The sequence below is a fragment of the Bufo bufo genome, chromosome 3, assembly GCF_905171765.1.
Source record: "Bufo bufo chromosome 3, aBufBuf1.1, whole genome shotgun sequence".
Lineage (NCBI taxonomy): Eukaryota > Metazoa > Chordata > Amphibia > Anura > Bufonidae > Bufo > Bufo bufo.
The window spans coordinates 699,645,585-699,717,673 of record NC_053391.1 but is presented as its reverse complement, the minus strand read 5'-3'; the positions used below and the strand labels follow the sequence as shown (position 1 = coordinate 699,717,673).

Sequence of the window (72,089 nt, the reverse complement as noted above, 5' to 3'; positions counted from 1 at the left end):
CCAAGGTGAACAGGTTCTGCTCCCTTTACAAGGAGGACAATCCTGTAGCTATAGACGCTCTGTCCATAACATGGAGGTTCAGGCTGGCTTACATATTCCCTCCAATTTCCATGATACCAAGGGTATTGATGAAAATCAAGCAAGACCAGACCTCAGTGATCGCCATCATTCCATTCTGGCCAAAGAGGTCTTGGTTCACCCAGCTCATGCAGATGAGTCAGGGTGTATATTGGAGACTTCCCATAACGCAGGACCTAGTGTATCAGGACACAGGTTCCTGCCTAGATCTGAGGAGACTCAGTCTGACAGCCTGGAGATTGACAGGTCCCTACTACAAGCTAGAGGGCTTTCAGCGGAGGTCTTGAGAACAATTTCACACTCCAGGGTGGAGTCTACAAATAAGAAGTATTCCAGGATAAACAAGATCTGTCAGTGACTAGTTATTGGGGGGCAGGAGTGTACATATGTCAGGGACTAGTTATTGGGGGGCAGGAGTGTACATATGTCAGGGACTAGTTATTGGGGGGCAGGAGTGTACATGTGTCAGGGACTAGTTATTGGGGGGGCAGGGGTGTACATGTGTCAGGGACTAGTTATTGGGGGGCAGTGGTGTACATGTGTCAGGGACTAGTTATTGGGGGGCAGGAGTGTACATGTGTCAGGGACTAGTTATTGGGGGGCAGGAGTGTACATGTGTCAGGGACTAGTTATTGGGGGGCAGGAGTGTACATGTGTCAGGGACTAGTTATTGGGGGGCAGGAGTGTACATGTGTCAGGGACTAGTTATTGGGGGGGCAGGAGTGTACATGTGTCAGGGACTAGTTATTGGGGGGCAGGAGTGTACATGTGTCAGGGACTAGTTATTGGGGGGCAGGAGTGTACATGTGTCAGGGACTAGTTATTGGGGGGCAGGAGTGTACATGTGTCAGGGACTAGTTATTGGGGGGCAGGAGTGTACATGTGTCAGGGACTAGTTATTGGGGGGCAGGAGTGTACATGTGTCAGGGACTAGTTATTGGGGGGCAGGAGTGTACATGTGTCAGGGACTAGTTATTGGGGGGCAGGAGTGTACATATGTCAGGGACTAGTTATTGGGGGGCAGGAGTGTACATGTGTCAGGGACTAGTTATTGGGGGGCAGGAGTGTACATGTGTCAGGGACTAGTTATTGGGGGGCAGGAGTGTACATGTGTCAGTGACTAATTATTGGGGGGCAGGAGTGTACATATGTCAGGGACTAGTTATTGGGGGGCAGGAGTGTACATATGTCAGGGACTAGTTATTGGGGGGCAGGAGTGTACATGTGTCAGGGACTAGTTATTGGGGGGGCAGGAGTGTACATATGTCAGGGACTAGTTATTGGGGGGGCAGGAGTGTACATGTGTCAGGGACTAGTTATTGGGGGGCAGGAGTGTACATGTGTCAGGGACTAGTTATTGGGGGGCAGGAGTGTACATGTGTCAGGGACTAGTTATTGGGGGGCAGGAGTGTACTTGTGCCAGTGACTAGTTATTGGGGGGAAGGGGTGTACATGTGTCAGGGACTAGTTATTGGGGGGCAGGAGTGTACATGTGTCAGGGACTAGTTATTGGGGGGCAGGAGTGTACATGTGTCAGGGACTAGTTATTGGGGGGCAGGAGTGTACATATGTCAGGGACTAGTTATTGGGGGGGCAGGAGTGTACATGTGTCAGGGACTAGTTATTGGGGGGGCAGGAGTGTACATGTGTCAGGGACTAGTTATTGGGGGGCAGGAGTGTACATGTGTCAGGGACTAGTTATTGGGGGGCAGGAGTGTACATATGTCAGGGACTAGTTATTGGGGGGCAGGAGTGTACATATGTCAGGGACTAGTTATTGGGGGGCAGGAGTGTACATGTGTCAGGGACTAGTTATTGGGGGGCAGGAGTGTACATGTGTCAGGGACTAGTTATTGGGGGGGCAGGAGTGTACATATGTCAGGGACTAGTTATTGGGGGGCAGGAGTGTACATGTGTCAGGGACTAGTTATTGGGGGGCAGGAGTGTACATGTGTCAGGGACTAGTTATTGGGGGGCAGGAGTGTACATGTGTCAGGGACTAGTTATTGGGAGGCAGGAGTGTACATGTGTCAGGGACTAGTTATTGGGGGGCAGGAGTGTACATGTGTCAGGGACTAGTTATTGGGGGGCAGGAGTGTACATGTGTCAGGGACTAGTTATTGGGGGGCAGGAGTGTACATGTGTCAGGGACTAGTTATTGGGGGGCAGGAGTGTACATGTGTCAGGGACTAGTTATTGGGGGGCAGGAGTGTGCATGTGTCAGGGACTAGTTATTGGGGGGCAGGAGTGTACATGTGTCAGGGACTAGTTATTGGGGGGCAGGAGTGTACATGTGTCAGGGACTAGTTATTGGGGGGCAGGAGTGTACATGTGTCAGGGACTAGTTATTGGGGGGCAGGAGTGTACATGTGTCAGGGACTAGTTATTGGGGGGCAGGAGTGTACATGTGTCAGGGACTAGTTATTGGGGGGCAGGAGTGTACATGTGTCAGGGACTAGTTATTGGGAGGCAGGAGTGTACATGTGTCAGGGACTAGTTATTGGGGGGCAGGAGTGTACATGTGTCAGGGACTAGTTATTGGGGGGCAGGAGTGTACATGTGTCAGGGACTAGTTATTGGGAGGCAGGAGTGTACATGTGTCAGGGACTAGTTATTGGGGGGCAGGAGTGTACATGTGTCAGGGACTAGTTATTGGGAGGCAGGAGTGTACATGTGTCAGGGACTAGTTATTGGGGGCAGGAGTGTACATGTGTCAGGGACTAGTTATTGGGGGGCAGGAGTGTACATGTGTCAGGGACTAGTTATTGGGGGGCAGGAGTGTACATGTGTCAGGGACTAGTTATTGGGGGGCAGGAGTGTACATATGTCAGGGACTAGTTATTGGGGGGCAGGAGTGTACATGTGTCAGTGACTAGTTATTGGGGGGCAGGAGTGTACATGCGTCAGGGACTAGTTATTGGGGGGCAGGAGTGTACATGTGTCAGGGACTAGTTATTGGGGGGCAGGAGTGTACATATGTCAGGGGCTAGTGAAGGGCAGGTCTCCTGCATACGAAGCGAAGAGACGTTTGCCCCCGCAGGACCCCCCTATCCATATTAGGGGCTTGACCCCTTTGGCATTGATTGTTTTTCTTTGGACCTTTACTGTTTCTGAGAATGAAAATGTATCCCTGGGCATAATCTCACAGCTGTAGGTTTGTTATTGTGTATCAGTGTAGACAGTCCTCTAGCACAGCGGTCCCCAACCGCCGGGCCGCGGCCCAGGACCGGGCCGTGGAGGATTGTTAGCCGGGCCGCGGCGATCAGGGCCGTCTTTAACTCTGTACTAATGAAGCGCTTCATTAGTACAGAAGGACCAGGGAGCGGTGAAGGATCTGTACTCACCGCTTCCTGGTCCTCGGCTCGGCTATCGGCTGTGCATGTCTGCGCACAGCGTGAGGTCTCTCTGTGACTTCACGCTGTGCGCCGCTATACAGAGCCGACAGCAGAATGAAGAGGATCGCGATGGTGACCAGGAGCAGGAGAGGTAAGTGGTTATTTATTTTATTTTATTTGCACTGGGGGCTTATGGCTGACATGAGGGGGGCTTATGGCTGACCAGAGGGGGGCTTATGGCTGACATGAGGGGGGCTTATGGCTGACCAGAGGGGGGCTTATGGCTGACATTGGGGGGGGGGTGTTATGGCTGACATTGGGGGGGTGTTATGGCTGACATTGGGGGGGTGTTATGGCTGACATTGGGGGGGTGTTATGGCTGACATTGGGGGGTTATGGCTGACATTGGGGGGGTTATGGCTGACATTGGGGGGGTTATGGCTGACATTGGGGGGGTTATGGCTGACATTGGGGGCTTATAGATGGCTAAAGGTTTGGGGGTTGATCTGAGGCATTGGGGGTCTGATCTGAGGTCTGATTAACATTGGGGGTCTGATTGCTGGTCTGACCTGAGGTGTAATGAATTTTTTTTTTCTTCTCTAAAACCTAGGTGCAACTTGTAGGGCGAAAAATACGGTACAGTGCAGCAGAGACCAGTGCAGCAGAGACCAGTGCAGCAGAGACCAGTGCAGCAGAGACCAGAGTCAGTTTATATAGTCATTATATAGTGTTATATATTTTAATATGCACCTTGTGTTTTGTTATGCGCGTGAATCAGTCAGCCCCGCCCACCCCCTAAGCCCCGCCCAGAACCCCCGCCCCGGTCCTTGGTGCAAAAAAGGTTGGGGACCACTGCTCTAGCACATAAACACTGCAGCACATATTCCTGTTCTGACAGTTTGTTACAATGTATTAGTACAGATAAAATGTATCAGTCTAGACTCCATAGAGGACTTTCTTGACTGGATACAATTGTAACAGACCCTCAGCTGTGAGAACATAATAATAGGTCAGCACAGGTAATTTCTATTCTCTGCTCTGCTCTATAGACCTTGAAGGTTAAGCTGGGTGATGAACCCTGGGGGACTGTAATGGTGGCCATGTAGGAGGTCACCCACAGGGGGCTCCAGGGTGTGTAGTTTCCAGTCCGGTATCTCCTGATGAGGCGGCTCCCAACCTGCCCGGCTTCATTCCTCAGGACAGGACTGGCAGACCTCAGGGTAACATTCCTCATTCTATAGGGTCAGAGTCGCCCCCTCTATGGTGTTCAGGGGTCAGTGCCGGTGGATGGTTTTGGGATGATCTCCTTGGGGTTCGCTGCTCCACCATTACTAGGTATTGGGATGGTCATAATGTATTAGGGCAGGTTCAACAGAGGATGATGTTTTTTTTTTTTTTTTTTTTTTTTTTTTTTTTACGCACCACAGGTAGGGGGAAGGGGGGGGGGGTTAGGGAATAGGGATATGGGGGAAAGAAAAGGAAGGGAAAAAATAATTATTTTCTGTATTCCTTTTTGTCTTGTAATTTGTTTGATATATCAATTAATAAAGATAATTAATAATAAAAAAAAAAACAGGATGATGGCACAAGCAGGACGGGGGCACTTATATATCCGGGTCTCTATATTGCTGATGACTTCACTCACTCCTGACTACATGCAGCTCAAACAGCTGAGATCTGCTGCACCCACAAGACAGCAAGTGCCAGCTGCGAGTGCCCCAGACACAGTGACAGCTGCGGGTGCCTCAGACCCAGTGCCAGCCGTGGGTGCCCAGACCCAGTGCCAGCTGCGGGTGCCCCAGCCACGTGTGCCCAAAACACAGTGTCAGCCGCAGATGCCCCAGACACAGTGCCAGCCATGGGTGCCCCAGATACAGTGCCAGCCGGGAGGCCCCAGACAAAATGAAGCCGTTGGTGCCCCAGTGACAGTGCTAGCCACGGGTGCCTGACAATGCCAATCACGGGTGCCACACAGTGCCAGCCACACGTGCCCTAGACACAGTGCCAGCCATGAATGCCCCAGACATAATGCCAGCCGTGGGTGCCCCAGACAGTGCCAGCCGCAGGTGCCCCAGACACAGTGCCAGCTGTGGATGCCACAGACACAGTGCCAGCCGTGGGTGCCCCAGACAGTGCCAGCCACAGGTGCCCCACAGTGCCAGTCGCAGATGCCCCAGACACAATGCCATATACATATCAAGGCTCCTCTAACCTTGTCCCAAAAAACAGCAGCAATGGGTTCTACTAAGAAGCTGCCTAACACTCTAAAAATGAAAATGGTTGAGGCCCACAAGGCAGGAGAAGGCTATAAGAAGATAGCAAAGTGTATTCAGGTTTCCATTTCCTCAGTTTGAAATGTAATTAAGAAATGGTAGTTACCAGGAACAATGGAGGTCAAGAGAAGGTCTGGAAGACTAAAAATTTCAAAGACAGCTGCTCGTAGGCAAATCAGAAGCCCCACTTGACTGCAAAAGACTTTCAGGAAGATTTAGCAGACTCTGGAGCTGGGGTTCATTGTTCTACTGTTCAGCAACAGCTGCACAAATATGGCCTTCATGGAGGAGTCCTCAGAAGAAAACCTCTGCTACGTCCTCACCACACAGTTCAGAGTCAGAAGTTTGCAGGAGAACATCTAAACAAGCATGATGCATTTTGGTATGTATAGAGAAACCATTAAGCATGGGGGGGGGGGATGAATCATGTTTTGGGGTTGTGTTGCAGCCAATGGCACTGCAGAGCATTTCACGGGTAGAGGGAAGAATGGATTCAATGAAATTCCAGCAAATTCTGGAAGCAAACATAACACCAACTATAAAAATCTGAAGCTGATAGGAGGATGGCTTCTACAAATAGATAATAATCATAAACACACCTCAAAATCCACAATGGATGGTGGCATGGCCTGCTTGGAGACCAAGATGGCAGCTGTGCTCTGAACTTGGTCTGGAGACCTTCATTAGCGACTGATTAAGCAACCCAGAGAGCTTCTATACACCCACCTTCGGCAGCACTCATTTGCTTCGCCGTGATGACCGGCAAGAAGAGCCACAAATCAGGTCTGAAGAGGCTGACTTTTCCCCCACCCACTACATGAGCTGCGGCCCATTGGAGCCTCGGTGAGCGGACATACGCACTTACTAGAACAGCCCCGGGATGCTGATGGTGAGCTGCCTTCTCCTCTGGAGCTTGGTGTTCCTGTGTCTGCTGCTTCTACTCCTCCGGACCGGTGTCAGTCACATGAAAAGTCACGCCTGGGCCTTTATCCACAGCATAAGGGAAACATACTGTCTACTGACGCGGCCAAGATGGCGTCACCACATGGCAGGATGAGCGCTGAAAATCCTTCTCCTACTACATGCCCAGGTAACCCGATTGGACTCTTTCATCATCTTGGATGCTGCGGACCCTGCTGGGAGTGAAGTGAGCGAAGTAGATCCCTTCAACTGACCAGATGGCCTCAGAATATTTTATTAAAACCTTGGCCTAGAGCTCCCTGACCCTTATTATACAAAAAAGATTGACATTAAGGCCAAGAATCATCGAAATAATCTTATATTCGGAGACATACCTGAATCTGTCCTGCCACCAGATCCATCAGGCTACCTTCAAGAATTGATTAACATTGTCATTCCAAATCTTCCACCGCAGCATGTAATAATTGACCGGGCCTACAGGCTCCTAAATCAAAAACCATCTCGGACCATGTCCCTAGGGACACTGTTGCAAGAACCCATTGTTTCCATGTGAAAGATTCTCTACGCTCTGAGACTAGAAAACTTAAGTCTCTTCCAACCACCAAATCCAGATTTACAGCTCTCCAGGCTAGATGACAATCCTCATCAATCACATCGACCCTAAGAGATGAGAGGATCCCTCACAGATGGGCTTGTTTTCAAAGATGGGACATTGCATGTTCTTCACTCATCAGCTGAAGGACTCTCACTTCTCTGAATATGGAACCTTTTGGGTTCTGACCATCATCAAGCACCGACTGGATCCAAGTCCCTCCAGAATGGCCGGTGGTGGACGGACTAGCTTGAATTGCTCTGTTTATTTGCATTTCATTGTAGGTCTTTCCTCCAAGGTTTGAACAATGTCCCCAATACCAGAGTCGGTCCTCCTTACGGTCGGCGTCTGGAGCGTGCACAGAAGTCACTGACTGTCTATTAGTTCTTATTTTATTACTCTTATTTGTATTTTTATGTTGTCTACATTTTTGATCTGTCCTGCTAGTCTGCCAGAATTTGTGATGCCCTGATAGGACCATTGCCGTATGGGGCCCTAAGCGAAGATAGTATCGCCTATCATGCCTTCAACCCTTCCAGCCCCGGAGGGTTTTTCGTTTTTGCATTTTCGTTCTTAACTCCCTGCCTTTTTGGGGCGATAATTTTTTTATTTTCTGTTTACATAGCCATATGAGGGCTTGTTGCACTTTCTTATTCCACCATTTATTATTGCATACAATGTAGTGGGGAGCTGGAAAAAAAAATAATAATGCAATTCCGTGACAGTTTTATGGGTTTAGCTTTTACGGCGTTCCTTATACAGTGAAACTGACCTGTTACTTTTATTCTCCAGGTCAGTACAATTACAGCGATACCACATTGGTATTTTATATACACATATACACTTCTTGCATTTTTAATACTGAAAAAAAAAACTTTTTTTTTTCTCTTTTCATTGCCTTATTCTGACCCCTATAACTTTTTTTAGTTATGTGTTCGGAGCCGTGTCAGGGCTCATTTCTTTATAGGGCGCTCTGCACTTTTCATTGATACAACTAGACATTAAGCCCGTTACAATAACAAGCGCTAGAACAGTAGGGCATAAAGATTAGTAGGAACAGTCTAGATTAAAGGGCTTCTGTCCCCCCCAAAACACATTTTTTTGGGCTTGTTAAAATCCTTATTTAACGACTATTCCCTGTACAGGGCTCTTACCTTTGTCTGTTGCTTCGTTTCCTTAAAAATCGATCTTTTAAAATATGCAAATGACTTCACTACCAGCAAGTAGGGCGTCTACTTGCTGGTAGCCGCCGCTAAAAAACGCCCCCTCGTCCTGTTGATTGACAGGGCAAGCGAGCGCTCTCCTCCTCCGGCTGGCCCTGTCTGCAATTCAAATCCCGCGCCTGTCTTCATTCGGCGCACTGAGAGAAGGACGCTCGCCTCCTCAGCACTCCCTCAGTGCGCCTGCGCCGATGACGTCACCGAAAGAGAAGACGCCATCGGCGCAGGCGCACTGAGGGAGTGCTGAGGAGGCGAGCGTCCTTCTCTCAGAGCGCCTGCGCCGAATGAAGACAGGCGCGGGATTTGAATTGCAGACAGGGCCAGCCGGAGGAGGAGAGCGCTCGCTGGCCCTGTCAATCAACAGGACGAGGGGGCGGTTTTTTTTGTGGCGGCCACCAGCAAGTAGACGCCCTACTTGCTGGTAGTGAAGTCATTTGAAGTCATATTTTAAAAGATCGATTTTTAAGGAAACGAAGCAACAGACAAAGGTAAGAGCCCTGTACAGGGAATAGTCGTTCAATAAGGATTTTAACAAGCCCAAAAAAAAAAATATGTGTTTTGGGGGTGACAGAAGCCCTTTAAATAGCAAGGGAATTTGACCACATTGTATTTCTTATTTTATTTTTTGTCAAAAATATTTTGGCAAGAAGTCAAAAGTAAAATAATAATAAAAATGAAATGGAAATGTATATATCACAATACAGTAAGTATAATTATTATTATTGCCTTAGTGTAAAACTTTGTAACAATCTGCAGTATACAATATCTGAAGCAGATATTCAGGGGAAATGTTGTGTTTTTTTACCTCTTGAAAGTTTTCTATAAAATTTCTTTATAGACATTTCTTGTAAATATTCACATCTGAAAAAGTTCTAACTCTTGATAATGCAGCGTATAACTGACTGTGGCTGAATACTGTTTTTGGCAAGTAAATGGCAACTTTTTCTAAGGTTTGCCCCTGAGCTTTATTAATTGTCATGGCTGGTGGCCGAGACTGTTGGCTGTGGCTGAGACTGCTGGCACTGTGACTGGTGGCTGAGATGGCTGGCACTGACTGGTGGTGCTGAGACTGCTGACTGCGGCTGGTGGCTGAGACTGCTGGCACTGACTGGTGTCCGAGACTGTTGGCTGTGGCTGAGACTGCTGGCACTGACTGGTGGTGCTGAGACTGCTGGCACTGACTGGTGGTGCTGAGACTGCTGACTGCGGCTGGTGGCTGAGACTGCTGGCACTGACTGGTGTCCGAGACTGTTGGCTGTGGCTGAGACTGCTGGCACTGTGACTGGTGGCTGAGATGGCTGGCACTGACTGGTGGTGCTGAGACTGCTGACTGCGGCTGGTGGCTGAGACTGCTGGCACTGACTGGTGGCTGAGACTGTTGGCTGTGGCTGAGACTGCTGGCACTGACTGGTGTCCGAGACTGTTGGCTGTGGCTGAGACTGCTGGCACTGACTGGTGGCTGAGACTGTTGGCTGTGGCTGAGACTGCTGGCACTGACTGGTGTCCGAGACTGTTGGCTGTGGCTGAGACTGCTGGCACTGTGACTGGTGTCCGAGACTGTTGGCTGTGGCTGAGACTGCTGGCACTGACTGGTGGCTGAGACTGTTGGCTGTGGCTGAGACTGCTGGCACTGACTGGTGGCTGAGACTGCTGCACTGTGACTGGTGGCACTCACTGATGGTGCTGAGATCACTGGCAGCAACCGGTGGCTAATTCTGCTGGCAGCAGCTGCGGTGTGTCTGACAGTACTGGAATTTGTGCCACTCTGTGATGGACGTAATGGTAACGCTGTGACTGAGAGAGCACACCATAGGAGACGGTGATTGGCCGGCGCGCAAGTACACGCGGCGTGTGGGGCGGCTGTGATAGGATGGCGCGCTGGTGCGGGCGGCGCGTGGTGCGCCGCGTGTTGATTGGCCGGCGAAGGTGTGTGCGGTACGGGCGGGGTGTGGTGCGCCGTGTGTTGATTGGCCGGTGCAGGTGTGTGCGGTACGGGCGGGGTGTGGTGCGCCGCGTGTTGATTGGCCGGCGAAGGTGTGTGCGGTACGGGCGGGGTGTGGTGCGCCGTGTGTTGATTGGCCGGTGCAGGTGTGGGCGGTACGGGCGGGGTGTGGTGCGCCGTGTGTTGATTGGCCGGTGCAGGTGTGGGCGGTACGGGCGGGGTGTGGGGCGACGTGTGTTGATTGGCCGGTGCAGGTGTGGGCGGTACGGGCGGGGTGTGGGGCGACGTGTGTTGATTGGCCGGCGCAGGTGTGGGCGGTACGGGCGGGGTGTGGGGCGACGTGTGTTGATTGGCCGCTGCGCATGCGCACTTCAATAATCGGCACACACGCATGGACACCAGCCCTGAGCGCGCACACAAGGCTTTTATTAGTATAGATGGGGTGTGGGGTGTGTAAGACTTTTTTATTTTTTTGTGGGAGGTGAAGTGAACCCTTCCACATGAGTGAGTTTTCCGCGTGGATGCAATGCGTGGCGTGAACGCATAGCACCCGCACTGAATCCTGACCCATTCATTTCAATGGGCCTGTGTAAATTTTTTTCACGCATCAGTTCTGCGTTGCGTGAAAAACGCAGCATGTTCTATATTCAGCGTTTTTAACCTCCCCTCTGGACCTCCCCTCTGGACCTCCCCTCTGGACCTCCCCCTCTGGACCTCCCCCTCTGGACCTCCCCCTCTGGACCTCCCCCTCTGGACCTCCCCCTCTGGACCTCCCCTCTGGACCTCCCCTCTGGACCTCCCCCTCTGGACCTCCCCCTCTGGACCTCCCCTCTGGACCTCCCCTCTGGACCTCCCCTCTGGACCTGATGGAGAACTGGGGGACAAACACACAGACCAATGGAAATAACCACACAATCCGGGAATGTCTCCCCTCTGCCTGGGAGATAATCAGGTCAGAGACTGTATGTAACCCAATCATCTCAACAGACAAACCGAGGGCTTCTGTTACAGATGTTGTTTGTAAACCTTCCGTTTTTTTATCACGCACGTGAAAAACGCCTCAAAACGGATTGCACCCGCGTGGAAAAAACTGAACAACTAAATGCAATCGCAGACAAAACTGACTGAAGTTGCTTGCAAAATGGTGCGAGTTTCACTGAAAGCACCCTGAACGCATCTGGAGCCAATCCGTCACGCTTGTGTGAAAGAGGACTTAGGCGCGGGCGCACTGCGTGAGGTGAACGCATTGCACCCGCACTGAATCCGGACCCATTTACTTCAATGGGGCTGTGCACATGAGCGGTGATTTTCATGCATCACTTGTGCGTGAAAATCGCAGCATGCTCTATATTCTGCGTTTTTCACGCAACGCAGGCCCCATAGAAATGAATGGGGCTGCGTGAAAATCGCAAGCAAGTGCGGATGCAACATGGTTATAAAGGAAAATAATAGCATAATTGACCACAAGAGGGCGATGGAGGCTCAGGAGACAACATGAAACCAAGGCATGAATGGACGTGGACAGTGGTGGTCACTATACATGGGGAGGGGGACACAGAGTATGAGAAGGGAACGATCCCCCATATATGTGTGCATACTGGGAACAACTATACATAGAGAGCTACACCCAGTATACAGGACAAGGGAAGTGGTACTGTGCAGGGTGTATATACAGGAGAAGTGGTAGTGTGCAGTGTATATATATACAGAATAAGAGCAGATACTGAGGAACTCTTTTAATTTTATACAAAAATACAAAAACGTTGCCATAAAATTTTCCAAACAAGATATAAAACAAGGTATAAAGTATATACACTTACCCTACTGGCCCAGCTACATGCATACTATCTCATTCATACCTACTAAATAGAGAAAGAGAAAAAGAAACCTATCCTAACTTAAACATCCGATCCGGCTGAACCCTGACTATATACAAATTTATACAAATAGTTTATAACCGAAAAATGACAACTTATCACAATAAATAATCAACACAAATTAAATAATCATAATATATTTTTTTTAATATTATTATTATATTATTTTTTTTAAAATTATTATTATTTTTTTTTTTTAAACACACACACACACATTTATGAGAAAACCTATACTATCCCTACCAATCTATCTATCCCATCACCTTCACCCAGGGCCAACCTCCGCCTCTTGTCCCTCCATGAGGCCAGCCCTTCCACCACCACCCACACCCAGCCCCTCGCCTCATGTCCTCCTATGTCCGCATAGTCCAGGGCTGGATGCAGGTCTCCCCATACAAAAATATGAACCCCCCCCACCCCATCCCACCCAACCTAACTACACCCCACTTACCCTATCATACAATATATACATCTTATAACAACCATATCAATCTATACAAACCAATGTTAAAATCCACCCGAAGGCCCAAGTTCAGTCATTTGCAAACCTTTCTTCAAAAACTCATCTTAAATACAAAACAAAAACCTAATGTGAAAGCCTCAGCCCAACACCAGGAAAAGTGCTACTGAGGCTAAGGCACATCAAAGGTGAAGCCTCTCCAGAGGTAAGAGACCCCCTCCGTACCCACCTTCTCGCACTCAAGAGAGCGAACCTTCGCCAGGTCACCTAGAATGTTCCTACACACCTCTTCCACAGGGAGGACTTTCTGCTGGGTTGAAACTAAACACCGTGCGTTCCATGTGAAGTACCTGATCACTATGCTAACTATAAAAGCTGTGCATGGGTCCCTTCTTCCCAAACCTTTGAATGCTCCATAAGCCCATTCCGCATAGGAGAGGTTGGCTAGCCTAGGCCAGCCAATGGATGCACCCACCCGTTTGTATACCTCTGTATTAAAGGGACACTGAAGCAGGAAGTGCTCCATACTTTCCAGTATGTTGCCACACTCCTCCCGGGGACAACCCCTTTCATCAGAGTTCCTGTACTTCAAGTTGTCCCTTACATACAGCTTCCCGAGAAAGCAGCGCCAAGCCAAGTCCCAAAACTTCAAAGGGATCCTTGCCGAATTTAACAACTGTAACCCCTTGTCTAGATCCCGGCTTGGGCAATCCTTAAGGGCCAGGGGCTTCCAGAAGTGGGTCAACAAGACCCTCTCGTCAAGGGATCTCCTTGACTGGGTCTTGATTTCCCTCACTCCCAAACCCCACTGGCGGATCACCTTCAGAATCGGGGTGACATAAGCCGGAAGATATCCGTGAGGTGTACGCAAATCCTTCACTTGCCCTCCTGTCTCCCACTCCTGGAAGAAAGGCCGAAACCAACCCCTGCAAGAGACTACCCACGGAGGAGCCCTCTCTTTCCAGAGGTTTGCCAGGTTGATCTTAACAAAGGTGTTCACAAGGAACACCACTGGGTTGACCATACCCAACCCCCCTAATCTCCTCGTACGGTATGTCACCTCTCTCTTGACTAGGTTCAGCCTATTCCCCCATAACAGTTGAAAGAACAGACTGTAAACCTGAGTCCAGAGAGGTTCTGGCAAGACACATACACTGGCCAAATAGATAAGCAAAGGGAGAAGGTAAGTCTTGATCAGGTTCACCCTTTCCCTGAGGGTCAAAGACCAACCCTTCCACTGGTCAACCTTCTGAGCGGCGATCGTGAGCCTGCTGTCCCAATTTTGGGTGGGATAATCCCCATGGCCGAATTGAACGCCTAGGACTTTGGCTGACGACTGGGGCTCTGGGAGGGTGTCCGGGAGACCGAAAGATGGATCACCCCCTCCCAGCCAGAGACTCTCACACTTATCCCGGTTAATTATGGACCCGGAGACTTCCGAGTAGCGTTCTACCTCCGACATCACGTATTCCGCCCCCCCTCCCGAGGACACGAAAACAGTGACGTCATCGGCATACGCCACCACCCTCAGAGTGGCTTCTGGCTCCTCCAGACTCATCCTGACTCCCGCTAACGGTCCCCGATCAATCCTCCTAATAAAAGGATCAATCGCAAACACGTATAAGAGCGGGCTCAATGGACAACCCTGGCGGACTCCAGACCCGACCTCAAAAGGGCTGCCAGACCAACCGTTCACCAGCGGGAAACTCTCTGCCCCTGCATACAAGATCTTTAGCCAATCGACAAACCCTCCCGGCAGGCCATATTTCAGAAGGACTGCCCAGAGGTACTCGTGGTTAACCCGATCAAAAGCCTTTGCCTGATCTAAAGCCAGCATGTACCCCTTCCAGTTACCCGCCCTACTCTGCTCCACTGCCTCTCGGACACCGAGCACAGCACTAAACGTGCTTCGGCCTGGAACTGAGCAATGTTGGGTCTCCGAAAGGAGCCGGGGCGCAAACTGCACCAACCGTTTAAACAGTATCTTGGCCAGGATCTTTCTGTCCGTATTGAGAAGCGCTATGGGACGCCAATTCTCAATACGGCTCGGATCTTTACCCTTTGATATAAGGATCAGAGCTGACCTCCTCATTGACTTCGGCAGAGTACCTGAGGAAAGGCACTCATTGAATACCTTAGTCAAGAGGGGAACCAAGGAGTCCTTAAAGGTCTTATAAAACTCGGATGTTAAGCCATCCGGGCCTGGCGACTTCTTTAGGGCAAGCCCTTCGATCGCCAGGCTGACTTCCTCTTCTCTGATTTCTTCTATCAAAACGCCAAGAGAGAGGTCTACTCTTGACTCAGGGATGGTTTCAGCCAGGAAAGCCGAAATCCTGTCCCGATTCAGATCCTTCTTCCTCAAGAGGCACGAGTAGAAGGACTTGACGATTTCCAAGATCCCTGATCTGGACCTATCCAGAGATCCCGTACCATCGACCAGTCCCGTCACCAACTTACTTTTCACTGACATCTTACAGTTTCTGTAAGGGTCGGGCGAGCGGTACTTCCCGAAATCCCTCTCAAAAACCAAAGATGTGTGCCTATCATACTGGCACCTCTTAAGCAAAGATTTCACCCTGGAGATATCCTCTCGGCTACCTCCAGTCGAGACCAGTTGTTCGAGTTTCCTCCTCAGACCCTGATACAAGCGGTACCTGTCCAGGGACCTGAGGCTCGAGAGCTGGCGGAAGAATTTTGCCACCCGATCTTTGAATATCTCCCACCACTCAGACTTAGTGTCACAAAGATCCAGCAACTCTACCTGACTCTGAAGGAAGTCCTTAAAGGATTGTCTCACCTCTGCTTCCTCCAGGAGGGCCGAATTTAGCTTCCAATAGCCTCTTCCCATTTGGGGGGATTCTGCAACATTCAAAGAGAACATAATTAGACAGTGATCGGAGAATTCCACCTCTACCACCTCTAAAGGTGAAAAAGTAGTCTCCTCCTTTAAATAAAACCTGTCTATTCTAGACCTAATCTGACTACCTCTATAATAAGTGAAACCACCGTGGCCTGGGGTGTGCCTAATGTGGACATCCACCAGGCGAGCCTCGCTAGCTATGCTATTCAGGGATACACTATCATAAGCCAGCCGGTTTCTGGCGCCTCCCCGGTCTTGGGACCTTGTGACTGTATTAAAGTCCCCGCCAAAGACCACCTGCCGACTCGTAAAAAGGAAAGGTTTGATCCTCATAAAGAGACGCTTCCGATCCCACCTGGTTTGGGGACCATAGATGTTTATCAGGCGAAGCTCTTGACCCTTCATGAGGACATCTAAAATCAAACACCTCCCCATTTCTAACTCAATCACTCGTCGGCTTTCTACTGGTGCGGTAAAAAGAACCGCCACTCCGCTATACGGCTCAGCCGCAAGAGACCAATATGATGGACCACACCTCCACTCCTTTTTTGCTTTATACACAGCCGCCAAATCTGGCAGCCTGGTCTCTTGCAAAAATAAAATGTCAGCTTCAACCCGGCTGAGAAAATCAAAGGCTGCAAACCTAGCCGCATCCGATTTAATACTGGCGACATTAATGGTCGCCAGCGTCAACGGAGTGAGTGCCGCCATACAGAGTGATTAAGTTAGACGGCCTTCTTCCTTCCCTTCCCCTTCTTGTTCTTCTTCTTACCCCTCTTGGGGCTACCCCCTAAGGTGGCACGATCTCTTTTGAGAGAGACAGTGGTGTCCATCTCATTAGTCACCACCGCCTCCCCCTTCGCACCACCCTTGTCATTCCCATTCCCAGTGTCTGGACCCGCCCCACCTCCTGAGGACCTTGCATCCTCACCGGAGGGAGGCGCGGGCCCTTCCAGAGGCTCCTTCTCTTGCCCCTCCGGCTCCCCACCTTGAACCTCCTCCCCGGAAGAAGAGGAGGCGGAGATCTCATCCAAGGTGAGGTACCGGTTGGAAAGATCCAGGGGAAGAGAGTCAGGATTAGAGAGGTCCAGGGGGGAGCTGGCTTTGCCTTCCACAGGCACTCTAGTCGGGCTAGATCTTTTTTTGGTCAGACGTTTCCTTCTTATTCTTTTAGACTCTGTCTCACTCCCCTCTGTTGCACTCTCATAGCAAGAGGACAGAGTCACCTCGGAACGGTCTAGTCTCCTGAGTTCCTCATTCCCCTCGATATCCCCCAGGGTCTCAGCTCTAGGAGAGGCATTCTCTTGGGAGGGCACAGGCATCACCCCAGGACGGGGTTCCACCTGCCCCCTCTCCATCTGACGCCTCTCCCTCCGTCTCTGCTGGGACGGGCCGTCTTTTCTCTTCATCGACCCCACTGCCCTGTCGCCTTCGCCAGCACTCGCCTCGGCGGTGGGGGCCTCCCGGCTCGCCTCCGCGCGTGCACGAGCCACGTTGGCGACAGAGCGAGGGCAACGACTGAACGGGTGCCCTAGCTCACCACACAGGTTGCATCTAATCTGCCCACAAGATGCAGCTAGATGGCCTTCACCCCCGCACAACGCGCACCTCTGCACTTGGCAGCTGGCGCTGAAGTGCGAAGGGCTGCCGCACTTGTAACACAGCTTAGGCTGCCCCCTGTAGAACACCATGATCCTATCCCGACCAAGGAAAGCAGATGATGGTATGTGGGAAACCGACCCCCCTGAATGTTTCAACTTAATCTGAAACGTCCAGGCACCCGACCAGATGCCAAACTCATCCAGGTTCTTGCTAGGAAGACCCTGGACGTCCCCGTACCTGCTCAACCAGGTCAAGATGTCAACACAAGAAAGTGACTCGTTACGGGTGAGAACGGTCACCTTCTTGACCTCATTCTGGCGGGTTATCGCTTGCACAAAAAACCCCTGCCAGTCCGGCTGGTCTTTTGCCAGTTCATACCCAGACCAGAAAAGTTCAAGACCCTCTGGCCGGGCAAAACTGACATCAAACTCCCGGGTGCCATACGGATGTATCAGGGCAAAGATGTCACATGCCCTGATGCCCATCCGAAAGAGAAGCTCTGCCACCCTCTTTCTGGTAGGGCACGCTTCATTGCCTCTCCACTTCAGACAGACAACATTCCGCCTGGTTGACCCGGGGCCGGTTGTGGGTGAGGACCAGGTGGTCTCGCCCCCGCCTTGCTCTCGGAAGGCACGCAGGCCATGCCTGTCTATCCAGAAGGATAGATCCACCTGCTGCCCCCCTACTGTAATGGAATTCTCCCCTCTCCTAAGAGCCTCTAGAAGTTGCCGCTGCAAGTTACCGTCACCAGACATTGGTAATGGGGAGGACAATGGGGACCGCCCCTCCCCCCCTGCGCCGGCAACCACACCAGCATAACTTCTGCCAGGCGCAACCAACGCAGGAGGGGCAGCCGGACCGGGCCCACCCCCATCCCCCCCAGACCTATCTACAGCAGGTGCCACTCCAGACCCCTCTGAAGGGGCTACATGAGGCGCACCGGCCACTTGTACAGTGGGCGGCCGACCTCCAACATTCACCCCTCCATCAGGGCCCAGGGCAACACCAACACCACTAACAAAAACTGTATTTACACAAGTGACCACTTCTTCAGTGGCCACTACCGCACTCTCCCCTCCCCCCACACACACTGCTGGGCCAGAGGGGACCGAGGTCACATTATTTGTTTTGTCCAGCATCTCCTTGCTGGACACATCTTTAACAGTCTTTTCTGATTTTTCAGTCTTTCCTGATTTTTCGGGCCGGCGGGCTGTAGAACCACTGGTCCCAGCCACGCCGGCCTTATCCACTTGACGGACAGTGCAGGAGGGAGGGGCGGTGCGCACCACACTCTCATCAGGACCGCCCCCTCCCTCTCTGCCTACACACACACTGCTCTGAGCTCTTCTCTGGACATCCGAAGCCCCACCCCCTCCATCCCTGACCACTCCCACTGCGCCTCCACTCCCCGCCGCCACGACAATACCAGCGGAAGGGACTGAAGCGGAGCAGACCGGGGCAGAGGAGACTGGAACCCCGGCAAGGACTTGGGCATACAAACTCGGAGGGGCGGAGGCAGCCACCTCGCACCCTCCCCCTGCAACTCCGGATCGGGACACCGCTGTACCCGCGGTCCCACCCCCTCCACCCACAGCCGTCCCCACCACCCCCGCCCCCCTGTCCCCCACCGCCATGCCAAAACCGGCAGGGGGGGCTGCAGGGCGCACGGGAGCGGCGAAGCAGACCGGGGCAGAGGAGGCAGACCCCAGGACAGGGATCCCGGCAACGACCTCTGCAAGGGGGGCAGTGGCAGCCACACCGCCCCGCCGCACCTCCACCCGGCACTTGTCCAGTGCCCCAGCAGAGGCGGGCGGAGCCATCCGACCACCAACCATGTCCCCCTCGCCGCCCGCCCCGGGAGCCTTCCTGTCTGGCCCCTCCAGCTTTTCCTCACCGCCCCTGTTACCGCAAACAGGGACGGCGTCCTGCGCCATCTTTGCCACATCTGTCTCCCCACTCCTACGCACCGATCCCACAGCAGAGACCGGGCCAGGGAGGATGGTGGGGTTCGTGCCCTGAGCTGGCTTTTCAGCTGGCCCAGGGCACGCAGGGTGGGTCACATAGACATACCTCACCTCTGGCTTTAATGTCTTTGTCTTTCTCTTCTTTCCCATCGGCTCATCTTCAGGCAATTCGTCACCAAAACAAATGTCCTCACTAATTTTGGGGGACTCCAGGTGGCGTATCTCGGCCATAAGCTGCCCCCCAACTCCGCTGTTCTCACTGTACCCGCCTTCTTCGTCAGAGCTAGTGGGGGGCAGGCATACCTGCTCTGCGGTGATGCCAGTTTCCGCAGGCTGCCCCCCCATGTCCGACTCTTCCTCCTCACTAGAGGAGTCATCTTCTTGCTGCTTTTTGTTTCCAGCCATTTCATTAAACCTTTGATCGTTCATGAGTTTTTCCTTGAAGGGACCACTGTTATCCAGAATAGCCCCCATTCTTTCCTGCAGCTCTTTAATGACTTCTTTTAAGACTTTTATTTTTCTTGATACTTCTGGCCTGTTTTTTCTTTCCGCTTTGTCCACCTTCCCCCTCTCAAGCTTCAGGTTCTCCCTCACCTTCTTGAGGGTCCTATTCGCTTCCTCATACTCCCGGAGATAGGCTGTGATCCGGGAGCTGTAAACGGCGATTAGTTCCCGGGGCTTCATGTTGCCCCAGTCAGCCTCAACCGGAACCGTCCCATCCCCAGGAGCACTCCGCGTACCTCTTGGAGGGCTACTGTCCGCCCTCCTGGAACTGCCGGCGATGGACACGGCTTCACCTCCGGGGGCTGCAGGGGCCGCTGCACCACGACTCCTGCTGGATCTTCTGACCCCCGAGGCGGGAGATGGAACTGAGGCCGGTAGCTCACCTCCCCTACCTCCCGCCGGCCTACCCCGGGAAGCAGGATCCTGGGTCTTCAGTCGCTTCATTGCCCAGGACCCCACCACCTCCCTGGGGAGAGAGGCAGGGCCTGGGCTGGGAAAGGTGAAAAATTCCCTGGAAGTGGCTGGACAATCAGCAGGAGCTCCTCCACACACGACCACACCCGTCCACTGACTCCTGCACACACGACCACACCCGTCCACTGACTCCTGCACACACGACCACACCCGTCCACTGGCTCCTGCACACTGAGGATTACACCCGGTATACAGGACAGGAGAAGTAGTACTGTGCAGTATCCATATATACAGAATAAGAGCAGATACTGAGGATTACACCCAGTATACAGGAGAAGTAGTACTGTGCAGTGTCCATATATACAGAATAAGAGCAGATACGCACACCCCCCGGATCCTGCTGAGCTGCACAGCCGAGTAGATATTCCGTTCAGGAATCTGGGAAAGCTGGGTGACCACCTCTTTGTCCACTAGTTTTGCTCACGGCTCCATCTGTGGAATAACGCAGATATATCCAGGGACGGTAAAGCATGGCCGAACATCAGACAACCCACTGAACATTCACTGCGCCATCCTTCAACCCTACAAATTTGCCTCATTGATCGCCAAGTCCTTCTGAAATGATAATGTCACCGGCCGCAGCCACTTTCCCTATTACAATGGAGAATTTCATGAAGGACAATTCCCCAATGCACAGTCATGGGGCAGTTTATGGACAGCTCATGCGGGTACATTTTACCATTTCTGATAATTACATTTGGAAATTGCTCAATCTGCACTTCCTCTAAGTAATTTAGACATTCCTGTAGAATCGAGACAGGTCTTTTTATCTGATGCTGGTTCAGGGGTGAAGGAGTTAAATGTGATGGCTGCTGGAGATCAGAAGAGCAGCCTACTTCATGACCTCTGATCCCCTCCAGATGTGACCCCCCAACCACCCCCACCCTGCCTGAAATTCCCTGCCCTGAGGAATGTCACTCAAAGAAGGGGTTAATCATCACAGCAGCCTGGACTCTGCCAGATGTCATGTACAGGGAGGAAGGGGAGCAGAGACCCAGCGGAGGCTGCAGGCGGCTCTCAACTACTTCTCTTTCTTAACTTCCTCCTCTCACTCACTTCCTCCTGCTCTGCAGAGTATTTCACCCTGACTCTCCCAGCCCGGAACGCCCTGGACACTTCTTAGCAGCATCTCCACAGCTGAGCACTGCATATACCGCTTGCTGACACCCGAGAACATCTGCTGACACCAGAGAACAGGTGCTGACACTTAAGGTCCAGAAGACTCTTCTAGTCACCACATAGAGTCCCCCTCAAGTCACCCAGAGGGCATCTCTAAGGTCCTTCTAGTTAGTCTGGGACCATCTCCAGCCCTCCTCACCAATTCCAATTCACAAAGACCATCTCTTGCCACCAGAATCCAAAAGGCTCCTTCACAGATCATCTCCTCTGCGGCCAAGATCATTTTTTTCCCATGATAAACCCGATCCTCCTGCCTATATCCGTCACTTGCCAACAGACCAGCCCCTAAACCCAAAGATTATCTCCTGAGAGACTATCACCTGTGCTCAAGACCAGCTTATGCTACCAGAGATCATTCCTGATGTGCAGTGGACTATTGTAGTCAACAGACCTAAGACTATCTTCTTCTATCTGTAGAAGCCAATCAAACCACCAAGGGATCATCCACTGTACACGATCGACCTTCTTCTTGAGATCTACTATAACCCCTGTGGTCCATACCTGCAAGATATCTCAAGTCATCCAGAAGACATCTGCAATCTTTCCCACAGATATGAGAGGTAAGTGTTTGTGTGATGCTTGGAAACGTGATGGAGATGACCTAGAACCTTTCCAGATAAAGACTGACCTTTAGGGGGGGCAAATGTTCTTAGGGTCCTCTTCTATGGGAACATAGAGGACAGTGGTATGTGAAGAGTGACCCTATACAGCAGTACTCTCCAACCTGTAACTCTCCAGCCTTGTAAAATTATAACTTCCAGCTTGTCCTATTAGTCACAGGCTGCAAAAGAAAATGCAAACCACTTCAATGTCCATCAGCAAGAAGTCCTGTCCAAAAAACGTGCCGTCTAATCCCAGCAATGCCAGTGCACCCAGCTCATAAAGTGTGAGAGTGGAGGCCGGGGTCAGGGGTGTAGGGAGCTCACAAATGACACCAATGATAAAAATGATGAATGTTATCAGGTAGGGGGGAGGCTCATCAACTGAGCCCATGAGGGCAACCATAGTATGTGAGGGTTAGAACATTTTGTGAACTAGTATGAAGACTTGTGGAGGTCACCCAAAAAGCACCCATGAAGAGGGTGGATGGTGCTATTGGGAGTTAGTGTCAATAGGACATCGAGAGATATCTGGGTGCAAGGAATAAACCAAGGGTATCAATGAGAAGATGAACTTAGCTAGTTTGATGGTTAGGAGATGAGAGCAGATGTAAATGTGGAAACCAATGACTATAAAACTGTGGGCGTTTACCCATGGGACACAGGGAGGGAAGCAGAAGAAATTGCAGAAATCTGGAGTCTCCCTGTAAGAAAGCCTGAGAAGAAGGGGGATGGTGAGAGTTTTGCTGACATAGTTCACACATACAGAATGAGGAACCCAACCCGGCCCGCCCTGCGTTCCCATGTAACGGATCCAGAGCAGACAGGAAGTTACTCAAGAAAATCAGCTCATTCTTCTCTGGAAAAACTGCCCCGGGGGTCTCCACAATGACAGCAGTATGCTGCCCCTTCCCATACACTAACCAGAGCTACAAGAGGACCTTATGAACAGAACAGCACAGACAGACTTACAGTGCCTCTGAATATGACAGTGTATCCACAATGACACTGTATCCACCTACCATCTACAAGTATTACACTGTACCCACCTGTCATTATTACACTCTATCCACCTGTCATCTACACTTATTACACTGTATCCACCTGTCATCTATTATTATTACACTGTATCCACCTGTCATCTATTATTATTACACTGTATCCACCTGCCATTATTACATTCTATCCACCTGTCATATACAATTATCACGCAACACTCACTTGTCAAATACACTTGTTACACTGTATCCGCCTGGTATCTACATTTATTACACTGTATCCCCCTGTCATTATTACACTGTATCCACCTGTCATTGTCATCTATTACACTGTATCCCCCGTCATCTATTATTATTACGCTGTATCAGCCTGTCATCTATACTTGTTACACTGTATCTGCCTGCCATCTACACTTGTTACACTGTGTCAGCCTGTCATCTGTACTTGTTACACTGCGTCAGCCTGTCATCTATACTTGTTACACTGTGTCGGCCTGTCATCTACACTTGTTACACTGTGTCAGCCTGTCATCTACACTTGTTACACTGTGTCAGCCTGTCATCTATACTTGTTACACTGTGTCGGCCTGTCATCTATACTTGTTACACTGTGTCGGCCTGTCATCTACACTTGTTACACTGTGTCAGCCTGTCATCTATACTTGTTACACTGTGTTAGCCTGTCATCTATACTTGTTACACTGTGTCAGCCTGTCATCTATACTTGTTACACTGTGTCAGCCTGTCATCTATACTTGTTACACTGTGTCGGCCTGTCATCTATACTTGTTACACTGTGTCAGCCTGTCATCTATACTTGTTACACTGTATCTGCCTGTCATCTATACTTGTTACACTGTGTTAGCCTGTCATCTATACTTGTTACACTGTGTCAGCCTGTCATCTATACTTGTTACACTGTGTCAGCCTGTCATCTATACTTGTTACACTGTGTCAGCCTGTCATCTATACTTGTTACACTGTGTCAGCCTGTCATCTATACCTGTTACACTGTGTCAGCCTGTCATCTATACCTGTTACACTGTGTCAGCCTGTCATCTACACTTATTCCACTGTGTCAGCCCGTCATCTATACTTGTTACACTGTGTCAGCCTTTCATCTATACCTGTTACACTGTGTCAGCCTGTCATCTATACTTGTTACACTGTGTCAGCCTGTCATCTACACTTGTTACACTGTATCTGCCTTTCATCTATACTTGTTACACTGTGTCAGCCTGTCATCTACACTTGTTACACTGTATCTGCCTTTCATCTATACTTTTTACACTGTGTCAGCCTGTCATCTACACTTGTTACACTGTATCTGCCTTTCATCTACATTTGTTACACTGTTTCAGCCTGTCATCTATACTTGTTACACTGTTTCAGCCTGTCATCTACACTTGTTACACTGTTTCAGCCTGTCATCTATACTTGTTACACTGTGTCAGCCTGTCATCTACACTTGTTACACTGTATCTGCCTTTCATCTACATTTGTTACACTGTTTCAGCCTGTCATCTATACTTGTTACACTGTGTCAACCTGTCATCTACATGTGTTACACCTTATCTGTCTGTCATCTACACTTGTTACACCTTATCCACCTGTCATCTACACTTGTTACACCTTATCCACCTGTCATCTACACTTGTTACACCTTATCCGCCTGTCATCTACACTTGTTACACCTTTTCCGCCTGTCAGCTACACTTGTTACACCTTATCCGCCTGTCATCTACACTTGTTACACTGTATCCGCCTGTCATCTAGACTTGTTACACCTTATCCGCCTGTCATCTAGACTTGTTACACCTTATCCGCCTGTCATCTACACTTGTTACACCTTATCCGCCTGTCATCTACACTTGTTACACTGTATCCGCCTGTCATCTACACTTGTTACACCGTATCCGCCTGTCATCTACACTTGTTACACCTTATCTGCCTGTCATCTACACTCGTTACACCTTATCCGCCTGTCATCTACACTTGTTACACTGAATCGATCTGTCATCTACTATTATTAAACTGTATCCATCTGTCATCTACATTAATTACACTGTACCTTCCTGTTATCTATACTTATTACATTGTGTTGACCATATCTACTTTACATTCAGTTCACCGGCCAGGTTCCTATGTGAATCGAACCATTATATCCAACACTCAGACAGTGTGTGTGGCAGTAGTACTGTGTGTACTGATTTTACTGTATATGGCATATGGTTATTGTACTGTGCATGGCGTCTGGTGGTTGTACTCTGCTTTGTGGGTGACACAAGTCCACACTTCGCTTGTGGTACAAAAGAAGAAGTGCTGCAGAGCTCCTCCTTGTGATGACACCCACAGCTTGTACTGTCTTCTCTCACCTCGATCTAGGCTGGATCGGGCACTTAGCTGGGGAAAGCAGAGGCTACATTTACACCCCATGTAGATGATGGACTTCACCAGTCAATGATGGGGATGACTGTACTGACTGATGTGTAATCAGCACATTCAGTGACATCACATCAGGCTGGATGACATCACTGCCCTATATGTCACTGCCTAGTCCAGACCTGATGTCAGTAACTTGTGTGATGTTACGGGGGTATTTCCTATAGGAGAGCAAGACCATCACTAATCCCTTCCACAGAATCAAGAAAAGCTAAAACACAGGACAGGAAGTGACCCCATACGTGTAGGGTCCCATAGAGAGGGCAGGGATATGTCCTTGGGACCCCCCCTTCACGTCCTTTAATAATGTCCTTCTCAGCACTTACCTCCAGTTAAACTTAAGTTTTACAGCTAAACATGAGTTAACAAGTGGTAGCCTGTACTCAGCGGCTGGTGGTGGGAATTATTTAATGAGGTGCTGTCTGTAGACTGAAGGTCCCAGCTGCTGTCTGGATATACAATGCATCCAAAAAGTCTTCACACCCTCTCACTTTCCTCACATTTTGTTCTCTCGCTCCTTGTGCTATCACTCGGGGCATGAGTCTTCAGCTCCTTCACTCGGGGCATTCTTCACTGTAGGGACAGTATTGGGCAGGTGATGAGTCACCTTGTTTCCTCCAGACATGATGCTGCCCCCACCATGCTTCACTGTAGGGATGGTATTGGGCAGGTGATGAGCGGCACCTGGTTTCCCCCAGACATGATGCTGCCACCACCATGCTTCACTGTAGGGATGTTATTGGGCAGGTGATGAGCGGCACCTTGTTTCCTCCAGATATGTTGCTTAGAATTGAGACCAAAAAGTTACATCTTGGTTCCATCGAAGCACCTCTCCTACCAAAGTCCTTCTCCCCCATTTGCTTAGTTTGGTGGGGCAACAGCTCCAGGAAGAGTCCTGGTTGTTCCAAACTTCTTCCATGTAAGAATTATGGAGACCACTTTGTTCTTGGGAACTTTCAGTGCAGCAGACATTTTCTGTCCCCTTCTTCAGATCTGTGCCTCCACACAATCCTGTCTCTGATCTCTACAGGCAGTTCTTTCCACCTCATGGCTTAATTTTTGCTCTGATAATGATTATTAGCTGTGAGGGGTTATATAGAAAGGGCTGTGTCTTTCCAAATCATGTCCAGTAGCCCGAGTTTACCAATGGTGACTACAATCAGGGTGTAGAAACATCTTAAAGATGATCGAGAGAAATGTCAAGTGTCATAGCAAAGAGGTTGAATTCTTATGTCTATAACAAGTTAGTTTTTCCTATTTAATTAATTTCTAAAATTTTAGTTTCACTTTGTCACTAGTTGGATTGAAAAGTTGAAGTGTGAAATGTGGAAAACATAAAAGGGTCTGAATACTTTCCAAATGCAGTGTATTTTCCCTCCTTCGTCATGGGTGCTCAGCTGTTGGACCCTCTCTAGGCTTTTGGGTGATACACCAATTTGCAAGCATCACCCACCTCCACTTGCTAGCTAGCTATCAGGCAGGAGTTGGCTGGATCTCTGTCTCACCATCTGCAGCAATTTCCCAGCGCTCTCTCTTGCTCACTACATGCTCTGACCATGAGGTCCTGTCTGTCTCTTTAAACTGTTGGCTCTCATAAACGTACTTTCAGCAATCAGGCAGAACTTCTCCGCTGACCTCTAACAGCCCAGCATTGCCATGTATCTGGGTGTTCACAGGGCGTTTCTGCCCAGGGCCGGCGCCACCAGTAAGGCGAACTAGGCAGTCGCCTAGGGCGCCATTTAGCAGGGGGCGCCCGTTGCTGCTTAAAAAAAAAAAAAACGTTGGTTATAATTTAAATTCAGGCGGCCAGCCGGCGGCGCCCCTCATGCTGCGCCGCGCCGACTGAGCGTCTGAGGGTGAGCGCTTTGCCGCTCTAAAGAATCTCCAGCCGGGCCGCCTCTGGCGGCCGGCTCACAGTCACTGCTGTAGTCTGACTCCTACTAGTGAGTAGTGAGTCAGTAACTAACTGCGGTCTGCGAGGCTGCGCCTGCTGCAGTTCCCTCCTTATGTGCCGCCTGCCCGTCTGCCTGTTCATTCATAAAGTGAGATAAGCAGGCAGGCGGCGCATGAGGAGGGAGCTGCGGCAGGCGGCGCATGACCGAGGGAGCTGCTAGTCTGCGCCGTCTTAATGCTATACATAAGGTACTACAGTAAGTACAGTACAGTAATTGCGGACCCATTCGGATTGAATGTACTTAACAGCTGCAGCGGGGCCCGGTGTATTAGAGTAGAATCACTGCACCGGGCCCCGCCATGAGTGTCCCCGCCTCCTCCCTCCACACTGATGCATCTGATGGGGGATCTGTAAATGACACTTATGGGGATCTGTGGATGACATAAGTGTCATCCACAGATCCTCCCATAACAGTGCGTCATCCACAGATCCCCTCCCATAACAGTGCGTCACCCACAGATCCCCTCCCCATAACAGTGCGTCATCCACAGATCCCCTCCCCATAACAGTGCGTCATCCACAGATCCCCCCATAACAGTGCGTCATCCACAGATCCTCCCATAACAGTGCGTCATCCACAGATCCCCATAACAGTGCGTCATCCACAGATCCCCATAACAGTGTCCGTCATCCACAGATCCTCCCATAACAGTGCGTCATCCACAGATCCTCCCATAACAGTGCGTCATCCACAGATCCTCCCATAACAGTGCGTCATCCACAGATCCTCCCATAACAGTGCGTCATCCACAGATCCTCCCATAACAGTGCGTCATCCACAGATCCTCCCATAACAGTGCGTCATCCACAGATCCTCCCATAACAGTGCGTCATCCACAGATCCTCCCATAACAGTGCGTCATCCACAGATCCTCCCATAACAGTGCGTCATCCACAGATCCTCCCATAACAGTGCGTCATCCACAGATCCCCCCATAACAGTGCGTCATCCACAGATCCTCCCATAACAGTGCGTCATCCACAGATCCCCCCATAACAGTGCGTCATCCACAGATCCCCCCATAACAGTGCGTCATCCACAGATCCTCCCATAACAGTGCGTCATCCACAGATCCCCCCATAACAGTGCGTCATCCACAGATCCCCCCATAACAGTGCGTCATCCACAGATCCCCCATAACAGTGCATCATCCACAGATCCCCATAACAGTGCGTCATCCACAGATCCCCCCATAACAGTGCGTCATCCACAGATCACCCCATAACAGTGCATCATCCACAGATCCCCATAACAGTGCGTCATCCACAGATCCCCCCATAACAGTGCGTCATCCACAGATCACCCCATAACAGTGCATCATCCACAGATCCCCATAACAGTGCGTCATCCACAGATCCCCCCATAACAGTGCGTCATCCACAGATCCCCCCATAACAGTGCGTCATCCACAGATCCCCCATAACAGTGCGTCATCCACAGATCCCCCCATAACAGTGCGTCATCCACAGATCCCCCCATAACAGTGCGTCATCCACAGATCCTCCCATAACAGTGCGTCATCCACAGATCCCCCCATAACAGTGCGTCATCCACAGATCCCCCCATAACAGTGCGTCATCCACAGATCCCCCATAACAGTGCATCATCCACAGATCCCCATAACAGTGCGTCATCCACAGATCCCCCCATAACAGTGCGTCATCCACAGATCACCCCATAACAGTGCATCATCCACAGATCCCCATAACAGTGCGTCATCCACAGATCCCCCCATAACAGTGCGTCATCCACAGATCACCCCATAACAGTGCATCATCCACAGATCCCCATAACAGTGCGTCATCCACAGATCCCCCCATAACAGTGCGTCATCCACAGATCCCCCCATAACAGTGCGTCATCCACAGATCCCCCATAACAGTGCGTCATCCACAGATCCCCCCATAACAGTGCGTCATCCACAGATCCCCCCATAACAGTGCGTCATCCACAGATCCCCCCATAACAGTGCGTCATCCACAGATCCCCCCATAACAGTGCGTCATCCACAGATCCCCCCATAACAGTGCGTCATCCACAGATCCCCCCATAACAGTGCGTCATCCACAGATCCCCCCATAACAGTGCGTCATCCACAGATCTCAGTGAAGCCGTGGGGGTGGGGCGGGGGTGCACCAGCGCAGCAGACCAGAGAGACAGTCTGACTGAGACTGTCTGTCACACTGACAGTGACAATGACAGTCTGACACCGCTGTGCTGTCTGTGTCTGTCTCTCTGGTGGTCTGACTGAGTGACTAACTGCGTCTGCTGTGCTCGCTTACCTGGCGGGCTGCTCAGGGTGGAGCGGAGGCGGAGCTCTGCCGCCCTCCTGGACCCTGAATGATCTTGATCTGGACTGAACCCCCTGACCCCTCCCTGACTCCTCCCACCCTTGAGGACGTCACGTGAACATATGTGATGTCATGATATGGGCAGATCATCTGATAAGGGGGAGGGGGGGGGCGGCAATTTTTATCTTGCCTAGGGCGGCAAAAATCCTTGCACCGGCCCTGTTTCTGCCGCAGCTTCAGTGCAAGTCTTACAATAAACAGCATGGTTCAAATCTAGTTTCTGCATCCATCGACATCCTGCCTCAGGGTGCCTGACTTCCGGGGCGTCACTCCCCTGTAATAAGCCACCCGTGACATCACCAGTACAGTATACAGCTGTGCACATGGCCTCAATACATACATGACATATACATACGATTCCTTTCTGGAGTAGCATACATATCACACTTAAGTGCAGAGATATAAGACGGCAGCAGGTCATTATAATATAACCACAATTATCTGCATTCTGGTTTATTCTGCAGAGTTTAAGAGCATACGATTTGGGTGGTATCACCACATAACAGGGTCAGCGTTAACACATAAGAACAGGGTCAGCAGTAATCCATAGGAACAGGGTCAGCAGTAAGCTATAGGAACAGACTCAGCAGTAACCCATAGAAACAGGGTCAGCTGTAACCCATAAGATCAGGGTCAGCTGTAACCCATAAGATTAGGGTCAGTTTTAACCCATAGGAACAGGGTCAGCTGTAACCCATAAGATCAGGGTCAGCTGTAACCCATAAGATCAGGGTAGGCTGTAACCCATAAGATCAGGGTAGGCTGTAACCCATAGGAACAGGGTCAGCTGTAACCCATAAGATCAGGGTAGGCTGTAACCCATAGGAACAGGGTCAGCTGTAACCCATAAAATTAGGGTCAGATTTAACCCATAAGATCAGGGTAGGCTGTAACCCATAGGAACAGGGTCAGCTGTAACCCATAAGATCAGGGTAGGCTGTAACCCATAGGAACAGGGTCAGCTGTAACCCATAAGATCAGGGTAGGCTGTAATCCATAGGAATAGGGTCAGCTGTAACCCATAAGATCAGGGTCAGCTGCAACCCATCGGAACAGGATCAGCGGTAACCTATAGGAACAGGGTCAGCGGTAACCCATAGGAACAGGGTCAGCGGTAACCTATAGGAACAGTGTCAGCTGTAACCCATAGCAACAGAACAGAGACTTTATTGAGCAGAGAAGGATAAATATTATCTTCTAGAAGGCATTCATTTCCAGGCAGTTACCTTCTGCATGCTGTACGTGTATACCCCCCTGGGCCATGCAGGATGCTAGTGACATAACGCGGCCCCGAGCGGCTTTTGTTTTCTGTTTTCCTTTTTGACGTGAAGGAACCGCAGAAGCATGAGAACAAAGAGACGAGACACAATCCCTTAGCAGTTCCGTTACTCGCTGCGCTTCCTGTTCTCTTATCAGTGAGGTGTGTGCTGCCTGAGCACACGAGGGGGGGCATATGTTCTGTGGCCCAATGTATTCAACCAGGACACACTATGGCTGACCATCATCATCATCATCATCACCACCACTGTGACATAATGAGGTTAAAAGATGACATAAGTCCATTTAGTTCCATCTGCACCTCCATCATCACTATAACTTAGAAAGGTTGAAAAACAACATCCATCTAGTACCATCCCCATAATCATCATCATCTAACTATCCTCATCATCACCACCACCACCACCATCATTATTAATATGATCATCACCAAGGTCATCATTATCTTCTTCATTATCACCATCATTTCTATTATCACCATGAACACCTTCATCTTTATCCCCATAATCATCTTTACCTTCGTCATCATAACCATGATCATCTTCATCATCATCACCATGATCACCATCTTCATCATCATCACCAGGATCACCTTCATCATCATCACCACCATGATTACCATCTTCATCATTATCACCATGATCATCTTCATCACCATCATAAAGTGATGGCTGTCCCCTCGCAGTCCTTCTAGGTGCGAGGCCCACACAATATACAGACTGTCAAACGATGAAGTCACCAGAGGTTTTTGCAGAGCAAATAAATCATTAAATCGTCAAGAAGGTCCTCGTCCCTGAATTAGTACAACCAACTGAAGTCAAAAGTCCTCCATCCTGGAGTGCACCATTGGACAAACAGAACAATCACCTTCCGTCCTGTTCATAAACCCCCGGCCTCTGCCATCTGCAGCCATGCTGAGAATCCCCTTCTTGTTCAGCCCGTGTGTTCAGTGTGTTGGTGGTGGCATTTCAGAGACCTCCAGTCAATGGACCCCACCGTTCTTAATGCTGAAAAATGCATGGGGCTACCAGATACAGCTTTGTACTGCTCCTCGTAAATGCCCTTATAGAATGGGGTGCAGTCAGTGATGGCGCCATGTTACATACTGATATTTCACCCAGCCATCAGTTCCTCACTGTATGTGCTGAGAGGGAACTGAAGTATTTGAACACCCTGCGATTTTGCAAGTTCTCCCACTTAGAAATCATGGAGGGTCTGACATTCACATTGTAGGTGCGTTCCCACTCTGAGAGACAGAATAAAAAAAAATTAAATCAGGAAATCACATTGTATTATTTTTAAAGAATTTATTTGTCTTGCACTGCTGAACATTAGTTTTTGAACACCTGAGAAACAGCAAGAATTCTGTCTCTCAAAGACCTGTTACTGCGCCTTTAAAAAGTCCACCTCTAATCCACTCATTAATCTAATTTAGTAGCACCTGTCTGAGCTCTTTAAAGACCCCTGTCCACCCCACAGTCAGTCAGACGCCAACTACTACCATGGGCAAGACCAAAGAGCTGTCAAAAGACACCAGAGACAAAATTGTGGACCTCCACAAGGCTGGAAAGGGCTACGGGGCAATTGCCAAGCAGCTTGGTGAAAATAGATCAACTGTTGGAGCAATTGTTAGAAAATGGAAGAGGCTAAAGATGACTCCAGGCTCCATGCAAGATCTCACCTCGTGGGGTATCACTGATGATAAGAAAGGTGAGGAATCAGCCCAGAACTACAAGGGAGGAGCTGGTCAATGACATGAAGAGAGCTGGGACCACAGCTTCAGAGGTCACTGTCTGTAGAACACTACGCCGTCATGGTTTCAAATCATGCATTGCATGGAAGGTTCCCCTGCTCAAATCATCACATGTCCAGGCCCGTCTGAAGTTTGCCAATGACCATCTGGATGATCCAGAGGAGGCCGGGGAGAAAGTCATGTGGTCAGATGAGACCAAAGTAGAACTTTTTGGTCTAAACTTCACTCGTCGTGTTTGGAGGAAAAAGATGGATGAGTTGCATCCCAAGAACACCATCGAGCTTTGGGGGTGCTTTTCTGCGAAGGGGACATGACAACTGCACTGTATTAAGGAGAGGATGAATGGGGCCATTTATGGTGAGATTTTGAGCAACCACCTTCTTCGCTCAGTCAGAGCATTGAAGATGCACACAGCCAGGATAACCAAGGAGTGGCTCCGTAAGAAGCGTATCAAGGTTCTGGAGTGGCCTAGCCAGTCTCCAGACCTAAATCCAATAGAACATCTTTGGAGGGAGCTGAAACTCCGTGTTGCTCAGCGACAGCCCCGAAACCTGACAGATCTAGAGGAGATCTGTGTGGAGGAGTCGGCCAAAATCCCTGCTGCAGTGTCTGCAAACCTGGTCAAGAACTACAGGAAACGTTGGACCTCTGGAACTGAAAACAAAGGCTTCTGGACCAAATATTAACACAGATCTTCTCAGGTGTTCAGATACTTATGTTCAGCCGTGCAAGACAAATACATTCTTTAAAAACCATACAATGTGATTTCCTGAATTAGTTTTTTTTATTCTGTCTCTCAGATGGGAATGAACCTACAATGTGAATTTCAGACCCCTCCACGAGAACTTGCAAAATCACAGGGTGTTCAAATACCTATGTGTACATAGTAGCAGTATTATAGGAGTTATATTCTTTATCAAATTTCTTTTTATTTGAGAAAAATACACAGTCATGTAGAGAGTCATACATCTTGTGTCCAGACGCAGCTGGATAAGTGCATAGCCAGCAAACACAATATATTCAAGATGATTGCATACACGACTTCAGATAATGGAGTGAAATATGTAAACAAATAACTGATGAGGGGGGGGGGCTATAACAAGACAAAGGAAGGTGGGTTAGGGGAGAGAGGGGAGGGGGAGAGTTGGATGTCAATCAAAATCTTAAGTCAAGACATATCTAAGCCTAGAATTTGCGGTATAGCTTCCAAGGAGACCATAGTTTTACAAAAACTGCTCTAGAGTGATTTTCCCAGTGGGCTAATTCTTCAAACCGATATAGTTGGTCAATTTTTTCGGTCCACATCAAGAACGAGGGAGCTGATTCATTTTTCCACAATAGAGGGATCAGCAGTCGAGCTGCTGTAATAAGCAGGAGTTATATTCTTGTACATAGGAGCAGTATTATAGTAGTTATATTCTTGTACATAGGAGGCGGTATTATAGTAGTAATATTCTTGTACATAGGAGCAGTATTATAGTAGTTATATTCTTGTACATAGAGCAGTATTATAGTAGTTATATTATTGTACATAGGAGGCGGTATTATAGTAGTTATATTCTTGTACATAGGGGCAGTATTATAGTAGTTATATTCTTGTACATAGGAGCAGTATTATAGTAGTTATATTCCTGTACATAGGAGGCAGTATTATAGTAGTTATATTCTTGTACATAGGAGCAGTATTATAGTAGTTATATTCTTGTACATAGGAGCAGTATTATAGTAGTTATATTCTTGTACATAGGAGGCGGTATTATAGTAGTTATATTCTTGTACATAGGAGCAGTATTATAGTAGTTATATTCTTGTACATAGGAGCAGTATTATAGTAGTTATATTCCTGTACATAGGAGGCAGTATTATAGTAGTTATATTCTTGTACATAGGAGCAGTATTATAGTAGTTATATTCTTGTACATAGGAGCAGTATTATAGTAGTTATATTCTTGTACATAGGAGGCGGTATTATAGTAGTTATATTCTTGTACATAGGAGCAGTATTATAGTAGTTATATTCTTGTACATAGGAGGCAGTATTATAGTAGTTATATTCTTGTACATAGGAGGCAGTATTATAGTAGTTATATTATTGTACATAGGAGCAGTATTATAGTAGTTATATTCTTGTACATAGGAGGCAGTATTATAGTAGTTATATTCTTGTACATAGGAGCAGTATTATAGTAGTTATATTCTTGTACATAGGAGCAGTATTATAGTAGTTATATTCTTGTACATAGGAGCAGTATTATAGCAGTTATATTCTTGTACATAGGAGGCAGTATTATAGTAGTTATATTCTTGTACATAGGAGCAGTATTATAGTAGTTATATTCTTGTACATAGGAGGCGGTATTATAGTAGTTATATTCTTGTACATAGGAGCAGTATTATAGTAGTTATATTCTTGTACATAGGAGCAGTATTATAGTAGTTATATTCTTGTACATAGGAGGCGGTATTATAGTAGTTATATTCTTGTACATAGGAGCAGTATTATAGTAGTTATATTCTTGTACATAGGAGGCAGTATTATAGTAGTTATATTCTTGTACATAGGAGGCAGTATTATAGTAGTTATATTCTTGTACATAGGAGGCAGTATTATAGTAGTTATATTCTTATACATAGGAGCAGTATTATAGTAGTTATATTCTTGTACATAGGAGCATTATTATAGTAGTTATATTCTTGTACATAGGAGAAGTATTATAGTAGTTATATTCTTGTACATAGGAGCAGTATTATAGTAGTTATATTCTTGTACATAGGAGCAGTATTATAGTAGTTATATTCTTGTACATAGGAGCAGTATTATAGTAGTTATAGTCTTGTACATAGGAGCAGTATTATAGTAGTTATATTCTTGTACATAGGAGCATTATTATAGTAGTTATATTCTTGTACATAGGAGGCAGTATTATAGTAGTTATATTCTTGTACACAGGAGCAGTATTATAGTAGTTATATTCTTGTACATAGGAGGCAGTATTATAGTAGTTATATTCTTATACATAGGAGCAGTATTATAGTAGTTATATTCTTGTACATAGGAGCATTATTATAGTAGTTATATTCTTGTACATAGGAGAAGTATTATAGTAGTTATATTCTTGTACATAGGAGCAGTATTATAGTAGTTATATTCTTGTACATAGGAGCAGTATTATAGTAGTTATATTCTTGTACATAGGAGCAGTATTATAGTAGTTATAGTCTTGTACATAGGAGCAGTATTATAGTAGTTATATTCTTGTACATAGGAGCATTATTATAGTAGTTATATTCTTGTACATAGGAGGCAGTATTATAGTAGTTATATTCTTGTACACAGGAGCAGTATTATAGTAGTTATATTCTTGTACATAGGAGGCAGTATTATAGTAGTTATATTCTTGTACATAGGAGCAGTATTATAGCAGTTATATTCTTGTACATAGGAGCAGTATTATAGTAGTTATATTCTTGTACATAGGAGCAGTATTATAGTAGTTATATTCTTGTACATAGGGGGCAGTATTATAGTAGTTATATTCTTGTACATAGGGGCAGTATTATAGTAGTTATATTCTTGTACATAGGAGCATTATTATAGTAGTTATATTCTTGTACATAGGAGGCAGTATTATAGTAGTTATATTCTTGTACACAGGAGCAGTATTATAGTAGTTATATTCTTGTACATAGGAGCAGTATTATAGTAGTTATATTCTTGTACATAGGAGGCAGTATTATAGTAGTTATATTCTTATACATAGGAGCAGTATTATAGTAGTTATATTCTTGTACATAGGAGCATTATTATAGTAGTTATATTCTTGTACATAGGAGAAGTATTATAGTAGTTATATTCTTGTACATAAGAGCAGTATTATAGTAGTTATATTCTTGTACATAGGAGCAGTATTATAGTAGTTATATTCTTGTACATAGGAGCAGTATTATAGTAGTTATAGTCTTGTACATAGGAGCAGTATTATAGTAGTTATATTCTTGTACATAGGAGCATTATTATAGTAGTTATATTCTTGTACATAGGAGGCAGTATTATAGTAGTTATATTCTTGTACACAGGAGCAGTATTATAGTAGTTATATTCTTGTACATAGGAGGCAGTATTATAGTAGTTATATTCTTGTACATAGGAGCAGTATTATAGTAGTTATATTCTTGTACATAGGAGCAGTATTATAGTAGTTATATTCTTGTACATAGGAGCAGTATTATAGTAGTTATATTCTTGTACATAGGGGGCAGTATTATAGTAGTTATATTCTTGTACATAGGGGCAGTATTATAGTAGTTATATTCTTGTACATAGGAGGCAGTATTATAGTAGTTATATTCTTGTACATAGAGGGCAGTATTATAGTAGTTATATTCTTGTACATAGGAGGCAGTATTATAGTAGTTATATTCCTGTACATAGGAGCAGTATTATAGTAGTTATATTCTTGTACAGAGGAGCAGTATTATAGTAGTTATATTCTTGTACATAGGAGGCAGTATTATAGTAGTTATATTCCTGTACATAGGAGCAGTATTATAGTAGTTATATTCCTGTACATAGGAGCAGTATTATAGTAGTTATATTCTTATACATAGGAGCAGTATTATAGTAGTTATATTCTTATACATAGGAGCATTATTATAGTAGTTATATTCTTGTACATAGGAGGCAGTATTATAGTAGTTATATTCTTATACATAGGAGCATTATTATAGTAGTTATATTCCTGTACATAGGAGCAGTATTATAGTAGTTATATTCTTGTACATAGGAGGCAGTATTATAGTAGTTATATTCTTGTACATAGGAGCAGTATTATAGTAGTTATATTATTGTACATAGGAGGCAGAATTATAGTAGTTATATTCTTGTACATAGGAGCAGTATTATAGTAGTTATATTCTTGTACATAGGAGCAGTATTATAGTAGTTATATTCTTGTACATAGGGGGCAGTATTATAGTAGTTATATTCTTGTACATAGGGGCAGTATTATAGTAGTTATATTCTTATACATAGGAGCATTATTATAGTAGTTATATTCTTGTACATAGGAGCAGTATTATAGTAGTTATATTCTTGTACAGAGGAGCAGTATTATAGTAGTTATATTCTTGAACATAGGAGCAGTATTATAGTAGTTATATTCCTGTACATAGGAGCAGTATTATAGTAGTTATATTCTTATACATAGGAGCAGTATTATAGTAGTTATATTCTTATACATAGGAGCATTATTATAGTAGTTATATTCTTGTACATAGGAGGCAGTATTATAGTAGTTATATTCTTATACATAGGAGCATTATTATAGTAGTTATATTCCTGTACATAGGAGCAGTATTATAGTAGTTATATTCTTGTACATAGGAGGCAGTATTATAGTAGTTATATTCTTGTACATAGGAGCAGTATTATAGTAGTTATATTATTGTACATAGGAGGCAGTATTATAGTAGTTATATTCTTGTACATAGGAGCAGTATTATAGTAGTTATATTCTTGTACATAGGAGGCAGTATTATAGTAGGTATATTCTTGTACATAGGAGCAGTATTATAGTAGTTATATTCTGTTACATAGGAGCAGTATTATAGTAGTTATATTCTTGTACATAGGAGCAGTATTATAGTCGTTATATTCTTGTACATAGGAGCAGTATTATAGTAGTTATATTCTTATATATATCCTTTTCGGGTTGAGGATGGAGTCAAGCTCAACTCCCAGTCCTACTGCCAGTTTCTGGAAGACACCTTCTTCAAGCAGTTGTACAGGAAGAAGTCTGCATCCTTCAAGAAAAACATGATTTTCATGCAGGACAATGCTCCATCACACGCGTCCAAGTACTCCACAGCGTGGCTGGCAAGAAAGGGTATAAAAGAAGAAATTCTAATGACATGGCCTCCTTGTTCACCTGATCTGAACCCCATTGAGAACCTGTGGTCCATCATCAAATGTGAGATTTACAAGGAGGGAAAACAGTACACCTCTCTGAACAGTGTCTGGGAGGCTGTGGTTGCTGCTGCACGCAATGTTGATGGTGAACAGATCAAAACACTGACAGAATCCATGGATGGCAGGCTTTTGAGTGTCCTTGCAAAGAATGGTGGCTATATTGGTCACTGATTTGTTTTTGTTTTGTTTTTGAATGTCAGAAATGTATATTTGTCAATGTTGAGATGTTATATTGGTTTCACTGGTAAAAATAAATAATTGAAATGGGTATATATTTGTTTTTTGTTAAGTTGCCTAATAATTATGCACAGTAATAGTCACCTGCACACACAGATATCCCCCTAAAATAGCTAAAACTAAAAACAAACTAAAAACTACTTCCAAAAATATTCAGCTTTGATATTAATGAGTTTTTTGGGTTCATTGAGAACATGGTTGTTGTTCAATAATAAAATTAATCCTCAAAAATACAACTTGCCTAATAATTCTGCACTCCCTGTAGTAGTTATATTCTTGTACATAGGAGGCAGTATTATAGGAGTTATATTCTTGTACATAGGAGGTAGTATTATAGTAGTTATATTCTTGTACATAGGAGGCAGTATTATAGTAGTTATATTCCTGTACATAGGAGCAGTATTATAGTAGTTATATTCTTGTACATAGGAGCAGTATTATAGCAGTTATATTCTTGTACATAGGAGCAGTATTATAGTAGTTATATTCTTGTACATAGGAGGCAGTATTATAGCAGTTATATTCTTGTACATAGGAGCAGTATTATAGTAGTTATATTCTTGTACATAAGAGGCAGTATTATAGTAGTTATATTCTTGTACATAGGAGCAGTATTATAGTAGTTATATTCCTGTACATAGGAGCAGTATTATAGTAGTTATATTCTTGTACATAGGGGGCAGTATTATAGTAGTTATATTCTTGTACATAAGAGGCAGTATTATAGTAGTTATATTCTTGTACATAGGAGCAGTATTATAGTAGTTATATTCTTGTACATAGGAGCAGTATTATAGTAGTTATATTCTTGTACATAGGAGCAGTATTATAGTAGTTATATTCCTGTACATAGGAGCAGTATTATAGTAGTTATATTCTTGTACATAGGAGGCAGTATTATAGTAGTTCTAGTCTTGTACATAGGAGGCAGTATTATAGTAGTTATATTCTTGTACATAGGAGCAGTATTATAGTAGTTATATTCTTGTACATAGGAGAAGTATTATAGTAGTTATATCCTTGTACATAGGGGCAGTATTATAGTAGTTATATTCTTGTACATAGGAGCAGTATTATAGTAGTTATATTCCTGTACATAAGAGCAGTATTATAGTAGATATATTCTTGTACATAGGAGGTAGTATTATAGTAGTTATATTCTTGTACATAGGAGCAGTATTATAGTAGTTATATTCTTGTACATAGGAGCAGTATTATATTAGTTATATTCCTGTACATAGGAGGCAGTATTATAGTAGTTATATTCTTGTATATAGGAGCAGTATTATAGTAGTTATATTCTTGTACATAGGAGCAGTATTACAGTAGTTATATTCTTGTACATAGGAGCAGTATTATAGTAGTTATATTCTTGTACATAGGAGCAGTATTATAGTAGTTATATTCTTGTACATAGGAGCAGTATTATAGTAGTTATATTCTTGTACATAGGAGCAGTATTATAGTAGTTATATTCTTGTACATAGGAGCAGTATTATAGTAGTTATATTCTTGTACATAGGAGCAGTATTATAGTAGTTATATTCTTGTACATAGGAGCAGTATTATAGTAGTTCTATTCTTGTACATAGGAGGCAGTATTATAGTAGTTATATTCTTGTATATAGGAGGTAGTATTATAGTAGTTATATTCTTGTACATAGGAGCAGTATTATAGTAGTTATATTCTTGTACATAGGAGCAGTATTATATTAGTTATATTCCTGTACATAGGAGGCAGTATTATAGTAGTTATATTCTTGTATATAGGAGCAGTATTATAGTAGTTAAATTCTTGTACATAGGAGCAGTATTATAGTAGTTATAGTCTTGTACATAGGAGGCAGTATTATAGTAGTTATATTCTTGTACATAGGAGCAGTATTATAGTAGTTATATTCTTGTACATAGGAGCAGTATTATAGTAGCTATATTCTTGTACATAGGAGCAGTATCATAGTAGTTATATTCATGTACATAGGAGCAGTATTATAGTAGTTATATTCATGTACATAGGAGCAGTATTATAGTAGTTATATTCTTGTATATAGGAGCAGTATTATAGCAGTTATATTCTTGTACATAGGAGCAGTATTATAGTAGTTATATTCTTGTACATAGAAGGCAGTATTATAGTAGTTATATTCTTGTACATAGGAGCAGTATTATAGTAGTTATATTCCGGTACATAGGAGCAGTATTATAGTAGTTATATTGTTGTACATAGGAGCAGTATTATGGTAGTTATATTCTTGTACATAGGAGCGGTATTATAGTAGTTATATTGTTGTACATAGGAGCAGTATTATAGTAGTTATATTCTTGTACATAGGAGCAGTATTATAGTAGTTATATTCTTGTACATAGGGGCAGTATTATAGTAGTTATATTCTTGTACATAGGAGGCAGTATTATAGTAGTTATATTCCGGTACATAGGAGGCAGTATTATAGTAGTTATATTCTTGTACATAGGAGCAGTATTATAGTAGTTATATTCTTGTACATAGGAGCAGTATTATAGTAGTTATATTCTTGTACATAGGAGGCAGTATTATAGTAGTTATATTCTTGTACATAGGAGCAGTATTATAGTAGTTATATTCCTGTACATAGGAGCAGTATTATAGTAGTTATATTCCTGTACATAGAAGCAGTATTATAGTAGTTATATTCTTGTACATAGGAGGCAGTATTATAGTAGTTATATTCTTGTACATAGGAGCAGTATTATAGTAGTTATATTCTTGTACATAGGAGGCAGTATTATAGTAGTTATATTCTTGTACATAGGAGGCAGTATTATAGTAGTTATATTCTTGTACATAGGAGGCAGTATTATAGTAGTTATATTCCTGTACATAGGAGGCAGTATTATAGTAGTTATATTCTTGTAAATAGGAGCAGTATTATAGTAGTTATATTCTTGTACATAGGAGGCAGTATTATAGTAGTTATATTCTTGTACATAGGAGGCAGTATTATAGTAGTTATATTCTTGTACATAGGAGCAGTATTATAGTAGTTATATTCTTGTACATAGGAGGCAGTATTATAGTAGTTATATTCTTGTACATAGGAGGCAGTATTATAGTAGTTATATTCTTGTACATAGGAGGCAGTATTATAGTAGTTATATTCCTGTACATAGGAGGCAGTATTATAGTAGTTATATTCTTGTACATAGGGGCAGTGTTCATCATTGACATTATATGTGGATGAGGAATATCTGTTTCTGGGATATCATCTATATCTGGATTTTCCTGTATCTTGTTTAGTCTGAGGGGGAAGCTCCTGGTCTTGGGGCCTCCTTCCTCTATACTATATATTGCTGTGATTATATTTGTCTGAGGTTATCGCCACCGTAGCCTGGTTTCTATATTTGTCTGTTGGGTGTTCAATTCAGGAAAGAATGTTCTGTATATACAGACGCTGAGACGACCCACAGACAGAGGGATGGCCACATTCCTCTCCTTCCTGAGACCCCCGCTGTAGACGGTATACTCCTATCATTGTCCTCAGCTTCTCAGGAGTCAGTGATAATTATTCTGATGATTAAGGGCCACATTGTTGGGGTCCCAGCAGCTGCAACTCCTCTAATGTTAAGATCTGGGGGTTCACATGTTAATTTTATTGATTAACTTACTGTAACTTTCTATTGCGATCAAAAGGGTAGAGGTGAAGCCTGAAGAAGAGGGGCTCTGTGATGGGACCCTTATTTGTCATTTGCTATTTCCAATGCTGATGTCCTCTATGTTGATGCCATAATGTCAGAAATTGACTCTTTCATACATTGCCTTTCCCTGCAGAATATTTACAGACCGACCATCTTCCTCCTGGAACAAGTCTGACTGTGACCATTGTCCTGATCAGGACATTCATTCCGCCTGCACTGAAGTCTTGCATTAGATAATATTGTATCAGACTGAGTTCCAGGACATAGACTTGCCAGAGAGATTTGTGCTGCTGATACATTGTAACAAATTCTGCAATTTATGAGTCTGGGAATGTGGGTTAATTCAGGAGGATCACTTTGTGTTCAGCTTCGTCCATTTTTTTTTGTGACTCTAGCACATCCGAGCGTCCATTGCAGGCTGCGGATGAAGTCCATGTAAAACAGATCCAGGGCGAGAACAATGTCACTGAGGATTATCTCTCTCTGATATCATGTGTCCGCTGGGGTTTCCTCCTTGTACAATCTGTTTCCTAAAGATGGTCTCTGTTCTCCTCCTTAGGTTCCTTCTCTACCAGTTGGAGAACATTTCACAAGCAGAGGTTTCCCACTTTGTATCCATCATGTGTAGAAAGTCTGAGGATAGATGTGGTAGAGGTGTCATATAGGTCAGGATGAAGGACACAGACAATGGGTCAGGTATAATGAGCTGGAGATGAGAACAGATCTTAACTACTGATGGCCGAGTTGGTGGTAAGGCATACTTGGTCTTAGAGGTGGCAGAATGCAGAGTCTTGTAAGGATGGAGTTAGAGGTGAAGAACTTGATTATAGTTGATTACAGATGGTGCTCTAGAGACAAGGTTGGGGTTAAAGATGGCAAAGTAATGATTGGAGATTGAGAGCTGGAGGGGTTAGGTATAGTTGGGTTGGAAATGGCAAGGTAAATAGGTTAGGTATAGATGCACTGCAGATGGCAGGACAGATGGGTTGGTTTCATTTGGGTTTGGAGATGGAAAATAACACAGGTTAAGGATATATGGGGTTGGAGATGACATGGTAGAGTGGTTGGGTATAGCTGAGGTTGGAGGTGGCACAGTAGAGTGGTTGGGTACAGCTGAGGTTGGAGGTGGCACAGTAGAGTGGTTGGGCATAGCTGAGGTTGGCGGTGGCACAGTAGAGTGGTTGGGTATAGCTGAGGTTGGAGGTGGCACAGTAGAGTGGTTGGGTATAGCTGAGGTTGGAGGTGGCACAGTAGAGTGGTTGGGTACAGCTGAGGTTGGAGGTGGCACAGTAGAGTGGTTGGGTATAGCTGAGGTTGGAGGTGGCACAGTAGAGTGGTTGGGTATAGCTGAGGTTGGAGGTGGCACAGTAGAGTGGTTGGGTATAGCTGTGGTTGGAGGTGGCACAGTAGAGTGGTTGGTCATAGCTTAGGTTGGAGGTGGCACAGTAGAGTGGTTGGGCATAGCTGAGGTTGGAGGTGGCACAATAGAGTGGTTGGGTATAGCTGAGGTTGGAGGTGGCACAGTAGAGTGGTTGGGCATAGCTGAGGTTGGAGGTGGCACAGTAGAGTGGTTGGGCATATATTGCTCAGTAGACAAGTTAGATGCGATTTTGTGTCTGGTCATAAAAAAGGAAAACAAAAGGATCTGTCACTGAAAACAATGTAAGTCAATGGGCACGAATACGGTTTTTTAGGAGTCTAAAAAAACAGATCCGTCACCTATTGACTTTCAACGGATCAGTTTTTTTGCATTTTGATTTCACACAGCCGTATCCTAACTGATTGGATGCATCCTGATGTGCAAAATCAAAACAGATCCGTTTATTTCTGGTATTGAGATTCTCTGACAACGCAAGTGTGAAATTAGCCTTAGAGTTGGGGATGGCGCTGTAGAGTGGTTGGGTATAGTTGTGGTTAGAGATGGCGCGGTAGAGAATTTGGATGTAGTTGGAGTTGGAGGTGGCACGTAGGTAGAGTGGTTTCGCATAGATGTGGTTGGAGACGGCATGGTAGAGAAGTTGTATGTGGCACGGTAGGGTGGTTTGGCATAGTTGGGGTTGGAGATGGCACTGTAGAGAATGGATGTAGTTAGAGATGGCATGGTAGAGAAGCTGGATGAAGGTGGGGTTAGAGGTGGCATGGTAGAGAAGCTGGATGAAGGTGGGGTTAGAGGTGGCATGGTAGAGAAGCTGGATGAAGGTGGGGTTAGAGGTGGCATGGTAGAGTGTTTTAGCATAGTTAGAGTTAGAGTTGGAGATGGGCATAGTTGTGGTTGGAAATGGCAGAACAGATAAGTTGAGAATAACTGGGGTTGGAAATGGTATAGCAGAGGGTTTGGGTGTAGCTGGGAATACAGGTAGGTTGGTGAGTTACAGTTATGGGATATATGTAGGTAGGTAGGTTGGTTGTAGTTGGGGTTATGGAAATGTGGGTTAATTTAGTTGCAGGTTATAGGTAAGTGGTTTGGTACAGTTCTGGGATATGAGTAAGTTGGTTGCTTAAAGATGGGAAATATACAGAATGTAGCTGGGTTCTTTATAGCAGCAGGTTATAGGTAGGTCATTCATTATAGCTGTTGGTTATAGGTAGGTTGGTTAGTTTTGGCTTGGGGTTGTAGGTAGTTTGGCTAGCTATAGCCAGAGGTTATAGTTTGAGGGGTCGGTTGGGGTTGAGTTTAGTTGGGAATCATAGATAGCTGGGCCAAGAATAGTTGGGGCTTTAGGTAAGTGCGTTTAGTGTGGTTTATTTTTTATCTGCTGTTATTTTATGTAATGTTTCCTCTACACTGTGGTAGGGGAGGGGTTAATGCATGGTGCAAGTGATGATGAGGAAGTGCACAGGAGAGGACAGGGCGGAGGCACTTGTGTAATTAAACTTTAGTAGTGAAACTTCAGTTGTGGAGGACACTGGCCATGATCAGGTCAGCTGTGGTCCATACAACCCACCACTGACCACCTGGGAAGTGTTCTCTATTTGTGGGTCTCTAATCCCAGCTCATTACACTGGAGTGGTGGAAAGTCTCAGCATCCATTTCCCATCCAGAGCTGCACTCACTATTCTGCTGGTGCAGTCACTGTGTACATACATTACTTATCCTGTACTGATCCTGAGTTACATCCTGTATTATACCCCAGAGCTGCACTCACTATTCTGCTGGTGCAGTCACTGTGTACTTACATTACTTATCCTGTACTGATCCTGAGTTACATCCTGTATTATACCCCAGAGCTGTACTCACTATTCTGCTGGTGCAGTCACTGTGTACATACATTACTTATCCTGTACTGATCCTGAGTTACATCCTGTATTATACTCACGAGCTGCACTCACTATTCTGCTGGTGCAGTCACTGGGTACATACATGACTTATCCTGTACTGATCCTGAGTTACATCCTGTATTATACTCCAGAGCTGCACTCACTGTTCTGCTGGTGCAGTCACTGTGTACATACATTACTTATCCTGTACTGATCCTGAGTTACATCCTTTATTATACCCCAGAGCTGCACTCACTATTCTGCTGGTGCAGTCACTGTGTACATACATTACTTATCCTGTACTGATCCTGAGTTACATCCTGTATTATACTCCAGAGCTGCACTCACTATTCTGCTGGTGGAGTCTCTGTGTACATACATTACTTATCCTGTACTGATCCTGAGTTACATCCTGTATTATACCCCAGAGCGGCACTCACTATTCTGCTGGTGCAGTCACTGTGTACATACATTACTTATCCTGTACTGATCCTCAGTTCCATCTTGTATTATACTGCAGAGCTGCACTCACTATGCTGCTGGTGCAGTCACTGTGTACATACATTACTTATCCTGTACTGATCCTGAGTTACATCCTGTATTATACCCCAGAGCTGCACTCACCATTCTGCTGGTGCAGTCACTGTGTACATACATTACTTATCCTGTACTGATCCTGAGTTACATCCTGTATTATACTCCAGAGCTGCACTCACTATTCTGCTGGTGCAGTCACTGTGCACATACATTGCTTATCCTGTACTGATCCTGAGTTACATCCTGTATTATACTCCAGAGCTGCACTCACTATTCTGCTGGTGCAGTCACTGTGTACATACATTACTTATCCTGTACCAATCCTGAGTTACATCCTGTATTATACCCCAGAGCTGCACTCACTATTCTGCTGGTGCAGTCACTGTGTACATACATTACTTATCCTGTACTGATCCTGAGTTACATCCTGTATTATACTCCAGAGCTGCACTGACTATTCTGCTGGTGGAGTCTCTGTGTACATTACATTACTTATCCTGTACTGATCCTGAGTTACATCCTGTATTATACTCCAGAGCTGCACTCACTATTCTGCTGGTGCAGTCACTGTGCACATACATTGCTTATCCTGTACTGATCCTGAGTTACATCCTGTATTATACCCCAGAGCTGCACTCACTATTCTGCTGGTCAGGCTCGGACTGGCCCACAGGGGTACAGGGGAATCCCCCGGTGGGCCCCTGAGCAAGGTGGGCCCCTAGTCTCCCACCCCCTGCACAAGTGGCACATAACACATTAGATTTAGTACACTACATACATATATTTAATGTACAGCACCTCAACCAGCTTATGTTCATATAAAAAACTTGTTAGATTATTTATTATATTTGAATGTATCCGTACGGTGGGCCCCCAAAATAAATTTTACTGGTGGTCCCTAGGTTCCCCAGTCCGACACTGCTGCTGGTGCAGTCACTGTGTACATACATTACTTATCCTGTACTGATCCTGAGTTACATCCTGTATTATACTCTAGAGCTGCACTCACTATTCTGCTGGTGCAGTCACTGTGTACACACATTACTTATCCTGTACTGATCCTGAGTTACATCCTGTATTATACTCCAGAGCTGCACTCACTATTCTGCTGGTGCAGTCACTGTGTACATACATTACTTATCCTGTACTGATCCTGAGTTACATCCTGTATTACACTCCAGAGCTGCGCTCACTATTCTGCTGGTGCAGTCACTGTGTACATACATTACTTATCCTGTACTGATCCTGAGTTACATCCTGTATTATACTCCAGAGCTGCACTCACTATTCTGCTGGTGCAGTCACTGTGTACACACATTACTTATCCTGTACTGATCCTGAGTTACATCCTGTAATATACTCCAGAGCTGCACTCACTATTCTGCTGGTGCAGTCACTGTGTACATACATTACTTATCCTGTACTGATCCTGAGTTACACCCTGTATTATACTCCAGAGCTGCACTCACTATTCTGCTGGTGCAGTCACTGTGTACATACATTACTTATCCTGTACTGATCCTGAGTTACACCCTGTATTATACTCCAGAGCTGCACTCACTATTCTGCTGGTGCAGTCACTGTGTACATACATTACTTATCCTGTACTGATCCTGAGTTACACCCTGTATTATACTCCAGAGCTGCACTCACTATTCTGCTGGTGCAATCACTGTGTACATATAATACTTATCCTGTACTGATCCTGAGTTACATCCTGTATTATACTCCAGAGCTGCACTCACTATTCTGCTGGTGCAGTCACTGTGTACACACATTACTTATCCTGTACTGATCCTGAGTTACATCCTGTATTATACTCCAGAGCTGCACTCACTATTCTGCTGGTGCAGTCACTGTGTACATACATTACTTATCCTGTACTGATCCTGAGTTACATCCTGTATTATACTCTAGAGCTGCACTCACTATTCTGCTGGTGCAGTCACTGTGTACATACATTACTTATCCTGTACTGATCCTGAGTTACATCCTGTATTATACTCCAGAGCTGCACTCACTATTCTGCTGGTGCAGTCACTGTGTACATACATTACTTATCCTGTACTGATCCTGAGTTACATCCTGTATTATACTCCAGAGCTGCACTCACTATTCTGCTGGTGCAGTCACTGTGTACATACATTACTTATCCTGTACTGATCCTGAGTTACATCCTGTATTATACTCCAGAGCTGCACTCACTATTCTGCTGGTGCAGTCACTGTGTACATACATTACTTATCCTGTACTGATCCTGAGTTACATCCTGTATTATACTCCAGAGCTGCACTCACTATTCTGCTGGTGCAGTCACTGTGTACATACATTACTTATCCTGGACTGATCCTGAGTTACATCCTGTATTATACTCCAGAGCTGCACTCACTATTCTGCTGGTGCAGTCACTGTGTACATACATTACTTATCCTGTACTGATCCCGAGTTAAATCCTGTATTATACTCCAGAGCTGCACTCACTATTCTGCTGGTGCAGTCACTGTGTACATACATTACTTATCCTGTACTGATCCCGAGTTAAATCCTGTATTATACTCCAGAGCTGCACTCACTATTCTGCTGGTACAGTCACTGTGTACATACATTACATTACTTATCCTGTACTAATCCTGAGTTACATCCTGTATTATACTCCAGAGCTGCACTCACTATTCTGCTGGTGCAGTCACTGTGTACATACATTACTTATCCTGTACTGATCCTGAGTTACATCCTGTATTATACTCCAGAGCTGCACTCACTATTCTGCTGGTGCAGTCACTGTGTACATACATTACTTATCCTGTACTGATCCTGAGTTACATCCTGTATTACACTCCAGAGCTGCGCTCACTATTCTGCTGGTGCAGTCACTGTGTACATACATTACTTATCCTGTACTGATCCTGAGTTACATCCTGTATTATACTCCAGAGCTGCACTCACTATTCTGCTGGTGCAGTCACTGTGTACACACATTACTTATCCTGTACTGATCCTGAGTTACATCCTGTATTATACTCCAGAGCTGCACTCACTATTCTGCTGGTGCAGTCACTGTGTACATACATTACTTATCCTGTACTGATCCTGAGTTACACCCTGTATTATACTCCAGAGCTGCACTCACTATTCTGCTGGTGCAGTCACTGTGTACATACATTACTTATCCTGTACTGATCCTGAGTTACATCCTGTATTATACTCCAGAGCTGCACTCACTATTCTGCTGGTGCAGTCACTGTGTACATACATTACTTATCCTGTACTGATCCTGAGTTACATCCTGTATTATACTCTAGAGCTGCACTCACTATTCTGCTGGTGCAGTCACTGTGTACATACATTACTTATCCTGTACTGATCCTGAGTTACATCCTGTATTATACTCCAGAGCTGCACTCACTATTCTGCTGGTGCAGTCACTGTGTACATACATTACTTATCCTGTACTGATCCTGAGTTACATCCTGTATTATACTCCAGAGCTGCACTCACTATTCTGCTGGTGCAGTCACTGTGTACATACATTACTTATCCTGTACTGATCCTGAGTTACATCCTGTATTACACTCCAGAGCTGCGCTCACTATTCTGCTGGTGCAGTCACTGTGTACATACATTACTTATCCTGTACTGATCCTGAGTTACATCCTGTATTATACTCCAGAGCTGCACTCACTATTCTGCTGGTGCAGTCACTGTGTACACACATTACTTATCCTGTACTGATCCTGAGTTACATCCTGTAATATACTCCAGAGCTGCACTCACTATTCTGCTGGTGCAGTCACTGTGTACATACATTACTTATCCTGTACTGATCCTGAGTTACACCCTGTATTATACTCCAGAGCTGCACTCACTATTCTGCTGGTGCAGTCACTGTGTACATACATTACTTATCCTGTACTGATCCTGAGTTACATCCTGTATTATACTCCAGAGCTGCACTCACTATTCTGCTGGTGCAGTCACTGTGTACATACATTACTTATCCTGTACTGATCCTGAGTTACATCCTGTATTATACTCCAGAGCTGCACTCACTATTCTGCTGGTGCAGTCACTGTGTACATACATTACTTATCCTGGACTGATCCTGAGTTACATCCTGTATTATACTCCAGAGCTGCACTCACTATTCTGCTGGTGCAGTCACTGTGTACATACATTACTTATCCTGTACTGATCCCGAGTTAAATCCTGTATTATACTCCAGAGCTGCACTCACTATTCTGCTGGTGCAGTCACTGTGTACATACATTACTTATCCTGTACTGATCCCGAGTTAAATCCTGTATTATACTTCAGAGCTGCACTCACTATTCTGCTGGTGGAGTCACTGTGTACATACATTACTTATCCTGTACTGATCCTGAGTTACATCCTGTATTTATTTTATCATAAAACATAACAATAACACAATGTAACAATATTAGTAATAACAAACACAATTAAACAATGAATAACTAACACAGGTCCAGCCACTCACTCCTTTCGGGTGCCCTAGTCTTGTCATCCCCTTCCCTGGTGGTGGGCTAATCTTGACACGGTTGATTTTTGTTTTGTTTTGATCAGTATATAGGATTTAGGGCTTGCAGGCACCGAACTTGGGCTTCGTTGGGTTTTTTGTATTTTGTTTATGTATTGTTTTACTGAAGTTTTCCTTTGTTATCTTTATATTGTATATATAGGTTTGGTGTTAGGTGGGGTGGTAATTCAAGGGGGAAGGGGGAGGAGTGTGTTCATGGGACTTTCTGCATTTTGTGATTCTGTGGATTTTGTGGACTTGGGGACACTGGGTTAATAAAACAAGACGTTCAGTATTCTGACCTGGTCTATGGACATGGACAGCGAGCATGAGAGGTGGGACCAGATCATTGGCTAGTGGGGGGTAGGTGGGCGTGGGTGTATATAGTGTTCATAGTTCAGTTTATATTGTTTGTGTATAATTATTTTAAAAAAATATATATATATTGTTATTATTATTATTGGTGTGATTAGGGATGAGCGAATTTCATATTTAGAAATTCGAGTTCGTGTTTGGGTTGTGGTATAATCTGAATTGCGTTATAGATTCCGTTACCACGGTCCATAACGCTATTCCATTACGGAATGCATAACAGAATGCCTTTTAGAGGCATTCCGTTATTCATTCCGTCATAATAGAAGTCTATGGGCTGCATAACGGATCCGTCCGGTTTACGTTATGCTGGAGTCCTCTCCTGATCCTGAGTCTTCTCCTGCATAACGGAAACGGGACGGATCCGTTATGCAGGCCATAGATTTCTATTATGACGGAAGTGTAAGCCGAGTACCGGGGTGGGCTCCCAGGGATACAGTGAAGTCACGAACGAGGAAAGCAACCACAACACCAGCTTTTGCCAAAACAGAATTTTACTTAAATGTGGCAATAAACACAACCACAAATGCTGGGAACTTACAATAAATTTACATACACCCAGCCCGAAGGCTGAGACCCTTGTGCTGCACAGCGCGGCTCCCTCTGATGGATGCAGGAGAAAAATTGTGGTAATTTACCTACTGCCGGGCACAACTAAACTGCAACCTAAATACAAGAACCACAGTATGGGTGTGTGGTGCGGGGTAGCCTGCGGTGCAGCACAGCAGCTTACAATCTTACAAAGCTCTACAGGATTCCCCCTCCCATAACTGGTCCTGTAGCAAGTGCCTCCTGAGCAAGAAAATGGCATCCTAGCTTGAGTTCGTGAGAATTTTATCAGCTTTCCAATGTGAAACGTCACTTTAAGTTATGGAGTCCTTGAAATGAACAGTAGTAACACTTTTGGCCAGACACAAACAGAGACCCTAACTAACTAACTACAGGCCTGGTCTCAGTCTCTAGGCGCCAACACTGTGATGAGGTGCATGCACGATCTTACCGACCCGGGTCTGCTCTGCATCCGCTGGTGACTCTGAACAGAACAAATGTCTCTCCAACAAGCATGTGGTACCGCAGTGTATGTTGCTTTGTTCCTCTCATAAGCGTTCCTGGCCGCAATCTTCCTTCCTCTGGACAGGATCAGGGTCTTGAAAACGATCAGCTTCACTTAGCTGCAGCTCTGGTCACTAAGGGATGCTCTCACACCTGGATGCCGTCAGATTCTCTTCTCACACAGTTCCTTAGCTTCACCTCCCTCTAAGATGGCTGCCCTCTCCTTCTCTTCTCTCCAGACTCTGTGTAAACTCCACCTCTCTCATGAATATGGAGATATATGTGCAGTCTGTAGCTGTGTTAGGAAACAGCGGCATCTTGTGGCCAAACAGCAGAATGTCAGTCCAGACCATTTAATTTAATCACGCAAACAGTGTTCAGACAAGGAGAGCTGTTTCCCCATCTCACAGAAGCAGCGCCAAGCCAAGTCCCAAAACTTCAAGGGGATCCTGATCGAATTCAAAAGTCGCAACCCGCCCACCAGATCCTTACTTGGGCAATACATGAGGGCCAGAGGTTTCTGGAAATAGGTTAAGAGAACCCTTCGGTCAAGGAGTTTTCTTGACAGAGTCATGATCTCCCACATTCTCAGACCCCACCGGCGAATCACCTTCAGAACCGGGGTAACATAAGCCGGAAGATGCCCATGCAGTGTACGACAATCCTTCACTTGCCCTCCTATCTCCCATTACTGGAAGAAAGGCCAAAACCATCTCCAATAGGAGAATGCCCACCTGGGATCCCTCTCTTTCCAGAGGTCAGCAATTTTAACCTTAATGAAGGTTTTCACCAGGAACACCACGGGGTTGACCATACCAACCCCCCTAGCCTCCTCATGCCTTAAGTAACCTCCCTCCTGACTAGGTTCAGCCTATTCCCCCATAACAGTTGGAAGAACAGACTGTAGACCCAAGTCCAGAGAGACCCTGGCAAGATGCAAACACTGCCCAGATATATCAGCAAAGGGAGCAGGTATGTTTTAATCAAGTTAACCCTTTCCCTGAGGGTCAAAGACCAACCCTTCCATGGTTCACCTTCTGAGCGATGAGCTTTAGTCTGCAGTCCCAATTTAGTTTGGGGTAATCCCCTTGGCCGAATTCAATGTCGGGAACTTTTGCGGACTCCTGGGGATGTGGAAGGGTGTCTGGGAGATCAAAACCAGGATGACCCCCTCCCAGCCAGAGACTCTAACACTTATCCAGGTTGATCTTGGACCCGGAGGCCTCTGAGTAGCTATCCACCTCAGACATGACCCACTCTGCCTCCCCTCTGGAGGCCACAAAGACAGTGACATCATCGGCATACGCTACCACTCTCAGAGTGGAGTCCAGCTCCGCCAGGTCCATCCTGACCCTCGCCAATGGCCCACGATCTACCCTTCTAAGGAAGGGGTCAATAGCGATCACATATAGCAGTGGGCTCAACGGACAACCCTTAAAAGAGTGGCGAATCCAACATTACAAACTCTCTGCCCCTGCGTACAAGGTCTTAAGCCAATCGACAAACCGCCCCAACAGGCCATACCTGCTTATTGACTTTGGCAGAGTGCCTGAGGACAGACACTCATGAAATACCTCAGTCAAGAGGGGAAACAAGGCGTCCTTAAAGGTGTTATAAAACTCAGATGTTAAGCCATCCGGGCCTGGTGTTTTCTTGAGGGCAAGCCCTTTGATCGCCAGTCTGACTTCCTCTTTACTGATCATCTCTGCCAAAACATCAAGAGAGAGATCTACTCCTGGTTCAGAGACCATTTCAGCCAGGAAAACCAACATCACATCTAGAGGTGCGAGTAGAAGGATCTGCTGACCTCCAGAATCCCTGATCTGGACCTGTTCAAGGATTCCGTACTATCAGTCCTGAGACGATCTTAGAACTTACTGACATCTTATAGTTCCTGTGAGGGTCGGGCGAGCAGTATTTCCCGTAATCCCTCTCAAAAACTAAACATGCGTGTCTGTCATACTGACACCGTATGAGCAAAGACTTCACTCTGGAGATCTCCTCCCGGCTACTCCCAGTCGAGAGAAGATGCTCGAGTATCCTCATCAGCCCCTGATACAATCAGTACTTGTCAAGGCTTCTGAGGTTCAAGAGCTGGAGGAAGAATCTCACCACCCTTCCTTGGACATCTCCCACCACTCTGACTTACTGCTACAGATCCAGCAACGGTACCTGGCTCTGACGAAAGTCCTCAAAGGATTGTCTTACCTCTGCTTCTTCCAAGAGAGATGAATTGAGCCTCCAAAAGCCTCGCCCCAACCGGGGGGTTTCAGAGAAAACAATATCAAACAGTATCCACAACAGAACCCAGGCTGGGCTGGACAACGGGGCTAGCACAACGGGCCAGCCCTGTGGCCGACTCAGGGGACACAGGAAGGGCACCATAGACATAGCTTACCACCTCCTGCAGCTTTGGCCCAGTCTTCTTCGCCTTCAGCTTGCGGCTGCCCCCAGGTGCCTCCTCCGGGAGTTTATCTCCAAAGGAAAAGTCCTGGAGGCACACTGGGGACTTGAGCAGCTTTATCTGTGCCACTAGCGCCCCTCCCTGGGCACTGGTGTCACTGTCCTACAGAACCGCACTGGGATGTTACTGGTGCCTGTCCTACAGGGAGCCCCCTGCACGTGGCCTGCTGTTGGGACTGCAGGCTGCCAGGTGGCTCCTGCTGCGGGTCGCCATCCTCCACCACCTGGCTCTCAGTTTGCAGCCCCGTCAACCTTTTCTCCGCCATATTGAAAGGACCGCTGTTCTCCTCCTCCAGTCTCTTTATTTCGGTGAGGATTTCTGGCCTCTTCTTTTTGTGGCCCCCTTAGCCCTGGCATGGGCACAATGCAGCTCCTCCCGGAGACTCCTCGTGGTCTTACTCGCTTCTTTGTACTCACGGAGGTGGCTGATGACACGGGAGCCATAGGTGGTAATTGACTCCCTGGGCCTCTGCAGTCCCCAGCCTTCCTCACTGAGGTCGGCCTCACCCCCGTGAGTAGTGATCCTGAGTTCCATCCTGTATTATACTCCAGTCACATTCAAAGCTGCAGGTTTGGTTTTCTGATAGCTGCTAGTCCCCTTGTCTCTTTGTTGCCCCCTGCTGGTGATGTATCTGTACTGCACTGTATTCTGGGAGATGTAGTGTTTGCAGCAGACCATGCGCCGTGGTTTGATCCATTATATCTGCTGTCCAGTGTAATTTGATAGGGGTCCTCCCATGCAGTTGGGGGAGTGTGTATCAGTCTGATGCAGCTCTGGATGTGACTAGAGTATAAAGCACAATGTAAGTGATGATTTGTAAAATATATATTTTTAGGCTTCAGCTTTATGAAGCATTTCCCAGTTTTATATAGCCCTCACTTCTACAACTTTCTAATGAACTCGGGCTTTACACCTCAATATTTGTAAGATCCCTGCTTACAGTTAGTGAGTGGAAACATTATTGAGTACACCAGGAGGCTACACAAATGAGGACCATAAATCTCTCCTGTGCTGGGACTTTGTTACAGTGTATCAACTTATATCAGTCAGGAGCCCACTGAAGATTTTCCAGACTAGATACAGTTGTAACGAAACCTCAGCTGTGAGATTTATTTAAGGGGTTTTCCAGGCTTTTCTTTTGATGACTTATCCTCAGGATCGGCGGGGAGCTAGGTGTCACACCCCCGCCAATCTGATATTGATTACCTACCCTGAGGATAGGTCATCAATATTAAAAGTCTGGAAAACCCCTTTAAGTCAGGGTGAGATTGTAACTTCTGTGAATGTTCATATTCATTGACAGCAAACAGAGATTTTGAAAGTGATTGATAAGTTGCAGAACGTCTCCTTCTGCGGAGCTGACACTTTCTGGCTCTTTTGCTCCCCGGGACGCTGCACTCTGTGTCTTTAGGGAACTCAGATTTCCTGTGGGAAATACTTTGGGAAGTTCGTGTCCTTCCTGGAAGACGAGGAATCTCCTTCTCCTTCCAGGCCTGTAGACCAGTGCAGACTCTCAGGACGTCCTCCCTCCACTGCTTCATAAGATATAATCCACAGGGGTCTGTACAATTGTCCTCAGCGCTGAAACCCTCTAGTCACACACCATCCTGACATCACATTCTCTCACCATACCAGACTCCAAGATGGCCGCTCTAATACACCATCACCAAATGTGGCGTCTGTGGCCTCCTTACCAGAGACTCCCTCCAAAATTCACAGCTCACCAGTGATCACCAGCAGTCACCATCATCACTGACAGCTCACCAGTGATCACCAGCAGTCACCATCATCACTGACAGCTCACCAGTGATCACCAGCAGTCACCATCATCACTGACAGCTCACCAGTGATCACCAGCAGTCACCATCATCACTGACAGCTCACCAGTGATCACCAGCAGTCACCATCATCACTGACAGCTCACCAGTGATCACCAGCAGTCACCATCATCACTGACAGCTCACCAGTGATCACCAGCAGTCACCATCACTGACAGCTCACCAGTGATCACCAGCAGTCACCATCACCTGACAGCTCACCAGTGATCACCACAAGTCCCCATCACCTGACAGCTAACCAGTGATCACCACAAGTCCCCATCACCTGACAGCTCACCAGTGATCACCAGCAGTCACCATCATCACTGACAGCTCACCAGTGATCACCAGCAGTCACCATCATCACTGACAGCTCACCAGTGATCACCAGCAGTCACCATCATCACTGACAGCTCACCAGTGATCACCAGCAGTCACCATCATCACTGACAGCTCCCCAGTGATCACCAGCAGTCACCATCATCACTGACAGCTCACCAGTGATCACCAGCAGTCACCATCATCACTGACATCTCACCAGTGATCACCAGCAGTCACCATCATCACTGACAGCTCACCAGTGATCACCAGCAGTCACCATCATCACTGACAGCTCACCAGTGATCACCAGCAGTCACCATCATCACTGACAGCTCACCAGTGATCACCAGCAGTCACCATCATCACTGACAGCTCACCAGTGATCACCAGCAGTCACCATCACTGACAGCTCACCAGTGATCACCATCACTGACAGCTCACCAGTGATCACCAGCAGTCACCATCATCACTGACAGCTCACCAGTGATCACCAGCAGTCACCATCATCACTGACAGCTCACCAGTGATCACCACCAGTTTTCATCATCACCACTGACAGCTCAGCAGTGATCGCCACAAGTCCCCATCACCTGACAGCTCACCAGTGATCACCACCAGTCACCATCATCACTGACAGCTCACCAGTGATCACCACCAGTCACCTTTACCACTTACAGCTCACCAGTGATCACCACCAGTCACCATCACCATTGACAGCTCATGAATGATCACCACGAGGCACCACCATCACTGACAGCTCATGAATGATCACCACCAGTCACCATCATCACTGACAGCTCATCAGTGATCACCACCAGTCACTATCATAGAAAAGGAGAAGGTTGAGGTCTGAGGATTTCATATGAAACTTCCCCTTTTGCAGTTCGTTTCCTCATTCTCGTTACTGACATGACATTACTGGAAGGTGATGAAACCAGAGAACGTGGTGGCAGGAGGTCTCTCACGCTGGGTGACACAGTAGCCGTTCCGTTGTGTTATATCACTATATAGTCTTCACCTGCAATTCTTCATTCACAAATAGAAAAAAAAGCACGTAGATTCCCCCCAAAACCCAACCCCCACTCTGTACTGGTAGGGAAGAGGGTCTGGTGCTTCTCTCCTCACCCATTCCACGTCTAAGAGTAGGGTCTGACCCACAAGAATGTTTTCCTCTCCAGTGTCTGCAGATCTAAAGTCCCCAAAGGAAGGTGTCCATTCTCACTGTGATGACCACCATCACTGGAAATGGCAAACATACAGCAGGGGCCCCTAGAGCTCGTTCATGCTCCCATCCTATCCCCAGACAGGTAGGTTTGCTTGCACCCTTCTTTGGAGTGATAAGGTCCACATGCCCCTCGGTTTCCTATGGGTTGGGTGTAGTGTGGAGGAGCTGCCTTGGTTCACCAAATCCATGTTGAACAAGGATCAGGCCAAATATACTGGCCGCCATGCTCCATGTCTATAGAGTGCATTGAGTTCCATCTCCTCTTGGATGACATGACAAAGATGACACGCTGGTGCCAAACTGCTGACATTGTCCACTTTTGTCTTTCAGATTGCTAACAAAGAACACAACTTCCAGGATGCAGACCATTAAGTGTGTGGTAGTCGGTGATGGAGCTGTTGGGAAGACCTGCCTCCTCATCTGCTACACAACCAATGCCTTCCCCAAGGAGTACATCCCCACCGTCTTTGACAACTACAGTGCTCAAAGTACAGTGGATGGAAGAACTGTTTGCTTAAATCTATGGGACACTGCGGGACAAGAGGAATACGACCGTCTACGGACACTGTCCTACCCACAGACTAACGTCTTCATCATTTGCTTCTCCATCGCTAGCCCCCCATCTTATGAGAACGTCAAGCATAAGTGGTATCCAGAGGTGGGGCACCACTGCCCCAATGTGCCAATCCTCCTGGTAGGAACTAAGAAGGATCTCAGGGGCAACCAAGAGTTCATCAAAAAGATGAAGGAGCAGAACCAGGTGCCAATCACCCACCAACAAGGGGTCAGCCTGTCCAAGCACATCCATGCCGTGAAGTACATGGAGTGCTCAGCCTTGAACCATGAAGGTATCAAAGAAGTCTTCAGTGAGTCAGTGAGAGCTGTCCTAAACCCAAACCCAATCAAAAAGAAGAGCCCGTGCTTCCTACTGTGATGTCATCCTCCTTCCCCCCATCAGTGAGATTTTCACCATTCACAGACTTGTAGACATCTTATATCTGTTGGGTGAAGACAACTCATTCAATGTCGGGCGCAATACTGTGAACCTGAATGCAGAACATTAGCTTTTTGGTTGGAAACGTTCCTTTTTGAGTTTTTAATGAGACATTTTGCTTCTTATAAGTATCAGTTGTGGCTATGAAGAACTGAGAGCTTCCTTTCCTGGGACCAGTGACTGTACACAGCAGTAATTTTTCTTTATAAACATAATTTTTTTGAGATGAAGACTCCACCACTGGATCCTGTACTCTACATGCTAATCCTTCTGGAACTCCAAGTCCACCACTGATCTGTACTATGAAGTTCCTGTTAATTTCTATATACATAATGAATTCTGCGCTTTTTCTGAAGACATGATGGACCTCCATGGACCAGTATCCACACGATGACAAGAGATTATTCAAGAAGATGATGAAATTTCTGATCTGAAGTGAGAATTTCTGCAAATGGAAAATATTTCTTCACCCACCATCTTCTCTTATGGAAGATTAGACTGTAGACTGTAGTTGAGCGAGCATGCTCGGCCGAACACCAGTTCGGCTCGAGCATCGCGATGCTCGGCCGAATACCTTGTGTGCTCGAGCTCAATACTCGAGTCAGTGTATTTAAATCCAATTTAGCCTCTATTTCTGAAAAGTTTCTGCTGGGATTTGAACTCACAACCTTCTACATTAGAGGCAAGGCCTTTAATCACTCAGCTATAAAGCTGAATGATAAACTGTGTCAGAAAAACCTCATAGTAGTTTGTCATGTAGTAAGTATTCCTATACAGTAGAAGTATTATTTAATATTTCACTACAGGTTAACATGCAGCTTAACATGCAGCTCTATAGTGTAGTGGTTAAGATTCTTGGCTCTAATGTAGAAGGTTGTGAGTTCAAATCCCAGCAGAAACTTTTCAGAAATAGAGGCTACATTTAATTTAAACATATATGTATAAGTTTTTAGCCATAATATATTTACATATATTATTATATATTTAGAATATATGATATAATATATGTAAATATATTATGGCTAAAAAAATCTGTAGTAGTTTCCCACATATTATGCATTCATATATATCAGAAGTATGATATTATTTATATACAGTGCTGCCCATAATTATTCATACCCCTGGCAAATTTTGACTTAAAGTTACTTTTATTCAACCAGCAAGTAATTTTTGGATGGGAAATGACATAGGTGTCTCCCAAAAGATAATAAGACGATGTACAAGAGGCATTATTGTGGGAAAAAAAACATTTCTCAGCTTTTATTTACATTTGAGCAAAAAGTGTCCAGTCCAAAATTATTCATACCCTTCACAAAGTGTCACAGTCTGTGGGAAAATCAAAAGTTCTATACCATTCCAAATAGTCCAAGCTGTTCTAAAGCATCCTAATTACCCTGATTAATTGGGAACAGCTGTTTTAATCAACTCAACAGGTGAAAAGCAGCAGCTCTCTGCAGTTGGTTTGTGGACAGTCATGGCTAAGACAAAGGAGCTCAGTGAGGACCTGCGGCTGCTCACAAGTCAGGAAAGGGCTACAAGGCCATTTCTAAATGTTTTCAAGTTCCAGTGGCTACAGTGCAAAGTATTATTAAAAAGTACCAGATATTCCGCACTGTGGAAAATCTCAGAGGACGTGGTCGGAAGCCAAAAGTGACACCTGTGCTTCCAGGAGGATAGTTAGAGAGGTGAAAAAGAATCCAAGGATCTCCACCAAGGCCATCCTGGTGAATCTGGGCTCTGCTGGTGGCAATGTCTCAAGGCAGACAATCCAACGGACGCTGCACACTGCAGACCAAGGAGGACGCCACTTCTCCAGATAAGGCACACAAAAGCTTGCTTGGCCTTTGCAAAAGCTCATCTGGACAAAGAAGACGAATTCTGGTCTTCTGTGTTATGGTCAGATGAAACAAAAATGTTATTGTTTGGTCACAATGATGTTTCCTTCATTTGGCGTAAAAAAGGAGAAGCCTTCAACCCAAAGAACACCATCCCCACTGTCAAACATGGTGGTGGGAACCTAATGCTTTGGGGGTGTTTTTCAGCCAATGGACCAGGGAACCTAATCACAGTAAACGGCACCATGAAGAAAGAGCAATACATGAGGAATCTCACCGAAAACATCAGGCAGTCTGCAGAGAAACGTGGCCTTGGGCACCAGTGGACATTTCAGCATGACAATGACCCAAAAGACACAGCAAAAGTGGTGAAGAAATGGTTAGCAGACAACAACATTAACGTTTTGGAGCGGCCCAGCCAGAGTCCAGACTGGAATCCAATTGAGAATCTGTGTAGGGAGCTAAAGTTCAGGGTGATGGCAAGAAGACCCTCCGACCGGAAAAATCTGGAGCTCATTGCTAAAGATGAATGGGCAAAAATACCTGTGGAGACCTGCAAAAAGCTGGTCTGCAATTATAGGAAGCGTCTGATTGCTGTAATAGCCAATAAAGGCTTTTCTATTGATTACTGAGAAGGGTAGGAATAATTTTGGACTGGACACTTTTTGCTCAAATGTAAATAAAAGCTGAGAAATGTTTTTTTCCCACAATAATGCCTCTTGTGCATCGTCTTATTATCTTTTGGGAGACACCTATGTCATTTCCCGTCAAAATATTACTTTAAGTAACCTTAAGTCAAAATTTGCCAGGGGTATGAATAATTATGGGCAGCACTGTATATATATATATATATATTTTTTTTTTTAGTAATTACATTTTTACAATTACTAAAAAAAAATATAAAATATCTAAATTTAAGTTAGCCTCTATTTCTGAAACATTTCTGCCGGGATTTGAACTCATAACCTTCTACATTAGAGCCCAAAACTTTAAAAGGGTTCTGCATTTTTTTTAAACTGATGATCTATCCACTGGACCCCCGACACCTGGGACCCCCGTCGATCAGCTGTTTGAGAAGGCAGCAGCGCCGCGGCCTTCTCGCTGTTTACCACAGGCCCAGTGACGTGACGACTAGTATCAATGGCCTGGGCGGGGCTAAGCTCTGTTTATTTGAGGATAGATCATCAGAACCCCTTTAACCACTACGCTATACAGCTACATGTTAACCTGCACTGAAATATGAAATGATACTTCTGCTGTATAGGAATACTTACTACATGACAAACTACTATGAGTTTTTTCTGACGTAGTTTATCATCCACCTTTATAGCTGAGTGGTTAAAGTCCTTGCATTTAATGTAGAAGGTTGTGAGTTCAAATCCTGGCAGAAACTTTTCAGAAATAGAGGCTAAATTAGAATTAAATACACTGGGGTCTCCCCAAGCACTGACTCCATATATGGGCATAGCTATATATATGGAGTCAGAGCAGGGACTCCTAAGCTGTGGACTCACACTGGAGGATTCCCTCACTGTACAGCGATCTTCTGCATAGACCTCAGTGGGACCCGACACCCTCCCCTCTTCAGGGGGTGCCTGGTTTAATGCTCGGTTTTCCCATTGACTTCCATTCCATCTGTAGAGCACCCGAGCATCGCAAAGTGTTCTACTCGAGCACCCGAGCACTTTGGTGCTCGATCAGCACTACTGTAGAGATATCATGGCCAACGAAGGCTGGAAATGTAAAACTAAGACAAGGGGTCATATTCCTTTCATCCAACCATGATTATTGGGCAGAGAAGAACAGAAGATATGGAAGATGTTGCCTCCTTGTCTCCTACCAAATAGGATCACTCATGCAAATAGTTAGGTTTTCCCATGATAACAGGCTGAACTGGATCTACAGATGTCTTTTTTCAGCCTATGTTACCATGTTACTCAGTACATACAGAGTGTGAGCGCCCCCAATAGGCTGGATATTGAATGTGAGGACTTGATTAGTGACATGAGCACAGTGGTCACAAGGCTGGAGCTGGATTATGCATCATAGATGACCCGTCACGACATCTCAGCCGCTTCCAGTAAGCTCAGTTGACCGTGATGTGATGTCCTAGAGAAGTGAGCATCTTCCAACCACCGCAATAACCCCTCATCACCATTACAGCTCCCACAGGGGTTGTCACCCAGCTTTCCCCGAGTCCTGGATGGAACCCACAAGGCAGTTGTGTAGTGACTGTATGAAGGCTGGCAGTCTGCCACCCGGGGCTCGCCTCCTGTGGTGGCAGTGGAATGTTCAGCATGCCTGAAATTGTACGACCATGTTTGCAGTTGTAGCTCCACAATAACTGGCTGCCAACCATTCCAGTAAAAACAGTTGCAGAGGCCTCGATACAGAAATCTCCCGGTACCTAATTGTAATAACAAAAATGAATTGTTCATTGGTTCTTGGTAATGATTTCCCTTGAGGAGATCCAGCTTTATGGAGTCTTACAGGGAATGCTCCCTGGGAAAAATATGCAAATTAGCTCTCCTCCTGGAGGAAAACAGCTGTCGCTCTACTGCCACCTACAGGTAGCTGCCTAGTAAGTCAATGTCTGACCTATTCTAGAGCTATGACCAGGGATGTCAGCCAAACCAGAGACCCTTCCCTGACCTGCAGCCAGACCGCACTGGGAATCCTGGAGGAGACATCAGATCGTCTGGAGCCCACATTCCCTCCACATGTCCTGGTATTTAGGAGTCCTCCTCTCTGCACCCCCAGCTCTTTTATATATCATGATACTCAGCGCACTCCCCATTATAGTAGAACATTCACTTCTCTGCCGGATTTTCTGTTATTTCAGCTTTTTACTGAATAATAAAATATATAAAACATCTTGGCTCATGTCCTCATTCACTGCTCCCCTCCCCTGTGGTGTGTATTAGGAGGTTCTGCAGCAGCTGAGGTGTGTATTAGGAGGTTCTGCAGCAGCTGAGGTGTATTAGGATGTTCTGCAGCAGCTGAGGTGTGTATTAGGAGGTTCTGCAGCAGCTGAGGTGTGTATTATGAGGTTCTGCAGCAGCTGAGGTGTGTATTATGATGTTCTGCAGCAGCTGAGGTGTGTATTAGGAGGTTCTGCAGCAGCTGAGGTGTGTATTAGGAGGTTCTGCAGCAGCTGAGTTGTGTATAAGGAAGTTCTGCAGCAGCTGAGGTATGTATTATGATGTTCTACAACAGCTGAGGTCTGTATTATGATGTTCTACAGAAGCTGAGGTATGTATTAGGAGGTTCTGCAGCAGCTGAGGTGTGTATTAGGAGGTTCTGCAGCAGCTGAGGTGTGTATTAGGAGGTTCTGCAGCAGCTGAGGTATGTATTATGATGTTCTGCAGAAGCTGAGGTGTGTATAAGGAGGTTCTGCAGCAGCTGAGGTGTATTATGATGTTCTGCAGCAGCTGAGGTGTGTATAAGGAGGTTCTGCAGCAGCTGAGGTGTGTATTAGGAGGTTCTGCAGCAGCTGAGGTATGTATTAGGAGGTTCTGCAGCAGCTGAGGTGTGTATAAGGAGGTTCTGCAGCAGCTGAGGTGTGTATTAGGAGGTTCTGCAGCAGCTGAGGTATGTATTAGGAGGTTCTGCAGCAGCTGAGGTGTGTATTAGGATGTTCTGCAGCAGCTGAGGTGTATTAGGAGGTTCTGCAGCAGCTGAGGTGTGTATTATGATGTTCTGCAGCAGCTGAGGTGTGTATTAGGAGGTTCTGCAGCAGCTGAGGTGTATTAGGAGGTTCTGCAGCAGCTAAGGTATGTATTAGGAGGTTCTGCAGCAGCTGAGGTGTATTAGGATGTTCTGCAGCAGCTGAGGTGTATTAGGAGGTTCTGCAGCAGCTGAGGTGTGTATTATGATGTTCTGCAGCAGCTGAGGTGTGTATTAGGAGGTTCTGCAGCAGCTGAGGTGTATTAGGAGGTTCTGCAGCAGCTGAGGTGTGTATTATGATGCTCTGCAGCAGCTGAAGTGTGTATTAGGAGGTTCTGCAGCAGCTGAGGTGTGTATTAGGAGGTTCTGCAGCAGCTGAGGTGTGTATTATATGGTTCTGCAGCAGCTGAGGTGTGTATTAGGAGGTTCTGCAGCAGCTGAGGTATGTATTAGGAGGTTCTGCAGCAGCTGAGGTGTGTATTAGGATGTTCTGCAGCAGCTGAGGTGTGTATTAGGAGGTTCTGCAGCAGCTGAGGTGTATTAGGAGGTTCTGCAGCAGCTGAGGTGTGTATTATGATGTTCTGCAGCAGCTGAGGTGTGTATTAGGAGGTTCTGCAGCAGCTGAGGTGTGTATTAGGAGGTTCTGCAGCAGCTGAGGTGTATTAGGAGGTTCTGCAGCAGCTGAGGTATGTATTAGGAGGTTCTGCAGCAGCTGAGGTGTATTAGGATGTTCTACAGCAGCTGAGGTGTATTAGGAGGTTCTGCAGCAGCTGAGGTGTGTATTAGGAGGTTCTGCAGCAGCTGAGGTGTGTATTATGATGTTCTGCAGCAGCTGTGGTGTGTATTAGGAGGTTCTGCAGCAGCTGAGGTGTATTAGGAGGTTCTGCAGCAGCTGAGGTGTGTATTATGATGCTCTGCAGCAGCTGAAGTGTGTATTAGGAGGTTCTGCAGCAGCTGAGGTGTGTATTAGGAGGTTCTGCAGCAGCTGAGGTGTGTATTAGGAGGTTCTGCAGCAGCTGAGGTGTGTATTATATGGTTCTGCAGCAGCTGAGGTGTGTATTAGGAGGTTCTGCAGCAGCTGAGGTGTGTATTAGAAGGTTCTGCAGCAGCTGAGGTGTGTATTAGGAGGTTCTGCAGCAGCTGAGGTGTGTATTAGGAGGTTCTGCAGCAGCTGAGGTGTGCATGAGGAGGTTCTGCAGCAGCTGAGGTGTATATTAGGAGGTTCTGCAGCAGCTGAGGTGTGTATTAGGAGGTTCTGCAGCAGCTGAGGTGTGTATTAGGAGGTTCTGCAGCAGCTGAGGTGTGCATTAGGAGGTTCTGCAGCAGCTGAGGTGTGCATTAGAAGGTTCTGCAGCAGCCGAGGTGTGTATTAGGAGGTTCTGCAGCAGCTGAGGTGTGTATTAGGAGGTTCTGCAGCAGCTGAGGTGTGTATTATATGGTTCTGCAGCAGCTGAGGTGTGTATTAGGAGGTTCTGCAGCAGCTGTGGTGTATATTATATGGTTCTGCAGCAGCTGAGGTGTGTATTAGGAGGTTCTGCAGCAGTTGAGGTGTGTATTAGGAGGTTCTGCAGCAGCTGAGGTGTGCATTAGGAGGTTCTGCAGCAGCTGAGGTGTGCATTAGAAGGTTCTGCAGCAGCCGAGGTGTGTATTAGGAGGTTCTGCAGCAGCTGAGGTGTGTATTAGGAGGTTCTGCAGCAGCTGAGGTGTGTATTATATGGTTCTGCAGCAGCTGAGGTGTGTATTAGGAGGTTCTGCAGCAGCTGTGGTGTATATTATATGGTTCTGCAGCAGTTGAGGTGTGTATTAGGAGGTTCTGCAGCAGCTGAGGTGTGTATTATATGGTTCTGCAGCAGCTGAGGTGTGTATTAGGAGGTTCTGCAGCAGCTGAGGTGTATATTAGGAGGTTCTGCAGCAGCCGAGGTGTGTATTAGGAGGTTCTGCAGCAGCCGAGGTGTGTATTATGATGTTCTGCAGCAGCCGAGGTGTGTATTATGATGTTCTGCAGCAGCCGAGGTGTGTATTAGGAGGTTCTGCAGCAGCTGAGGTGTATTATGAGGTTCTGCAGCAGCTGAGGTGTGTATTAGGAGGTTCTGCAGCAGCTGAGGTGTGTATTAGGAGGTTCTGCAGCAGCTGAGGTGTGTATTAGGAGGTTCTGCAGCAGCTGAGGTGTGTATTAGGAGGTTCTGCAGCAGCTGAGGTGTGTATTAGGAGGTTCTGCAGCAGCTGAGGTGTGTATTAGGAGGTTCTGCAGCAGCTGAGGTGTGCACTATGAGATCATATTGGAGTCACAAGACCCCTTCTGTCAGGAGTCGGGGGCAGAGCTCACTTTTTCGGACCCCTGATTGGCACTTTGGGGGTTATTGCCCTGGTGACCGGTTCCCTCTAGAGATGAGCGAATTTCCGCCTATGAGATTCGTTCACACTTCGTTTGTTGGTAAAAGCAGAATTGCGTTATGGATTCCGTTACCACGGACCATAACGCAGTTCTATGACGGAATTCATCCCGTCATAATAGAAGTCTTTGGGCTGCAGAACGGATCCGTCAGAAGAGGACTCGGGATCAGGAGAGGACTTCCCTGCATAATGTAAACCGGACGGATCCGTTCTGCAGCCCATAGACTTCTATTATGACGGAATGAATAACGGAATGCCTCTAAAGGCATTCAGTCGTAGAATATGCATTATGGTCCGTGGTAACGGAATCCACTACGCAATTCTGCTTTTACCAACAAACGAAGTGCGAACGAATCTCATAAGCGGAAATTCGCTCATCTCATGTTGCCTCTGATGTCCTGGTGAGGACTCTACTCCAGTAGAGCGGTGGCTTTGTCATAGGAGAAGTCCATCACAACGGTGGAAAGAATCCTCTCATTGTGTCTTTCCCCGGCTCACTGCCAGCAGGAATAAGTCAGGCCTCATCGTCGCTGCCATCTGCACCGGTCAAGTCAGATGCAAATGTGCCTCCCTCCCCGCCCGCGCCGTGTCATGGTGTCCTGGATGTGACGGTTCTATCCCCACCGCTGACACTGGCCCCATTGTCTGCGCTGCCACCTCATATGACCTCAACAACAAACATCTTACAGATGCGGCTGGAAGTCACGTGGCCGGTTGTGATCTTGGTGGATGATGGGTCGGTGTCTCATTAACCTCAGGAGAAGCGCACAAGACGTCACGTGCTGACCCTTCCCCTGACACAAGAGGAGAAACGCAGATCAATGGATGACAAAATACACAAAGACATTGTGATCTGCTCGCCGTCTGCGGACAGTCCCTGACCACGAATCAGCATCAGGCAGAGATGATAATATTCCTAGTGGTCTAGGATATTGAAGAGGATCATTATAACATCCCTGGTTGTCAAGTGGTCTAGTGTATTGAAAGGGTAATGCCAGTGACCCCGGTGGTCTAGTGTATTGAAGGGATAATGCTACTGTCCCTGATGGTTTAGAGGATTGAAAGGATAATACCAGTGTCGCTGGTGGTCTAGTGTATTAAAAATATAATGCAAGTTCAATGGTGGTCTAGAGTATTGAAAGGGTAATGATATTGAACCAAAATATTAATGTCAGTGTCCTGGCTGGTCCCGTGTTCTAAAACATTAATGCCAGAATCCCAGGTGGTCTACTGTATTAAAAGGATAAGGCAAGTGTCCCTGGTGGTCTAGTGTATTGAAAGGGTAATGATAGTGTCCCTGGTGGTCTAGTGTATTGAAAGGATAAGGCAAGTGTCCCTGGTGGTCTAGTGTATTGAAAGGGTAATGCTAGTGTCCCTGGTGGTCTAGTATACTGAGAAACATGTACTGAAGGCTGCAGGACTCACTCTTTAGCTTCTGTCTTTCTTTTACTTCTAAATCCCAGGACGTGGCTGTAGACTATTCAATCACAAAGACACACCATCATCAGGTATCAGCCAATCACAGAGCAGCTCAGCCTATAAAACTTGATCTGTGATTGGCTGCTGGGGACGATACAATCTCTGAGCAATCAGAGATCCATGGACAGTGTGAGAAGAGATAGGGGCAGAGGAAAGCAGAGAACCTCCAGTGAGCACAACAACCTCCGTCATCCTATAGACTCAGATGCAGCAATATATCCCCTGGATCCTGACCTATGACGACTAGATATCTCTCTATAACACTGCGTACACTGGAATATCTCTCTATAACACTGCGTACACCTGAATATCTCTCTATAACACTGTGTACACTCGGATATCTCTCTATAGCACTGCGTACACCCGGATATCTCTCTATAGCACTGTGTACACTCGGATATCTCTCTATAGCACTGCGTACACCCGGATATCTCTCTATAGCACTGCGTACACTCGGATATCTTTCTATAGCACTGCGTACACCCGGATATCTCTCTATAACACTGCGTACACTGGAATATCTCTCTATAGCACTGCGTACACCCGGATATCTCTCTATAGCACTGCGTACACCCGGATATCTCTCTATAGCACTGCGTACACTCGGATATCTCTCTATAACACTGCGTACACCCGGATATCTCTCTATAGCACTGCGTACACCCGGAAATCTCTCTATAGCACTGCGTACACCCGGATATCTCTCTATAGCACTGCGTACACCCGGATATCTCTCTATAGCACTGCGTACACCCGGATATCTCTCTATAGCACTGCGTACACCCGGATATCTCTCTATAGCACTGCGTACACTCGGAAATCTCTCTATAGCACTGCGTACACTCGGATATCTTTCTATAGCACTGTGTACACCTAGATATCTCTCTATAGCACTGCGTACACCCGGATATCTCTCTATAGCACTGCGTACACCCGGATATCTCTCTATAGCACTGCGTACACCCGGATATCTCTCTATAGCACTGCGTACACCCGGATATCTCTCTATAGCACTGCGTACACCCGGATATCTCTCTATAGCACTGCGTACACTCGGAAATCTCTCTATAGCACTGCGTACACTCGGAAATCTCTCTATAGCACTGCGTACACCTGAATATCTCTCTATAACACTGCGTACACTCGGAAATCTCTCTATAACACTGCGTACACTCGGATATCTCTCTATAACACTGCGTACACTCGGATATCTCTCTATAACACTGCGTACACTCGGATATCTCTCTATAGCACTGCGTACACTCGGATATTTTTCTATAACACTGCGTACACTCGGATATCTCTCTATAGCACTGCGTACACTCGGATATCTTTCTATAACACTGCGTACACTCGGATATCTCTCTATAACACTGCGTACACTCGGATATCTCTCTATAACACTGCGTACACTCGGATATCTCTCTATAACACTGCGTACACTCGGATATCTCTCTATAGCACTGCGTACACTCGGATATCTTTCTATAGCACTGTGTACACCTAGATATCTCTCTATAGCACTGCGTACACCCGGATATCTCTCTATAGCACTGCGTACACCCGGATATCTCTCTATAGCACTGCGTACACCCGGATATCTCTCTATAGCACTGCGTACACCCGGATATCTCTCTATAGCACTGCGTACACCCGGATATCTCTCTATAGCACTGCGTACACTCGGAAATCTCTCTATAGCACTGCGTACACTCGGAAATCTCTCTATAGCACTGCGTACACCTGAATATCTCTCTATAACACTGCGTACACTCGGAAATCTCTCTATAACACTGCGTACACTCGGATATCTCTCTATAACACTGCGTACACTCGGATATCTCTCTATAGCACTGCGTACACTCGGATATTTTTCTATAACACTGCGTACACTCGGATATCTCTCTATAGCACTGCGTACACTCGGATATCTTTCTATAACACTGCGTACACTCGGATATCTCTCTATAACACTGCGTACACTCGGAAATCTCTCTATAGCACTGCGTACACTCGAATATCTCTCTATAGCACTGCGTACACCCGGATATCTCTCTATAGCACTGCGTACACCCGGATATCTCTCTATAGCACTGCGTACACCCGGATATCTCTCTATAGCACTGCGTACACTCGGAAATCTCTCTATAGCACTGCGTACACTCGGAAATCTCTCTATAGCACTGCGTACACCTGAATATCTCTCTATAACACTGCGTACACTCGGAAATCTCTCTATAACACTGCGTACACTCGGATATCTCTCTATAACACTGCGTACACTCGGATATCTCTCTATAACACTGCGTACACTCGGATATCTCTCTATAGCACTGCGTACACTCGGATATCTTTCTATAACACTGCGTACACTCGGATATCTCTCTATAACACTGCGTACACTCGGATATCTCTCTATAACACTGCGTACACTCGGATATCTCTCTATAACACTGCGTACACTCGGATATCTCTCTATAGCACTGCGTACACTCGGATATCTTTCTATAGCACTGTGTACACCTAGATATCTCTCTATAGCACTGCGTACACCCGGATATCTCTCTATAGCACTGCGTACACCCGGATATCTCTCTATAGCACTGCGTACACCCGGATATCTCTCTATAGCACTGCGTACACCCGGATATCTCTCTATAGCACTGCGTACACCCGGATATCTCTCTATAGCACTGCGTACACTCGGAAATCTCTCTATAGCACTGCGTACACTCGGAAATCTCTCTATAGCACTGCGTACACCTGAATATCTCTCTATAACACTGCGTACACTCGGAAATCTCTCTATAACACTGCGTACACTCGGATATCTCTCTATAACACTGCGTACACTCGGATATCTCTCTATAGCACTGCGTACACTCGGATATCTTTCTATAACACTGCGTACACTCGGATATCTCTCTATAGCACTGCGTACACTCGGATATCTTTCTATAACACTGCGTACACTCGGATATCTCTCTATAACACTGCGTACACTCGGAAATCTCTCTATAGCACTGCGTACACTCGAATATCTCTCTATAGCACTGCGTACACCCGGATATCTCTCTATAGCACTGCGTACACCCGGATATCTCTCTATAGCACTGCGTACACCCGGATATCTCTCTATAGCACTGCGTACACTCGGAAATCTCTCTATAGCACTGCGTACACTCGGAAATCTCTCTATAGCACTGCGTACACCTGAATATCTCTCTATAACACTGCGTACACTCGGAAATCTCTCTATAACACTGCGTACACTCGGATATCTCTCTATAACACTGCGTACACTCGGATATCTCTCTATAACACTGCGTACACTCGGATATCTCTCTATAGCACTGCGTACACTCGGATATCTTTCTATAACACTGCGTACACTCGGATATCTCTCTATAGCACGGCGTACACTCGGATATCTTTCTATAACACTGCGTACACTCGGATATCTCTCTATAACACTGCGTACACTCGGATATCTCTCTATAACACTGCGTACACTCGGATATCTCTCTATAACACTGCGTACACTCGGATATCTCTCTATAGCACTGCGTACACTCGGATATCTTTCTATAGCACTGTGTACAC

At 46.1% G+C, this 72,089-nt stretch overlaps 1 protein-coding gene across 1 annotated transcript; it reads left to right on the top strand.

Moving 5' to 3' along the window:
* The first annotated feature begins 21,119 nt into the window (after positions 1 to 21,119).
* Positions 21,120 to 59,680, top strand: RHOG (ras homolog family member G). The gene is made up of 3 exons (XM_040426674.1): positions 21,120 to 21,299; positions 21,699 to 21,841; positions 58,449 to 59,680. The coding sequence occupies exon 3, from the start codon at positions 58,477 to 58,479 to the stop codon at positions 59,050 to 59,052; it is 576 nt and encodes a 191-aa protein (XP_040282608.1). The 5' UTR covers positions 21,120 to 21,299; positions 21,699 to 21,841; positions 58,449 to 58,476; the 3' UTR covers positions 59,053 to 59,680.
* Positions 59,681 to 72,089: the final 12,409 nt, after the last annotated feature.

Bases quoted from the DNA above. Each gene is read 5' to 3' on its own strand.
- RHOG (XM_040426674.1), top strand. From the start codon at position 58,477: ATGCAGACCATTAAGTGTGTGGTAGTCGGTGATGGAGCTGTTGGGAAG.